Source organism: Ovis aries, chromosome 12 (assembly GCF_016772045.2).
Source record: "Ovis aries strain OAR_USU_Benz2616 breed Rambouillet chromosome 12, ARS-UI_Ramb_v3.0, whole genome shotgun sequence".
Taxonomy (NCBI): Eukaryota; Metazoa; Chordata; class Mammalia; order Artiodactyla; family Bovidae; genus Ovis; species Ovis aries.
The window spans coordinates 35,717,452-35,789,540 of record NC_056065.1 but is presented as its reverse complement, the minus strand read 5'-3'; the positions used below and the strand labels follow the sequence as shown (position 1 = coordinate 35,789,540).

Genomic DNA, 72,089 nt, shown 5'->3' with positions numbered 1-72,089 from the left:
GGTAGGTTCAAATGGTAACTCAATGTGCTCTTTTCTTTAAGATTTTGTTTTTGATGTGGACTGTTTTTAACATCTTTATTGAATTTGTTACAGTATTGTTTCTGTTTTATGTTTTGATTTTTTGGCTGTGAGACATGTGGGATCTTAACTCCCCAATCAAGGATCAGACCCTCATCCCCTGCAGTGGAGGCCAAAGTCTTAACCACTGGGTCATGAGGGAAGTCCTTCAGTGTGGTTTTAGTCATGTTTTCCTAATGAGTAATGATGGCAACCCACTCCAGTAATCTTGCCCAGAAAAATCCCATGGACAGAGGAGCCTAGCAGGCTACAGTCCATGTGGTGGAAAAAGAGTCAGATGCAACAAAGAGTCCTACACCACTGAGTGACCAAAAACAAGCAAACCATGTTAAGCACTTTTTTGTGCACTTTTGTGCAATCTGTATGGGACTTCCCAGGAGGCTCAGTGGTAAAGAATCCACCTGCCAATGCAGGAGACGCAGGAGATATGGATTGGATCCCTGGGTTGGAAAGATACCCTGGAGGAGGAAATGGCAACTCACTCCAGTGTTCTTGCCTGCAAAATCCTATGGACAGAGGAGCCTGGTGGACTACAGCCCACAGGGTTACAAAAAGTTGGACATGACTGAGCACACAGGCATGATACAATCTGTATATCTTCTTTAGTGAAGTCTATTAAAATTTCATCCCCCTGCCATTCACTGGGTTATTCTCTTCTTATTGTTGTTAGTGTTCTTTATATATTCTAGGTTATTTATTGGACGTATGTTTCGCAAATATTTTTCCCAGTCTGTAACTTTTCATTTCTGAGTAGTGTTTTTTGAAGAGAAAAAATTTAAATTTTGATGAAGTCCATTTTTTTTCTCTTATAGTTCATATTTCTTTGTGTTCTATTTTAGAAATCATTGCCTAAGTCTAAATTACCAAGATTTTCCTCTTTCTATTCATGTAGAACTTTTATAGTTTAGCTCTTATGTTTACCTTTAGATCTAAGACCCATTTCAAGCTAATTTTTGTATGTGGAGTGAAATAAGAATTTTTGTAGTTGTCTTTTTATCATGCTGAGAAAGCATACTTTAAAAAATTATTTATTTAATTGGAGGCTAATTACTTTACAATATTGTAGTAGTTTTTTGCCATACATTGACATGAATCAGCCATGGATGTACATGTGTTCCCCACATCCTGAATCCCCCTCTCACCTCCCTCCCCATCCCATCCCTCAGGGTCATCCCAGTGCACCAGCCTGAACACCCTGTCTCATGCATCAAACCTGGACTGGCTATCTATTCCACATATGATAATATACATGTTTCAATGCTATTCTCTCAAATCATCCCACCTTTGCCTTCTCCCACAGAGTCCAAAAGTCTGTTCTTTATATCTGTGTCTCTCTTGCATATAGGGACATCATTACCATCTTTCTAAATTCCATATATATGCATTAATATACTGTATTGGTGTTTTTCTTTCTGACTTACTTCACTCTGTATAATAGGCTCCAGTTTCATCCACCTCATTAGAACTGATTCAAATGCATTATTTTTAATAGCTGAGTAATATTTCGTGTTTATGTACTACAGCTTTCTTATCCATTCATCTGCCATTGGACATCTAGGTTGCTCCCATGTCCTAGCTATTGTAAACAGTGCTGCGATGGACATTGGGGTACATGTGTTTCTTTCAGTTCTGGTTTTCTCGGTGGGTAGGCCCAGCAGTGGGATTGCTCTGTCGTATGGGAGTTCTATCTCCAGTTTTTTAAGGAATCTCCACACTGTTCTCCATAGTGGCTGTACTAGTTTGCATTCCCACCAACATTGTAAGAGGGCTCCCTTTTCTCCGCACCCTCTCCATCATTTATTGTTTGTAGACTTTTTGATAGAGGCCATTCTGACTGGCATTAGATGGTACCTCATTGTGGTTTTGAGTTGCATTTCTCTGATAATGAGTGATGTTGAGCATCTTTTCATGTGTTTGTTAGCCATCTGTATGTCTTCTTTAGAGAAATATTATTTAGTTCTTTGGGCTATATTTTGATTGGGTCATTTGTTTTTCTGTAATTGAGCTGCAGGAGTTGCTTGTATATTTTTGAGGTTAATTCTTTGTCAGTTGCTTCATTTGCTGTTAATTTCTCCCATTCTGAAGGCTGTCTTTTCACCTTGCTTATAGTTTCTGTCATTGTGCAAAAGCTTTTAAGTTTGATTAGGTCCCATTTGTTTATTTTTGCTTTTATTTCCATTACTCTATGAGGTGAGTCATAGAGGATCCTGCTGTGATTTATGTCAGAGTGTTTTTCCTATATTTTCCTCTAGGAGTTTTATAGTTTCTGGTCTTATGTTTAGATCTTTAATCCATTTTGAGTTTGTTTTTGTGTATGGTGTTAGAAAGTGTTCTAGTTTCATTCTTTTACAGGTGGTTGACCAGTTTTCCCAGCACCACTTGTTAAAGGGATTGTCTTTTTCCATTGGACATTCTTGCCTCCTTTGTCAAAGATAAGGTGTCCATAGATGCATGAATTTATCTCTGGGCTTTTTACTTTGTTCCATTGATCTATATTTCTGTCTTTGTACCAGTACCATACTGTCCTGATGACTGTATCTTTGTAGTATAGTCTGAAGTCAGGCAGGTTGATTCCTCCAGTTTCACTCTTCTTTCTCAAGGTTGCTTTGGCTATTCAAGGTTTTTTTGTATTTTCATACAAATTGTAAAGTTATTTGTTCTAGTTCTGTGAAAAATACCATTGGTAGCTTGATAGGGATTGCATTGAATCTATAGATTGCTTTGGGTAGTATACTCATTTTCACTATATTGATTCTTTTGATGCACAAATATGGTATATTTCTCCATCTGTTTGTGTCATCTTTGATTTCTTTCATCAGTGTTTTATAGTTTTCTATATATAGGTCTTTTGTTTCTTTAGGTAGATTTATTCCTAAGTATTTTATTCTTTTTGTTGCAATGGTGAATAGAATTGTGAGGAAGCTTCTTTCTATTTGTTTTCTAAGAGTTTTTATGCTGTGTGGGTATTGAATATCAAATGCTTTTTCTTCAACTATTGAGACAATTATTTATTTGACTTTTCTTTTTTAATTGATGATCATAGTAAATTACTCTGATTACTTTATGACTATCAAAGTGACCACAAAATCCCATTTTTCATGGTGCATAATCTTTTTTGATATGCTTTCAAATCTGACTTTCTAAAAGGTTGCTAAGAATTTTTTCATCTATGTAATGGACAAAGGAGCCTGGTCGGCTATAGTCTATGGGGTCACAAAGAGTCGGACATGACTGAAGCAACTTAAAGCATGCATATGAGGTATATCAATCAGTGGTGTTTATTCCCCCCCCCCCCCCCCCCGCAAAGTTTATTTTCTTGATTTGGGGCAGTATTAGCTTGTTGGGCTTCCCTGGTGACTCAGATTGTAAAGAGTCTGCCTGCAATGCAGGAAACCTGGGTTAGATCCCTGAGTTGGGAAGACCCCTGGAGGAGGAAATGACAACTCACTCCAGTATTCTTGCCTGAAGAATCCCCACAGACAGAGGAGCCTGGTGAGCTACAGTCCATGCGGTCCCAAAGAGTTGGACACAACTGAGTGACTAAGTACAGCACACAGCATTTGCTTGTTAAAAGGGTTTTAGATGTGTTCTTTTTATTTTCTGTAACAGTTTATGTAAAATAAACATTATTTCTTCAATAAATGTTTTGTAGAATTAATCCTTGAAATCATCTGGGCCTGGAGTTTTCTTTGGGGAAGGATTTTTAATTATAAATTCAATTTCCTTCATAGTTAAAAAGCTATTTATGTAATATTTTTTGTTGTTCTTTTTGAGTGATCTTGGGGTTGTTTGAATTTTTAAAGGAATTTTTTTCCATTTAATCTAAGTCATTAAATTTATTGTCATAAAGCTGTTTATATTTCCTTACTATTCTTTTAATGTCTATAGGAACTATAGTGATATTTCCTCTCTTGTTTATATCAAACTATCTGTTTTGCTTCCTGATCAGTTTGGCTAGAGATTTATCAGTTTTAGTGACTAATGTTTTTATCTATTTGTCTATTTTCTATTTTTTGTTGTTTTCTGTTCATCATTATTTCATTCCTTCTCTAAGTGTTAGTCGCTAAGCCATGTCTTATTCTTTGTGACCCCATGGACTGCTGCCCACCAGGCTCCTCTTTCCATGGAATTTTCCAGGCAAGAATGTTGGAGCAGGTTACCATTCTGTTCACCAGGGAATCTTCCCAACCCAGGGACTGAACTCAGGTCTCTTGCATTGCAGGCAGATTCTACCATCTGAGCCATCAGGGAAGTTCCTTTGGGTTTAATTTACATTATTTTTATCACAAAAATCAATAAATAAAAACAAATATGGGATCAAAGATATATGTATTTTGAGGGGTATTAAAGTGAGAAGTTTCAGTTTGCATAGAAGGCTAGAACCTCTCCAGTCTTTAAGGACTACCAGAAGTTCAATTAAATAAGTTACTATTTGCTTTTCTATGAGAAAAATTGCTAGGACAGTAATGCCATTGGTATAAGGGACCAAGAAAAATAATTTATTTTACTTCCTCATGTTAATTAATATACCGAAAATTATCAGTATATCTCATAAAAATATTTTGCTTTTCTCAATTTAGGAAAAAAAATGGCAGCAAATGCTTTTTATCACCCATCTCTTGAGACTATCTTGACAAAAACTGACGAACAATTGTGAAGTGCCCTGTGAACAATTGTGAACTGTAATTGCCAGTATACAATTAACAATACATCAAGAGTTTTAATGTACTGACATTGTGAATCTCCAATTTACCTAAGGATGATTATGCTTCATAATTGAGATGCTGTTGTCATTGTCATCCATAGCAACAAATGCTAATAGAATGTCTGCCTGACAGGGCATTGGCAAAAATGTCCCTGCTTTCAAATAATTTATATTTTTATTGGAGATCCAAGGAATACAGAAAAAGATATGTGGTCTAGGTTATCAAAAACTAAGTGCCAAATGAGTGGTGCAGACTTTAGAAATTCAAAGTGTCAAAGGATATAAGGACTGTGATTATAGATCAGTGCATTAGGGGAGAGTCTAGAGGACATGAAATTTATTTTGACTTTAAGCAAACAGTCCAGCTGAAGAAGAAAAGGAAAGAAATATAAATCTATTTGGAGAGATCAGAGTAAGCAAATAGGCAGAAAAGGAATGCTGATAATGTACTTAAAAAATGTTTATTTTTAGTTGCAGGATAGTTGCTTTACAATATTGTGTTGATTTCTGCCATATAGCAAGGTGAATAAGCCATAGATATACATATATACCCTCCCTCTGGAAACTCCCTCACACCTCCCACCCCATCAAGGTTGTCACAGAGCCCTGGTTTGAGTTTTCTGAGTCATACAGCAAATTCTCACTGGCGATCTATTTTATATATGTTAGGATATATGTTACCATAGTACTCTCTCCATTCGCCCCACCCTCTCCTCCCCTCCTGCCCCATGTCTACAAGTCTATTCTCTATGTCTGCAGCTCCATAGCTGCTCTGAAATTAGGTTCATCATTACCATTTTTATAGATTCCATATATATGCGTTAATATATGATATTTGTTTTTCCCTTTCTGACTTACTTCATTCCGTATAATAGGGTCTAGATTCATCTACCTCATTAGCACCAATTCAAATTCATTCCTTTTTATGACTGAGTAATCGTCCATTGTATATGCATACCACAGCTTCTTTATCCATTCATCTGTTGATGCACATCTAGGTTGCTTCCATGTCCTCATTCAGTTCAGTTCAGTCGCTCAGTCGAGTCTGACTCTTTCCAACCCCATGAACCACAGCACGCCAGGCCTCCCTGTCCATCACCAACTCCCGGAATCCACCCAAACCCATATCCATTGAGTTGGTGATGCCATCCAACTATCCCATCCTGTCGTCCCCTTCTCCTCCTGCCCTCAATCTTTCCCAGAATCAGGGTCTTTTCAAATGAGTCAGCTGTTCACATCAAGTGGCCAAAGTATTGGAGTTTCAGCTTCAACATCAGTCCTTTCAGTGAACACCAAGACTAATTTCCTTTAGAATGGACTGGTTGGATCTCCTTGCAGTTCAAGGGACTTTCAAGAGTCTTCTCCAACACCATAGTTCAAAAGCATCAATTCTTTGGCACTCAGCTTTCTTCACAGTCCAACTCTCACATCCATACATGACCACTGGAAAAACCATAGCCTTGACTAGACAGACCTTTGTTGGCAAAATAATGTCTCTACTTTTGAATATTCTGTCTAGGTTGGTCATAACTTTCCTTCCAAGGAGTAAGAGTCTTTTAATTTCATGGCCGCAGTCACCATCTGAAGTGATTTTGGAGCCCAGAAAAATAAAGTCAGCCACTGTTTCCACTGTTTCCCCATCTATTTCCCATGAAGTGATGGGACTGGATACCATGATCTTAGTTTTCTGACTGTTGAGCTTTAAGCCAACATTTTCACTCCCCTCTTTCACTTTCATCAAGAGGCTTTTTAGTTCCTCTTCACTTTCTGCCGTAAGGGTGGTGTCATATGCATATCTGAGGTTACTGATATTTTTCCCAGCAATCTTGATTCCAGCTTGTGCTTCTTCCAACCCAATGTTTCTCATGATGTACTCTGTATAGGAGTTAAATAAGGGTGACAATATACATCCTTGACGCACTTCTTTTCCTATTTGGAAGCAGTCTGTTCCATGTCTAGTTTTAACTGTTGCTTCCTGACCTGCATACAGGTTTCTCAAGAGGCAGGTCAGGTGGTCTGGCATTCCTATCACTTTCAGAATCTTCCACAGTTTATTGTGATCCACACAGTCAAAAGCTTTGGCATAGTCAATAAAGCAGAAATAGATGTTTTTCTGGAACTCTCTTGCTTTTTCCATGATCCAGTGGATGTTGGCAATTTGATCTCTGGTTCCTCTGCCTTTTCTAAAACCAGCCTGAACATCAGGAAGTTCACAGTTCACGTATTGCTGAAGCCTGGCTTAGAGTATTTTAAGCATTACTTTACTGGCATGTGAGATAAGTACAACTGTGCGATAGTATGAGCATTCTTTGGTATTGCCTTTCTTTGGGATTGGAATGAAAATTGACCTTTTCCAGTCCTGTGGCCACTGCTGAGTTTTCCAAATTTGCTGGCATATTGAGTGCAGCACTTTCACAGCATTATCTTTCAGGATTTGAAATAGCTCAACTGGAATTCCATCACCTCCACTAGCTTTGTTTGTAGTGATGCTTCCTAAGACCTACTTGACTTCACATTTCATTATGTCTGGCTCTAGGTGAGTGATAACACCATCATGATTATGTGGGTCGTGAAGATCTCTTTTGTACAGTTCTTCTGTGTATTCCATATGCTAGTTATTGTAAATCATGCCTCAATGAACACTAGGGTATATGTGTCTCTTTCCAATTATGATTTCCTCATGGTATATGCCCAATAGTGGGATTGCTGGATCATATGGTAGTTTTATTCCTAGTTTTTTTAGATTAATTAATTTTTTGAAGGATAATTGCTTTACAGAATTTTGCTGTTTTCTGTCAAACCTCAACATGAACCAGCCATAGGTATACAATATATCCCCTCCCTTTTGAACCTCCCTCCCGTCTCCCTCCCCATCCCACCCCTCTAGGTTTATACAGAGCCCCTGTTTGATTTTCCTGAGCCATACAGCAAATTCCCGTTGGCTATCTATTTTACATATGGTAATGAAATTTCTATGTTACTCTTTCCATACATCTCACCCTCCTCTCCCCTGTCCCCATGTTCATAAATCTGTTCTCTATGTGTGTTTCTCCACTGTTGCCCTGTAAATAAATTCTTCAGTACCATTTTTCTAGATTCCATATATATGTGTATATATGGTATTTACCTTTCTCTTTCTGACTCACTTCACTCTGTATAATAGGTTCTAGGTTCATCCACCTCATTAGAAATGACTCAAATGCATTCCTTGTGATGGCTGAGTAATATTCACAACTTCTTTATCCATTCATTTGTCGATGGACTTCTAGGTTGCTTCCATGTTCTAGCTATTGTAAATAGTGCTTCAGTGAACAATGTGATACATGTGTCTCTTTCAGTTTTGGTTTCTTCAGGGTATATGCCTAAGAGTAGGATTGCTGGGTCATACAGTGGTTTTATTCCTAGTTTTTTAAAGAAATCTCCATACTATTCTCCATAGTGGCTGTATCAATTTCCATTGCCACCAACAGTGCAAGAGGTTCCCTTTTCTCCACATTCTTTCCAGAATATATGGTTTGTAGACGTTTTGATGATGGCCATTCTGACTGGTGAGAGGTGGTGATGGCCATTCTGACTGGTGAGAGGTGATATCTCATTGTAGTTTTGATTTGCATTTCTCTAATAATGAGTGATGTTGAGCATCTTTTCAGGTGTTTATTAGCCATCTGTGTGTCTTCCCTGGAGAAATATCTGTTTGGTCTTCTGTCCTTCTAGAGTAATGGAAATAAAAATCACAATAAAAAAGTGTGACCTAATTGAGTTATACTTTTAAAATAAGCAGAACAGTTATATTTGTGAATGGAGTAAGGGAAAATAGTTGGAGAAAAATCATCAACTCCTTAAAGTGTATTTTATGTGAAATGCTTTGTATGTACTTTGCAAATAATTGTTGGGTTCACATCATCTATGTTAGGGCATAGTAATAACTACACTAATTTTACGACAGAGAAAGCTGAGGCTTCTCTTCTACAAAGAAAAGCAAATGACCTGCTCTGATGCAAAATCAAGATAAGAACTCCAGGACCTCCCTGGTGGTCCAGTGGTTAAGAATCCAACTTGCAATTCAGGGATGCAGGTGTGATTCCTGGTTGAGGAACTAAGATCCCACATGCCACAAGGAGAGATCCCTCATGATGCAACAAAGACTCCATGTCTGGTGAGTAAGACCATAAATAAATGAATAAAATGAAAAAGGAAGCAATTCCAGTCTTCTAACTCAGGTATATGTATGTGTGAGTCCCTTTCCTGTCCACCTGAAACCCTCAAAACATTGTTAAATGTCTATACACTAATACAAAATAACAAATTAAAAAAAGCCTCTCTTTGGAATTCTTTTATTATAGCCTAACCCTTTTTAAAGGATTGATTTTTGTCTTTAATTGCTCCATAATTAAAGAGAAGTCAAGTGGAATGCTTTGGAAAGGTGATGAAAAGCTTTGGAAAATCAGACTCATGAAGGAAGGTTTTGTAACACTAACTGCAGCAGTAGCCAGCATTGATTTAATACTTAATTGGAAAGAATTTCCATTTGTTGAGTGCTTCCAATGTACAGGATGCTTTTCTTATTCAGCCTCATGTAACAACATGGACAAACTGGGTATATAAAATGATGGGGGAATCTTGTAACAGAATCACAGAGCTGGAAAGAATCTTGGAGATTAGACCAAACATACATTTTAGAGACAAGGAAATATGGTCCTGCAATGGTTAACTGATTTCCTTTCTGAAGAGTGTTAAAAAGTATATCTTGTTATTTTGAATTAGTCATAATCTTGTTTAAAGTTATAAATAAGAACTGTGCACCATTACAAAATTCCTTCTGGATGCATAAGTGTATTTTGGAATTGCATTTAGTAAGGACGAAAGGAATATCCCTTAGTCCTGGCTCTATCTTTGGCCCTAAGTCTACTCTTTGGAATGCCTAGGATACAACCAAACATATGGCTTCTTCTGGTACCTTGCCTACAAGTACAGTGATCAAACATTTCTGTTGCTCTAAACAATGAGCAATTTTCTCCAGAACCTCACTGGTCAGAATCATGCAGCCCATAGTGAGCTATTTACACCACTTAAGCTTCTTGTTCCTTTCAGATTAACATTTCCCAGACTGAATTCAGCCCAGAAGAAAATCTTTATTTTTGGAAAGTTCTAAAGAAAATCTGTTCAGCTATTTTTGAGTTTTCAGAGTGAGAAAAGTCAATGTTTCATTGCTTTTGAATAAAGTTTAAGTGCTTGGATTCTTTGGATACCCGGACAATTAAAAACTGTCTTTTCATGGAAATTTCTATCTCAGCATACTTGTAGTTCTCAGCAAAAATCAGCCACTGTGCAGAATTTGACAATATTGGTCTTATTTTAGTTTCCTATTGCTGTGCAACAAATTACTACAGACTTTGCAGCTGAAGCAAAATGTATTTACTATCTCAATGTCTGTGGGTGAGGTGTTTGGACAGTATCACTGGATCCTCAGCTCAGGCTTAATAGACTGTAATCAAGGTGTCAGCTGAGCTTGCAGTTCTCACCTGGGAGGTCCTTTTCCAAGTTCATTCAGGTTGCTGGCAGATTCCGTTCCATGTTATTATATGACTGAGGCAATGTTTTCTTGCTTGCTGTTGATCAAGGACCACTCTCAGCTCCTAGAGACTCCTGCCCTTCTCTCTAAGTAGCTCACAACATGACTGTTGGCTTTTTTCCTTCAAAGCCAGTTATGAGCTTCCCTGGTGGCTCAGATGGTAAAGAATCTGCTTGCAATACAGGAGACCTGGGTTTCATTCCTGGGTCGGGAAGATCCCCTGGAGAAGGAAATGGTAACCCACTCCAGTATTGGTGCCTGGAGAATTTCATGGACAGAGGAGCCTGGTGGACTATAGTCCATGGGGTCACAAAGGGTCAAACATGACTGAGCACAGTCAGGGAAGACACCATATTTTTAAAGGCTCATCTGACTGGGTCACCCTCTCCCAGGATAATATCAACTCATTTGCCAATTCAGTAATAATTGCAAGATCCTTTTGCCATATATTGTAGTAGAATCAGGGGAGTGACATCTCATCTATTCTCAGATTCCCATCACTCTCAAGGGGAGGGGATTATACAAGGATGAGGGTCATTGTCTATGACCTTAGAAACTTGCCTACCGCAGGTCCTAAAATAGAGTTGCTTTAAATGAGTAAAAACTGTCATTATATACAACTGTAACAAGTTCTGTATAAAATATCAGTCAGATTTTATTGCACAGCTGAAAATAACCACAAACTTTTCAGATCTTACATTTGCTCTCTTTGTGCTGCTATATATTTTTTTTTAAAAAGAAAGCTATGACACGTTTTGTGAGCATCTTCTTCCCTTTTAGACTTGTTATCCCTTCCTCACTTTGGGTGCCACTCTGACTCCTATTGACTTAGTATTTTCTGCAGTGAGAGAAGCAGCTAAGAAGAGAATTTGTAAGGGGTTAAGTGATTTGCATATTGTTTTTCCATGAGTATTTGCTTTTTAAAGAGGAGCATATGGCCACAGTCATATTACAGTCAAGTAATTCTCTATGCTAGAATTTCACCCTTGCCACACCAGAGGTAAAAAAGCCAAGGGGAAAGAGTTTCTGCTATTAATAATGCTGTGTGACCCCTGGGTAAGTAAAGATACTGAGCTATGATGACTGTGGTGTCCTTCTAAATGGGAGGGACAGTTCAATGCCCACCACCTCACATCATCCTTCAAAAACATGGGTTGGCCTAGGAGACAATTAAGCCATGTTCCCAAATAGTGGAACTTTCTTATAATTGTACAAATTATCATTTTTTTTCTGGAGAAAATTTGTCTTTATTCACTTTAAGACCCATCAAAACAATTTTCCTTGGGTTCAACTTTCCATGCCTCTACTAGCCCTAAATCATGATAGGATCCAGGGCTAGACCTGGAATGTGGGCATGGCTTGCTCTAGCATGTTCTCAGGTTAAGAGACAAAGAATCTTCTCATCTCTGTACCTTCCAGCCTGGCTTATTTGTGCTGCCAGTAAGGCCTTTAGCACATAAATCCTCATAGAAGCAGATAGTATCAGGTTCTGCCAGGAGTGAATTTTCTGCATATCTTTCCATCAAGTCTTCATCAGAGTTATCTGATGGAGGTCTTCGACTTTTGAGAACTGGATATCTTCCTATCTCTTTTTTCAACAGGGACATCAGATTGGCCCATTTTCTAAACCTCACTTCAGGACTGAACATCTAGTGAACATCTTTACTGGGAAGTAGTATCTGAAACTTGAATTGTCTTGAAAAATATCAGGAAGTGAGGCTATGTGACTAACTCTTGCACATTTCCCTCATGGGGCTGGGATATGACTTTCAGAACCACCCCACTCCAAGGAACTTGTTTCAGAAGAATTGGTGGGTAATGTTTCTGATCATTTTTCTGTGTCTGTGTATGGTGTGCTGAGGTATTATTTTACTAGGAATCAACCTTTCTGTTGCTGTAAAAAAAAAGTATCAGTAGAGAGCTTTGAGGGTTTCCCAGGTGGTGCAGTGGTAGAGAATCCACATGCCAATGCAAGAGACACAAGAGACCTGGCTTCAATCTCTGGGTCAGGAAGATCCCCTGGAGAAGGGAATGGCAACCCATTTTAGTATTCCTGCTTGGAGAATCCCATGGACAGAGGAGCCTGGTGGGCTATACAGTCCACGAGGTCTCAAAGGGTGAGATATGACTGAGTGACTGAGCGCACACACACACTCACAGAGCTTTGGCCTACCACTTTCTATTTCTGTTGACTCCCTACCTTTAAGTTGGGGCTCACATTTTTTGGTGGGGTGCAAGGGAAAGCTTGTGTGTCTGCTGCCATTGGCGGATCTAATGTTTGGTAAGAGTCCTTGAAGCACAGCATATTTTTCTTGCTTCAGTTAGACTCACACTTAGATTTGAACATCTACCATCTGTTAGGTGTTGCTGGAGATACAGAGATAAATTAGATGCACATCCCTGCCCTCCAGCAGTTCTCCAGTGGATTTTTCCTGTTATGCCTCAGAGCAACTGTTGTAGCTTTCTGGGGAGGAGAACAGTCTGCTCCTCAGGCCCCATTTCTTTTAATTCTTTCTTTAAATGAGTGTTGCTGCGCCGGACAGCTTAGAACTCTGATCCCCATTTCACAGATACTACTGAGGCATGAGGGTTCAGCAGCACTTCAGTCCTAAGTCAGTAATGACACAGCATTGAGTTAAACTTTTTGTCTATCCCAGTAAACTTAAAGCTTTAGCAGTTAAAAATTGTGTATTACTGATTTCCATGTTACCCTCAACCGGAAAGCTGACATAGAAAGCATATTTAATATTATGTTATCATCGTTGCTGTTATTGTTATTGATTCTAAACACCCTTTGCTCATTGTGTATGTGACTTTAGATACTGTGTAGTTTGGATGATTCTATCAGGAGAAGCACTGGATAATTGTTTGGAAATGTGATAAAAGAAGGGGGACCTCATTTATGAGAAGGTGTTTTCAATCTCTCAGCCCAGTTCCAGCCACCATATACATGGTATCCACTCCAGTATTCTTGCCTGGAGCATCCCAGGGATGGAGGAGCCTGGTGGGCTGCCATCTGTGGGGTTGCACAGAATCGGACATGACTGAAGTGACTTAGCAGCAGCAGCAGCAGCAGCAGCATACATGGTATAGCACCTTAGCTTTGTTGTGGATAGATTGTTCCAGAGCATGGCACAACCTAGGAGGAGGCTGATTGAAGTCTGTTTCTCATTTGTCTAACATCTCCCCTTCCTCTTACCTCCCTGTATTGAATGCAGGTCCAGAGAAAACCTAGGGGTGTTTGATTCATCTCATCATTTCCTTCAAAGCAACATTACAAAATTTTCTATCATACCACCTACTTTCTATTTTTCCCTCCCAACCCCTAATTTAAAATAACATAAACCTTTAGAGTATTTAGGGCATTTCAGCATTCTTTTTTTCCTGGTATTTCACCAAAGACAAATGAAAGACATTATGTATCCATCCTAATACATTCTTAACAAAATAGGTTAATTTCTAATTCTAAGGTAGAGCCTCATTTCACCTCTCCTGGGAACATTTACAATCCCTGAAGAATTCTGGAGGATTCCCTCTGGGGTTTCTAAACACATTCAATTCAATTCAACAAACATTCATTAAGTGCCCACTAAAGACCGGACTCAGGGTGAGATCTGGAAACCCAGAGATGAATCGGATGTTATCTCTACCTTTGAGAGGCTCATAGTGTAACCAGGGAGAACAGCAAATGAAAGAGAACCAGGGAGAACACTTATGAATGAGTGCTTCAGAGCAGAGTTATGAAAGAACCACATATTTGGGCAATATTGAGCTACTGTTCAGTGTGACTGGAGAGTAAAGGACTTGGGAGAAGTGATGGATAGTGGGGGTAAGGAGACTAGATATAAATTTAGGACAATTTGTAAAGATCCTTGAATGCCAAAATAAGTACTTGGGATTTTCATCCTGTTTTCTATGGGGAGACTTCTGAAAGAAAGCATTAGATTTGTGTTATGCATTGAGTCTAATATATTTCTGAAAAATATAAATGAATAAACCACCCTTTCTCTCTAGTTCCAAAACTTTTTCATCATCTCAGAAGTATACCCTTTATCCATTAAGTAATCATTCCCCATTTCCCATCCATTAATCTGCCTCCAGTTTCCATGGATTTGCCTATTCTGCATATTTATTTCATATAAAAGAAATCATATAATACATGAACTTTGATCTGGCTTCTTTCACTTAACATGATGTTTTCATCCAAAGTGTGGCGTGTTTCAATACTTCATTTCTTTTTATAGATTACTTCATTTCTTTATAATATTCTATTGCATGTATATGCCACAATTCATTTATCCAGTCATCTTTTTATGGGCATTTGAGTTTTCCCATCATTTGTCTATTGTGACAAATAGACACTTGTATAGACATTTGTATACAAGTTTCTGTATGGACGTATATGTTCATTTCTCTTGAGTACAGTCCTCGGAGTGGGATTGCTGGTCACATGGTTATTCCATGTTTAACTTTTTTGAGGAATTTCCAAACTATTTTCCAAAATGGCTACATTTTGCATTCCTACCGGCAGTGTAGAAGGTCTCTGATTTCTCCACATTATTGCCAATGCTTTTCTTTTTAAAAACTATTATTATATCTATTTTAGTAGATAGGAAATAGTATCTCACTGTAGTTTTGATTTGCATTCCCTTAATGGCCAGTGCTGTTAATCACTTTCTCTTATGCTTGTTGGCCATTTGGATATCTTCTTTGGAGAAATGTCTACTCACATCTCTTGGCAACAATGTGTTTCTATAAACAGGCTTGAGATATAATCTACATACCCTACAATTCTCTCATTTAAATTGTTTAATTAAATGGATCTAATATATTGGCAAAGTTGTGCAACCACCACCACAATCTAATTTTATAATGTTTTCATTCCCCAAAAGAAACTCAACACTCTTTAGCAGTTATTCTCCATATCAACTTTCCCCAGTCCTGGCAACTGCCAATCTACTTTTTGTCTCTATAGATTTGCCTATTATGGACATTTCACATAAATGGAATCACAAAACATGTGGGCTTTTGTGACTGGTTTCTTTCCCTTAACATAAAGTTTTCAATGCTAGCATGCTACCATGTTGAAGCATGGTCAGTATTCATTCGTTTTAATTGTCAAATAATTATTCTTTGTATGGATATACCACTTTTTATGTATCTGTTCACAGTTGGTGAACATTCAGGTTATTTCCTCTTTTTGGATATTGTGAATACTGCTGCTCTGAAAATGACTGTGTATGTATTTTCTTGAGCATCTGTTTTAAATTATTTGTGGTATATGCCTATAAGTGGATTTGCTAGACTGTATAACTGTCCCTCATAGCTCAGTTGGAAAAGAATCCACCTGCAATGCAGGAGACCCTGGTTCAATTCCTGGGTTGGGAAGATTCCCTGGAGAAGGGAAAGTTTACCCACTCCAGTATTCTGGCCTGGAGAATTCTTGGGACTCTATAGTCCATGGGATCGCAAAGAGTCAGACACAACTGAACGACTGTCACTCACTATATATAATACATGATAACTGTAAGTTGAACTTTTGAAGGTACATCAAACCGTTTCCCAAAGTGGCTACAATATTGTACATTTATACTATACACAAGGATTCCAATTTCTACATATTCTCACTAATACTTGCTCTTGTTTTTCATAATCATTCTAGAGAATGTGCAGTGGTATTTTATGATTTTGGTTAGCATTTCCTTAATGGTTAATCACATTGAGCATCTCTTGATGAGCTTATTGGTCATATGTAAATCTTCTCTGGAGAAATGCCTATTCAAATTCATTGGGCATGTTTTAACTGGGTTTTTATCATTTACAAGGGATGGTAAGAGTCTTGTATGTATTCTAAATATAGCTCACTTATGAGATAGACACATATTTTCAAATATTTTTTCCCATTCTATGGCTGTCATTCATTTTCTTGATGGTGTCTTCTGTAACAAAACATTTCCATTTTGATGGAACCAAATCTACCTGTATTTTCTTGTCACTTTTGTTTTTGGTATCATATCTAAGAAGGTTTTGTGCAACTGGAGGTTAAAAGATTTGCTCCTAGATTTTCTTCTAACAAGTTTGTCTTTTTTTTTTTTTAATATTTTGTGTATGGCTTCAGGAAAAACTCCAGTTATATTTTTTCTTAAATGGGTCTTATGGGTTTTAATTCTATACTACAAGGCAAAACTAATGATACCTTCAATATAGGCTAGACTGAGATTCAGAGACAACTACGGAGAATTGGAGGGGGCAGCCGACTAAGCTTTGTGTTACCAGGGCAGGCAGTGGTTCAGGAATGCACACATGAGTCAAGCCAGGCTAATGAGATGAAATTTCAAGCCTTGTTTGAACTATTGAGATAGAGACACTTATTTATTTATTTATTTTATTAAGACTGTTAGCTGTATGGATGACAAGGATGAAGCTGCGAGTCTCGTCAAGTAGACAGCCTGCTTAAAATGGGTCAATGAAATGGAAAAATGACCTAAGAAATGGGGAGACAGACACTAAGTCTGATGACACTGACCTTCTAAATCTAGCCATTCTTGAAAATCTATCTTTGGAATTCTCACTTATATGAGTGGATAAATTCTCGTCTTTCCTTAAATGACTTTGTGTTAGTTTTTTATCACTTACAGTAAAGTAAGTGGAGAATGATACATACCTGTACCTTTCCCCAAATATTCACCAAAAATATACACTTGAGAAAAGAATAAATTTATTATAGTTTCTTGATCTTATCATGCTCTAAAGCTTTGACATGGACTATTTTTTTCTGCAAGGAATGCCTTTCTCCTTATTTAAATGGTCAATATTACCCATCTTTTGAAAACTAGTGAAAGCCTCAAATAGTCCTCTAGAATCCTTAGCTAATATAGCTAGACATGGTTGGAGCTCCCTTATGAGCACTAGTGACACCCATCTTATTTTATCTTAGTTTTCTGGCTGCCTGACTTCTGAGAAATAAATAGCAAATGAATATATTTATTTATCTTTATATTTCAAGTACCTAGACCAGGGCCTGGTGTAAAATAGACAATTTGTAATGTTTGTTAAATAAATGGATAAATGCAACAGATAATCTGCACTTATTAAATTTTTATTAAGATCTTACAGTACCCTAAATATATAATTACTTTCTCTGTGTCAAGCTTTTCCCCACTCTTCTTTTCCTGAATTTTAAAACATTTCTACAGGAAGATAATTAAGATTAGGCAGAACACAAAATGATGTGATGGTTTTGATCAGTGTGGAATACAGTTGTCTTCCTGCTTTTGGAACAATGTGGTTGACCCACTATTCTCAAATTAATAATTGGTTTTAGAACATAATTTCTCCTTTCAGTTTGGTATTTTAGAGTGAGAAGCTCAATGACAAATGATTTCCCTAAGTTTAAAACACATTTAGCATTCTTGGGTTTACTTTCCCATCCAAAAACATGGCCAGGCTTCTGGATTTGCTCTATGGTATTATCCATAGCAGCTGATGTTAATTTACTTCCTTCTTTAGCCTTCTCAATTCCAACCAACATTCATGTAGCATCTTTTCTCTTAATATTTTAAAAATTAATTTTAGCCTATTATATGCAAAATAAGTGGCTACCCTGTAAAAATTCTGATGCAAAACAAAGAGCACTGGAATCAGACAAGTAGCCTCAGTTCTTACACTAGCTCGTGGAATGATTTGAACATCTCTGGTCCTCAGTTTTTTCAGCTGAATCATGATAGTCCTGGATGAAAAAGCCTCTAATAACCATTCCAACTCTTAGATCCATAAGACACTCAATATTCTTAGGATTCTCATTGAAGTTATTTGTGTTAGCAGAGGCAATATGTCCTTCTAGTCTTCCAAGCCATGATCCCAGATTGTATGTATTGTCAGTTGCAGAGAAAAATTGGCATTAAAAACAAATAGTTTTTACTTAGAAAAGCTTGTATTGGGAATTTTCTGGTGGTCCAATAGTTAGTATTTGACACCTTCACTGCTGTGGCCTGGGTTCGATCTCTGGTCTAGGAACTAGGATCCTTCAAACTACATGATGTAACCAAAAAAAGAAAAAACAAAACCAAACAAAGAAAAGGAAAAAAAAAAAAAAGCAAACTTATTTTTACTTCCCGCTTTTTGTTTTTATATCTTTAAATATTGTGACCATTTCGGGGAACCTGAAGAATCCAACTGAGCCCTGTAATCTGCCTTATTTTTTCAAGGAAGATAAGATGTACTTGATGTCTAAAAAGAGTCTTTATAGTTGGGTTGTACCATCATAGTGGGTTAGATGTATACTAAATTACCCCCTAATTTCAGTGGTTTAAAAACACAAAAATTTATTTCTTACTTATATTGTAACCCGGTGAGAGGTGGTAGAGCTGGGTGACGAATAGTGGGTGGAGAGTTAAAACAGCAGACTGCTTCCATATGTGGCTCTACCACATTCCAGGACCTCTCAGTCTGCCCCCGGATCTTTCAGCTCCACCAACAAATGAGAAAAGAAACAGGGAAAGTGGAGAATTGTTTTTATGGCCACTTTCAGAAGTGGCCATATCTGTTCACTCCACATTACATAGTTCGGAACTCAGTCATATGGCTCCACCTCTGCAGGGTGAACCCAATACTTTAACTGTATACTAGTGTTGGAGAAGACTCTTGAGAGTCCCTTGGACTGCAAGGAGATCCAACCAGTCCATTCTGAAGGAGATCAGCCTTGGGATTTCTTTGGAAGGAATGATGCTAAAGCTGAAACTCCAGTACTTTGGCCACCTCATGCGAAGAGTTGACTCTTTGGAAAAGACTTTGATGCTGGAAGGGATTGGAGGCAGGAGAAGAAGGGGACGACAGAGGATGAGATGGCTGGATGGCATCACTGACTTGATGGACGTGAGTCTGAGTGAACTCTGGGAGTTGGTGATGGACAGGGAGGCCTGGCGTGCTGTGATTCATGGGGTCGCAAAGAGTCGGACACGACTGAGGGACTGAACTGAACTGAACTGAAAGAACGAAGAGGAAGTCATTTAGGTAATCTCTGCTAGGTCCTCCAAGTGTGGCAGAACTATTCATAGGGAGATGTTTCTACAATATGGTAGCGAAACAGAGAGATTTACATTGTTACAGAGACTAGAAAGACTAATGGGATTGAATGGTCATAAAGGAGTCAAGTGGTGATTCTGACCTCAGAGAAAGGACTTAATGTGCTCTCTTTTGTTTTATAAGCAACAAAATGATGACAGTGGTAATCTAAGTGGCACTGCAAATCAACTGCTTAGATGAAACTAGGACTCTTCGCTCAGTGTACTTCCTGGTATTTGTGCAGTAGGATCACAAATGCCAGCATTGTTTGGAGAAAAGCCTGTTTGGATCTAATTTGAGGACAAAGTTAAGTTAATCAACCTTATTATTAGTGTTTTTTTTAGTGATATACCTTTGAAGAAGTTCTTCAAAACTCTTAAAATTCATGGAATGTCTAAGAATGCAAAGTGGAGTAGGCATTTAATGTGAGAGAGGGAGATGGAAAGAGACAGAGGGACAGAGAGAAACAGACAGAGAGGAGAACCAGTAAGAAAGGGCCAAAGATCTATTAAAGAAATGATCTTTTTTTAAGTTTTTTTTTTTAAATTGTAGTATGGTTGATTTGCAATATTGTTTTCATTTCTGGTGTACAGTTCAGTTGCTCAGTGATGTCTGGCTCCTTTGTACCCCCATGAACTGTAGCTCACCACAGCCCCCAGGTTCCTCTGTCCACGGGATTTCCCAGATAAAATACTAGAATGCATTGCTAGTCCCTTCTCCAAGGGATCTTCCTGACCCAGGGAAGGAACCTGTGTCTCCTTTATTGGCAGGTGGGTTCTTTACTGCTGAGCCACCAGGGAAACCCATATATATCATTACACAGCACCAAATAGACCTCCCTGTGCTATAAAGTAGGTTTTATGAATTATCTTTTATATATAGAGTAGTGCAAATATGCCAATTCCAATTTCCTAATTTATCCTTCCTCTATTACCTCCTTGGTAACCATAAGTTTGCTTTGTATATCTGTTTCTGTTTTATAAATAGGTTCTGTTGAATGCTTCTTTTAGATCCCACTTATATGCAATGTCATTTAATATTTGTCTTTCTCTGTCTGACTTACTTCACTCAGTATGAGAATCTCTAGGTCCATCCATGTGGTTGAAAATGGCATTATTTCATTCTCTTTTGTGGCTGAATAATATTCCATGGTCTATATGTACCACATCTTCTTTATCCATTCCTCTGTCAATGGACATTTAGATTGCTTCCATGTCCTGGCTGCTTTAAATGGTGCTGCAGTGAACATTGGGAGTACATGTTTCCTTTCAAATTGTGGTTTTCTCTGGATTTACGCCCAGCAGTGGGATTGTTGGATGATATGTAGCAGTATTTTTAGTTTTTTAAGGATGCTCCATACTGTTCTCCATAGTGACTGTACCAATTTACATTTCCACCAACCTTTCCAGCATTTATTCTTCGTAGATTTTTAAAAGCTTTTGCACAACAAAGGAAACCATCGACAAAATGAAAATAAAACCCACAGAAAGGGAGAAAATATTTGCAAATGAAGCTACTGACAATGGATTAATCTCTAAAACATACAAACAGCTCATGCAGCTCAATATCAAATAAACAAACAACCCAATCAAACAGTAAGTGGAAGATCTGAACAGACATTTCTCCAAAGAAGACATACAGATGACTAAGAAGCACATGAAAGATGTTCAACATCACTAATTATTGCTGCTAAGTCACTTCAGTTGTGTCCGACTCTGTGCGACCCCACAGAAGGCGGCCCAAAAGGCTCCCCGTCCCTGGGATTCTCCAGGCAAGAACACTGAAGTGGGTTGCCATTTCCTTCTCCAATGCATGAAAGTGAAAAGTGAAAGTGAAGTCGCTCAGTCGTGTCCGACCCTCAGCGACCCCATGGACTGCAGCCTTCCAGGCTTCTCCATCCATAGGATTTTCCAGGCAAGAGTACTGGAGTGGGGTGCCATTGCCTTCTCCAAACTAATTATTAGAGAAATGCAAATCAAAACTCCAATGAGGTATCCCCTCACACAGGTTAGGATGACCAACATCAAAAAATCAACAAACAAGAAATGTCCTTTTGATAGTCCACCTGGGCAATTAGTTTTGATGGCTCTAGAGGTCTATGATATGATTTTCACTTTCTGTTTTCTAGTTCTAGGGAGACCTAGCCCTGGGCCAAACATTGAGGAGGGTAAATGTTTGGGGGCCCTCTGCTCTCCTGTTCAAAGCTCCACTGGTGTCTCCCAATCCTCTCAACAAACAGCAATGCCCTCATTTAATTCATGGTCAATTTGATCATTCCATTCTCTACCCCTCAAACATCTTCCCTGGTGGCTCAGAGGTTAAAGCGTCTGCCTCCAATGCGGGAGACCCGGGTTCAATCCCTGTGTTGGGAAGATCCCCTGGAGAAGGAAATGGCAATCCACTCCAGTATTCTTGCCTGGAGAATCCCATGGAGGGAGGAGCCTAGTAGGTTACAGTCCACGGGGTTGCAGAGTCGGACACGACTGAGCGATTTCACCTTACCCCTCAAAGACTGTCACAGTAGTAGTGTTAGTTGCTTAGTCATGTCTGATTCTTTGTGATCCCATGGACTGTAGCCTGCCAGGCTCCTCTGTCCATGGGATCCCTCAGGCAAGAATACTGGAGTGGATTGCTATTTCCTTCTCCAGAGGATCTTCCCAACCCAGGGATTAAACCCGGGTCTCCTGTGTTGCTGGCAGATTCTTTACCATTTGAGCTGTAGAGAAAATCTATATAAAGTGTATAAAGTGGATTATGGATTAAAGTGGATTATGTACAATCATTTTCTCTTTTTTTGGGGGGGGGTTTATTTATTTATTTTTATTTTTATTTTTTTTTTATTTTAAAATCTTTAATTCTTACATGCATTCCCAAACATGAACCCCCCTCCCACCTCCCTCCCCATAACATCTTTCTGGGTCATCCCCATGCACCAGCCCCAAGCATGCTGCATCCTGCGTCAGACATAGACTGGCGATTCAATTCACATGATAGTATACATGTTAGAATGGCATTCTCCCAAATCATCCCACCCTCCTCACATATACTATATGAACTAAGTTTTATTATACCAATTTAATAAGTGAGAAAATTGAGAACAATAGACAGAACTACCAATTATTGGCTTGAAATGCTTTATGTATTTTATCACATTTCATACAACAACTTTGCCAAATGCTGTTTCATCACTTATCTCTGAGATAAGAAATGTCAGTATAGGAGAGATTAAATAATTTTTCTAAGATGATCAAACTGGCAAGATGAAAAGCTGGATTTTAAACTTCCACCTATTTTATTTCAAAACCTATGCCTTTCTTGATGCTTAACAATAATGATGATGATGATTTTATTATTTTTAATCATTTTTAGTTATTAATTTGTTATTTCATAGTCTCCTCTGAGAAATGATTCTTCAGTGGGGTTCAATGATGAGATTCATAGAGATGCAATGCTTTAAACTTTATAAATAAATGTGGTAATTTATCAGTTAGGATGCTTTCAGCTTCAAGACAAAAAACTTTAAAAAATGACATAAACAAGTAAACAATAAAGTGTTTATTCTCTCTTAAAGGGAAATCCAGAAACAGAAGCGTTCCAAAGCTGGTGAATTCAGCAGTACAGTGATGTCACTGAGGAACTATTATCCATTCATCTTTCTACTCTGTCATCTACAGAAATTTGGTTTGACTCTCCTGATGGTACCAGATGGCTCATTTATTGTAAGAGAAAACATCCAGAGGCAGAAAATGAAACTACTAAACTTGCATTCCTTTTAGGAGTGAAAAAACCCTTCCCGGATCTTCACCACAAATTTCCCCTGACATCTCTTTAGCCCAAAATGTGTCACATGCCTGTCCCTAAACTAATCACTTTCTAAGGGCATTGGGATTATCTTGTTTGACTTAAACCATGGCTTTGTTGGTTTGAACAAAAGAAGCATTCTATGAGGAAGAAGGATAAAGGCCACCGCTAGTGGGTAGGAAGTATCAATAGTAATGACAATCACACTCAGGTACCAGGACTTAATGGGTGAGAGAGAGAAGGAGACGCTTTCAAGTTCAGAACAAAGGTCTCTTGCTTTCCCATGAGCCCAACCCTACCATGAAACTTGTTATTGAAATAAATACTGTAAGTGTTTGGGAAAGAATTTTCACATAGTTTTAGGGTGGTATTTTGAAATTACAAAGATTCCAAGTTCGTTGATGGAAAACCACATGGAAACAAAATTGAAGTTCTGATTCATTAAGGGTCACTTGTGATATTCTACTGTGGACTCATGGATTTCAAATAATTTTGGAATCATTTATTTTAATCTCTCAATCCTCTGTTATAATGTTTGGCTTCCTTCCACAATGTCTTGTGATTATCTAGCCTCTGCCTCAACATAATCTGTGATGGGGGTCTCATTATTTACAGTACACTCCCTTTTTTTGTTGAAAGGTTTTTTTCTCATTTTAAACTGAAATTGCTTTAATTAATTAAACATATATTTTGCAGAGACCAAACATGCTATGTAAAAAAAAAAAAAGGTTTTGAAATCAGCAGATTCTGATCCAAGATTGGCATCTCGGGCTTGCAATGACTGGTTATGAGGTTGGGAGTCAGGCTCTATCTAGATTCCAATTTCACATGCTCTCTACCAGCTGCATAACCATAACCTTAGGAAAGCTCTTAGCTCATCTCCCACCCCATGCCTCAGCTTTCTTTTCTGCAAAATGGGTCTTATAGTGGTATCTGCTTAAAGGGGTTGAGTGAATCTCTGTATGTAACACCTTTGTGCTGCTGGAGACAATAAATCTTGCATATTATATTAAAATAAACTATGTGTGCTCAGTCACTCAGTTGTGTCAGACTCTTTGTGACCCCATGGACTGTAGCCCACCAGGCTCCTCTGTCTATGGGATTTTCCAGACAAGAATACTGGAGTGGGTTGCCATTTCCTCCTCTGGGGATCTTCCTGACCCAGGGTTCTAACCTGGGTTTCTTACACCTCCTGCATTGGCAGGCAGACTTTTTTTTTTTTTTACCATCAGTGGCATCTGAGAAGCACAAAGTGAGCTGTGAGGACTTACAAAAAAGACTGAGTAAAATTGATACAACCATGCCTACCTCTGGGGAGGGCTTCCCATGTAGCTCAATCGTGAAGACTCTGCCTGCCAATGCACGTGATGCATGTTTGAAGACTGGGTCGGGAAGATCCCCTGGAGGAGGAAATGGCAACCCACTCCAGTATTCTTGCCTGGGAAATTCCATGGACAGAAGACCCTAGTGGGCTACAGTCCATGGGGTCACAATAGAGTTGGACACAACTTATCAACTAAATAACAGCAACATAACAACCTCTGAGGTTTGTTGTAAGGATTAAATGAGACTGTGAAGAAAGAGAACTCAAAAAAGGTTAACCCTTCTTTGCATTTCACTTGCCTAATTCCTGCCTAGAACTTAGTGGGTGCCTTTTAAATATTTCTTGCTCCACTCATTCCATTTCCCCCATGAAGCTACGGGGTAAATTTCACAGGCTAGGTCTCAACCTTCCCTGTGGATTCCATGTTTTTAGAGAAAGCACATCTGCTGTCCTCAAGGCTCAAGCCTCACTACCATTTGTATCTCCTGGTCACCAGACCACGAGCTTCTCAACGGCAGTGCCAAACATTATTCAGTCTTCTACCTGCAACATTCCTGGAACAGAATCAGTGCTCAACACATATTCATAACCAGATTAACTTTTCTCTGTGACTTTCTGTAAGGACTGTGCTCACGGTAAATGTTTAATCTACTAGCTATAATAAAATTAGCCATTGTTATTATTATTGTATAACAAACTCAATTGTGCGGGTAATGGGATGGAGGCCAGTGGGGAATACAGCTTTTTCCAATGTCTGCAGTGCCTGTTTCCTTTTCTCCCTAAGCCAGAACTTTCCGTGTTTACTTTTTCTCTCCCAAGATGCAAATCACTTCCTTGAAGACCAGCCATCCCAGTGGGAAGGGAGAACTGAGTGTCTCCAGGACCTGGGAAATATTTCCTTCACCCTGGCTGGGGCCACACTTTCAGCTCACTGTGCTGCTTGGGGTTATGAGAATTATATTTTAAGTGGATTAAACAAAGTCAGTGTCTGATGACTGCTGCCCCTAAACATGTTTGGCCCAAATCATTAATTTTTGTCCTTCGAACGGTAACCTGCATTTCATGTGAAATATGGAATATGTGTGTGCAAGCATTTGTGCTCAGTTGCTCAGCTGTGTATGATTCTGAAACGCCATGGACTGTAGCCTGCTAGTCTTCTCTGTCGATGGGATTCACCAGGCAAGAATACTGGAGTGGGTTGCCACTTCCTTCTCCAGGGGATCTTCCCAACCCAGGGACCGAACCCATGTCTCCTGTGTCTCCTGCATTGCAGGCAGATTCTTTACCCACTGAGCCATGGGGGAAGCCCCATGAAATATGGTATATGACATATTAGATCAAGCATTGGTCTGTTCAACCCAATCTTCTGTCCCCGCTGCTGTCTCTGGGTAAGGATTGGGGCAGAGTCTAAGAGTTTAATGGCATAAATTTAAAATACAAAAGCAGTTCTTCCTAACTTTTTCTATATTTTCCGTCATGAATTAATTTTAATTTTTATTGAGTTTCTGTGCAGGAGCATCGGGCTCTGTCCTTAGCTCTTGATATCAGGTTTGTGTTCTCACTCTGGTTCTTATACATGCTGATCAGCTTCCAATACCCACCTTATCAGACCTAAGAGGCCTGTCTACACAATGACCCACACAATGACTGGCCTTGGCTTTGTGGGACTCCTGCTTCTAATCTTTGGTACACTTGAATACTGAATAACTTTTTCAGGCTCTTGCCTCCCTGGGAAAGAGGCACAACCTTTTCCACTTAAGACACGCCTTCTTGACGCAGGAGAAATTGTTTACTTAAGAAGGCAGAAATTCAAAAGCTTCACCAAATTATTCTTTAGGAACCAAGTAAATAATCTGATGAGTTGACTCCTTCTTTTTTTGTAGCCAGGCTGGGATGTCTGTATAAACAGCCTTTCTGATGACAAGCTGGCAGCAGGAATTCTGGTCAGGAAGAGGAGAATCAGACAAATGTTTTTATTTCTCAGTCACCAACCTCACTTGCCTTCCCCTTCACTGCCCTTTCTCTGAACCGAGAGTAGAGTTTGATTGGGGCTTTGTTTTATGCCCTGGGCAAAAGTTTTGGGTCAGCTGAGGTCAGTTCTCATTTTATTTAAATCAGTGTGCCCTCCCTCAATCTCGAAGGAAAAACTTCACAAAAATACATTTACACATAACACTCAGTTTTCCCTGAGTTCTGTGCAGGCAAAGGAGACCAGATTCTTGTCCCTGGAGGCACTTAACCTCTTAAACAATGTTTTAGTAACTTTTTTCAAAGAACTCCTACTTCTCCATAAATCGTCTCCGCTGCTTCTAATATTGACTCCAGAAGCTTGTGGACTTTTGACATTTCCTGTAATTTTAATATAGGCATTGTCTGAAATATACTGCAAGGAGATAGAATCACAGGCTGGAGAACATTCTATGTAGCATTAGTGGTCGGGAAGTCTGGTTCTAGTCCTGACTGTGCCATTAGGTGTGAACCTGGGCAGATTCCTAAACCCCAAGCTCCTTATTTCAATAAACAGAGATTGGATAATATTTAAGATTTCTTGGACTCCCAAGATTTAATGATTCAATTGATAGAAACTGAGTGAAAATCCAAGACACAAAAATAAATTAAAATATAGATAATGGATTTATTTTGGAAGTCACAATTTCTATGCAGTTTAATAAACAGGAGGTATGTTAGCCAAAGCAATGGCTTTTCCAGTAGTTATGTACAAATGTGAGAGCTGGACCATAAAGAAAGCTGAACACAAAAGAATTGATGCTTTTGAGTTGTGGTGCTGGAGAAGACTCTTGAGAGTTCCTTGGACTGTAAGAAGATCCAACCAGTCATCCTAAAGTAAATCAGTCTTGAATATTCATTGGAAGAAATGATGCTGAAGCTGAAGTTCCAATACTTTGGCCACCTGATGTGAGAGCTGACTCACTGGAAAAGACCCTGATGCTGGGAAAGATTGAGGGCAGGAGGAGAGGGGGCAATGGAGGATGAGATGCTTGGATGGCATCATCAACTCAATGGACATGAGTTTGTGGGAGATAGTGAAGGACAGGGGAGCCTGGTGTGCTGCATTCCATGGGGTTGCAAAGAGTTGAGGACATGACTTAGTGACAGAATAGCAACAGCAATGTCTTCTAGAGCTATCAAAACTAAGAGTGACATTTAAGGGATACTTAATGTCATTAAGAGAATTCTTAGTATATGAGAGCTGGAAGGAACCAGAGAGGTTTACATATCAAATCCAATCCTTTTATAGAGAACATTGAGGCTTTAAGAGGAGAAGTGATTTGCTAATGCTGGTTGAAAAAAGTCATCCAGGATTTCCTCTTAGCTGCTTTTATTTATACTACCTTGACTCTTTTTGCCTGGAGAATCCCATGGACAGAGGAGCTTGGTGGGCTACAGTCCATGGGTCGCAAAGAGTAGAACACGACTGAGCGACTTCACTTTCACTTTCACCTTGACTCTTTACACTACTCAGAGGTATTCTTTACCATAAATGTTGCTAATATTGTGCTTTAAATAATTCCAGCCTGTAAAAATTCTGTTTAAAGCAAGCCCACTAGGCCATTCTTTCTCTTTCCCATTAGGATTATAACTATAAAGCAAGAGACAGTGTGACAGTTGATACCTGGTACCATATGTCCTAGGGATTTGAACATAACAGAGGAATCTGAAATGCCACCTATGTGAGGACACATGAATTCACATCTTTCATCCTTTATGTTGGATCTACAGATACCAATTATTGAGTGGATATAAACCTGAGAAACAATTTCTTGCCACAATTTTCCAAAGAATACCTTTACCCAAAGTATTTGGATAATTGACATCCAAATTTATTTTGGAAAAATAAATAATCAAGATATTTGGATTGAGACATTTATATATCAGTGTATGCATGTACATGGGTGCTCAGTTGTGTCCAATTCTTTGTGACCCCATGGTGTATCGCCACCCAGGCTCCTCTGCCTATGGGATTTTCCAGGCAAGAATACTGGAGTGGGTTGCCATTTCCTTCTCCAGGGGATCTTCTCAACCCAGGGACTGAACCCACATCTCTTGTGTTTCCTGAACTGGCAGATGGGTTCCTTATGTATCAATACTACATTAAAAAATACAAGAGTATAGGCTGTGTTTTGTATACATTCCCCCTAAATTTTACTGTTTGCAACATTCCCAGGACAACTCATCAAGTTTTAGTTTCAGAGTCTGCCACAAATAAGTATCAATTCTTCCTGATAATTTCTTGTTTTCTCCACATTTGGAGGAGTGAAAAGTATCATATACATGAATTTTCCAGGTAATTAGTATCTTTATAGAAGTACAATCCTATTTTTAAATTGATACTATTTGATGGAATATTCGATAAAATACATATTTTTCTAACATTAGAATAGTCACAAATATTCCTTTACATTTTCTATCTGATCAAGCTTCATCATGGACATCAATTATGATAACTTTCCTGATAATAGGAAACTATAATAGTAGCTCAGGAGCTACTGATGTGCATGGAGACATTTGCCCCTGAGTTTAGATGCAGGCAAGTGAACATTTTGTATTTTTTAAAGTATTCAGAGTGGTCTTTATTATTGTTATTATTTGTGACTCTACACTTTATAGCGAGATGGTCCATGTGATTTTTTTTCTTTTCTTTTAAAATTTATTTTTAATTGGAGGATAATTGCTTTACAATATTGTGTTAGTTTCTGCCATATATCAGTATGAGTCAGCCATAGGTATACATTGGAATGGCCTTTTAGTAAAAGTGCTATTCAATCATATAACAGAGTCCAAGCAAAATGACAAAACTTGAAATGCAGGTTTGTAGAAAACACTAGAATCAGGCAGACACATAGGCACATCCCTCTCCACCCACCCAGAAGGGTCTGCAGCAAGGCCACAGAGGCTGGTTTATAGCCCCACCCCCCACCCCGCCCCATCCCTCTCACCATTGGCCATGGGGAAGTGAAAGTGCACTGAGAGTTGTTTCCAGGGTCAGAGCTGCCTCAGGAAGGGCTGGGGTGGGGACAGAGTTTTCCACAGAAGGCAGGACACAAATGTACCCTGAGGGGCAGATGAAGGTCTTCAATCATGCAAAGAAATACCTACGTGGGCAGGTTGTCTCAAAGTCCCTGGCCTGGCAGCCAGCCTGAGGGTTCAAGGGGGCTGCAGAGCTCAGAGTGGAACGCAGGACAGCCCCCTGGGGCACCTCCATCACAGCCCACATTGGTATTTTTTAGGTCTTTGTGTCCTCTGTTGGTCCTCAGTCACCTATATGGTCCTCCATGGATAGCATGGCAATTTCCTGTAGCCCCTCACTCACCTGTGAACATGCTGCCTTGGGTTTTGAAACCAGATGACCACAGTTGTTATACCCATGGGAAGGAGGAGAGAAAGAAGAACCTGAGAGAGGTTTATGGGACTTTAATGCATGGAATTTTACTGCTCAAAGATCTCTTGTAGTTACTTTAGCAATAATTAGATTCTGGGAGGCATTTTCTCCAGGGTTTGCAACCATGTATTAGCTTCTTAATTAGAACTCTGGGTCAGTTTGTTTACATTCGACTCCATGACAAAAACTTACATCATTCTTAAACCTAGACAAGTTATGAATTATGAATGAGTAGATAAATAATTAAGTAAACAGAACTCAGCCCTGCACAGCACATTGTCCTATATTTCTTGGAGGTAGCATAGCGTGAATGTTAAAGAGAGCAAGATTCAGAGCCAGAGCAGGTTAGGTTTGAGTCCAGGTTCACCACTCTTTAGCTCTATGACTTGAACAATTAATTCACTTACACTCTTATTCTCTTCATTGGTAAAATGCATATGATAATAGAAACTTCCTCTAAGTTTTATATAAGTGAAATGTAATAATCCCTGTAAAGCACCTAGTATGGTGCCTGGGAAATATTAAAGCTTCTTTCGGTGTACACCTTCCTCTTCCAAGTTACTCCCTTCTTTTTATCAGTCAGGATTGACTAACTGCTATAAAGAATGACATCTAAATTTTAGGGGATCAGTGTAATAGTTTGTTTCTCACCTATGGGAAGTGCAGTCAGCTGTGGGTAGAGAAACTCTGTTCCACACTATCATTCTGAGGCCCAGGCTCCTTCCATTCTGAATTGCCATGATCACCTCCGTGAGCACCATGGCAGGGGGCAGCAAATGATTGCCTGTGAACCAGCTTGCTCTGCTACCTGGTCTTGTATGGCACATGAACTAGAAATGATTTTTACCTATTTAAATGATTATATTTTAAATAGCTTTTTAAAGAGTTTCATTTTTATTTTTTAAATTTTATTTTATTATTGCAGTGTAATTACTTTACAATGCTGTGTTAGTGTCTGCTGTACAACAAAATGAATCAGCTATATGTATACATATGTCTCCTCCCTGCTTCATGCCACCCCTCTAGGTCATCACAGAGCACCAAGCTGAACTTCCTATGCTATACAGCATTTCCCCCCTAGCTTGTACATGCTAATGTATATGTGTTTTAGAAATGCATCCGTAATATTCTTGATTTTATATCTTACCAATACAGTTAGATTAATATCTATCATAATTGTTAGCATTTTCTGTTGCCCTTATTCTTTGTTTTTATTTTTGTCTTTCACACTTTTTTTCCTTTTGTGTTTTTAATCCTGTATTTTATAGGATTCCATTTTCTCTTATTTCTTAGCCTATTTTTACACTGTTAGTGATTATCCTAGAGTTTGCAAAATACATTTATAAGAAATCCAAGTCCACTTTCAAATGACACCATTTCATGGATAGTACAAGTGTTTTATAACAACATAGTTCTAATTCCTCCCTCCCATCCTTGTATCATTACTGTCCTTCCTTTAACTTACTTGTGTGCTGTGCTGTGCTGTTCTTAGTTGCTCAGTTGTGTCTGACTCTTCACGCTCCCGTGGATTGCAACCCACCAGGTTCCTCTGTCCATGGGGATTCTCTAGGCAAGAATATTGGAGTGGGTTGCCATGCCCTCCTCCAGGGGATCTTCCCAACCTAGCGATCGAACCCAGGTCTCCTGCATTGCAGGCAGATTGTTTACCGTCAGAGCCACAAGGAAGCCCAAGAACACTGGCATGGGTAGCCTATCCCTTCTCCAGGGTATCTTCCCTATCCAGGAATCGAACCAGGGTCTTCCGCATTGCAGGCAGATTCTTTACCAGCTGCGCTACCAGGGAAACCCTAACTTATGTATAAATATACATAATTTAATACTATGTTGTTATTTTGAACAAACTATTATCTGTTACAATTAAGAATAAGAAAGATAAAAAGGTTTTTTTCCCCTAAATTAGGCTTTCAGTTCTCCAATGTTCTTCCTTCCTTTATGATCTATTTAATTTTCTGTCTGAAGAACTTCTTTAACATTTCTTGAGAGACAAGTCTACTGGCAACAAATACCCTCGAGTTTTGTTTGTCTGAGACAGTTATTTCCCCTTCATTTTAAAAAAAAATTATTTATTTTTCAAATGAAGGAATTGCTTTACAAAATTTTGTTGCTTTCTGTCAAATATTCTCAACATGAATCAACATATATCCCCTCCCTTTTGAACCTCCCACCCATCTCCCTCCCCATCCCACCCCTCTAGGTTGATATAGAGACCCTGTTTGAGTTTCCTGAGACATACAGCAAATTCTTGTTGGTTGTCTATTTTACATATGGTAATATAAGTTTCCATGTTCCTCTTTCCATACATCTCACCCTCTACTCCCCTCTCGCCATGTCCATAAGCCTATTCCCTCTGTCTGTTTCTCCACTGCTACCCTGCAAATAAATTCTTCACTACCATTTTTCTAGATTTCGTATATATGCGTTAGTATATATTTATTTTTCTCTTTCTGACTTACTTCACTCTGTATAATAGGATCTAGGTTCATCCACCTCATTAGAACTGACTTAAATGCATTCCTTTTTATGGCTGAGTAATATTCCATTGTGTATATATACCACTACTTCTTTATTCATTCATCTCTTGATGGATATCTAGGTTGCTTCCTTGTTCTAGCTATTGTAAATAGTGCTGCAGTGAACAATGGGGTACAATTTTGTTTTCCTAAGGGTATATGCAATATTGCTCCTTACAGCATTGGACCTAAGCAAGGTCTAATGCTGTAAAGAGCAATATTGCATAGGAACCTGGAATGTCAGGTCCATGAATCAAGGCAAATTGGAAGTGAGTGACCAAACAAGAGATGGCAACAGTGAACGTTGACATTCTAGGAATCAGAGAACTAAAATGGATTGGAATGGGTGAATTTAACTCAGATGACCATTATATCTACTACTGCGGGCAGGAATCCCTCAGAAGAAATGGAGTAGCCATCATGGTCAACAAAAGAGTCCGAAATGCAGTACTTGGAATCAATCTCAAAAATGACAGAATGATCTCTGTTCGTTTCCAAGGCAAACCATTCAATATCACAGTAATCCAAGTCTATGCCCCAACCAGTAATGCTGAAGAAGCTGAAGTTGAACGGTTCTATGAAGACCTACAAGACCTTTTAGAACTAACACGCCCAAAAGATGTCCTTTTCATTATAGGGAAATAGAATGCAAAAGTAGGAAGTCAAGAAACACCTGGAGTAACAGGCAAATTTGGCCTTGGAATGCGGAATGAAGCAGGGCAAAGACTAATAGAGTTTTGCCAAGAAAATGCACTGGTCATAGCAAACACCCTCTTCCAACAACACAAGAGAAGACTCTACACATGGACGTCACCAGATGGTCAACACCAAAATCAGATTGATTATATTCTTTGCAGCCAAAGATGGAGAAGCTCTAGACAGTCAACAAAAACAAGACCAGGAGCTGACTGTGGCTCAGATCATGAACTCCTTATTACCAAATTCAGACTCAAATTGAAGAAAGTAGGGAAAACCGCTAGACCATTCAGGTATGACCTCAATCAAACCCTTATGATTATAGAGTGGAAGTGAGAAATAGATTTAAGGGCCTAGATCTGATAGATAGAGTGCCTGATGAACTATGGAATGAGGTTCGTGACGTTGTATGGGAGACAGGGATCAAGACCATCCCCATGGAAAAGAAATGCAAAAAAGCAAAATGGCTGTCTGGGGAGGCCTTACAAATAGCTGTGAAAAGAAGAGAGGCAAAAAGCAAAAGAGAAAAGGAAAGATATAAGCATCTGAATGCATAGTTCCAAAGAATAGCAAGAAGAGATAAGAAAGCCTTCTTCAGCAATCAATGCAAAGAAATAGAGGAAAACAACAGATTGGGAAAGACTAGAGATCTCTTCAAGAAAATTAGAGATACCAAGGGAACATCTCATGCAAAGATGGGCTCGATAAAGGACAGAAATGGTATGGACCTAACAGAAGCAGAAGATATTAAGAAGAGGTGGCAAGAATACACAGAAGAACTGTACAAAATAGATCTTCACAACCAAGATAATCACGATGGTGTGATCACTCATCTAGAGCCAGACATCCTGGAATGTGAAGTCAAGTGGGCCTTAGAAAGCATCAATACGAACAAAGCTAGTGGAGGTGATGGAATTCCAGTTGAGCTGTTTCAAATCCTGAAAGATGATGCTGTGAAAGTGCTGCACTCAATATGCCAGCACATTTGGAAAACTCAGCAGTGGCCACAGGACTGGAAAAGGTCAGTTTTCATTCCAATCCCAAAGAAAGACAATGCCAAAGAATGCTCAAACTACCACACAATTGTACTCATCTCACATGCTAATAAAGTAATGCTCAAAATTCTCCAAGCCAGGCTTCAGCAATACGTGAACTGTGAACTCCCTGATATTCAAGCTGGTTTTAGAAAAGGCAGAGGAACCAGAGATCAAATTGCCAACATCTGCTGGATCATGGAAAAAGCAAGAGAGTTCCAGAAAAACATCTATTTCTGCTTTATTGACTATGCCAAAGCCTTTGACTGTGTGGATCACAATAAACTGTGGAAAATTCTGAAAGAGATGGGAATACCAGACCACCTGACCTGCCTCTTGAGAAATCTGTATGCAGGTCAGGAAGCAGCAGTTAGAACCGGACATGGAACAACAGACTGGTTCCAAATAGGAAAAGGAGTACGTCAAGACTGTATATTGTCACCCTGCTTATTTAACGTATATACAGAGTACATCATGAGAAACAGTGGACTGGAAGAAACACAGGCTGGAATCAAGATTGCTGGGAGAAATATCAAGAACCTCAGATATGCAGATGGCACCACCCTTATGGCAGAAAGTTAAGAGAGCCCCTTGATGAAATTCAAAGTGGAGAGTGAAAAAGTTGGCTTAAAGCTCAACATTCAGAAAACAAAGATCATGGCATCTGGTCCCATCACTTCATGGCAAATAGATGAGGAAACAGTGGAACAGTGTCAGACTTTATTTTTTGGCGCTCCAAAATCACTGCAGATGGTGATTGCAGCCATGAAATTTAAAGACGCTTATTCCTTGGAAGAAAAGTTATGAGCAACCTAGATAGCATATTCAAAAGCAGAGACATTACTTTGCCGACTAAGGTCCGTCTAGTCAAGGCTATGGTTTTTCCAGTAGTCATGTATGGATGTGAGAGTTGGACTGTGTGGAAAGCTGAGTGCCGAAGAATTGATGCTTTTGAACTGTGGTGTTTGAGAAGACTCTTGAGAGTCCCTTGGACTGCAAGGAGATCCAACCAGTCCATCCTAAAGGAGATCAGTCCTGAGTGTTCATTGAAAGGAATGATGCTAAAGCTGAAACTCCAGTACTTTGGCCACCTCATGCAAAGGGTTGACTCATTGGAAAAGACTCTGATGCTGGGAGGGATTGGGGGCAGGAGGAAAAGGGGATGACAGAGGATGAGGTGGTTGGATGGCATCACTGACTCGATGGACGTGAGGCTGAGTGAACTCTGGGTGTTGGTGATGGACAGGAAGGCCTGGCATGCTGCGATTCATGGGGTTGCAAAGAGTCAGACACGACTGAGTGACTGAACTGAACTGAACTGAAGGCTATATGCCTAGGAGTGGGATTGCTGGGCCATATGGTGGTTTTATTCCCAGTTTTTAAGGAATCTCCATACCGTCTTCCATAGTGGCTGAATCAATTTACATTCCTACCAATAGTGCAAGAGTGTTCCCTTTTCTCCACACCCTCAACAACATTTATGTTTGTAGACTTTTTGATCATGGCCATTCTGACCAATGTGAAGTGATATCTCATTGTAGTTTTGATTTGCATTTCTTTATGAATGATGTGAGCATATTTTCATGTGTGTGTTAGCCATCTGTATGTCTTCTTTGGAGAAATGTCTATTTAGATCTTTTCCCCACTTTTTGATTGGATTGTTTGTTTTTCTGGCATTGAGTTATATGAGCTGCTTGTATATTTTGGAAATTAATCCTTTGTCAGCTGTTTCATTTGCTATTATTTTCTCCCATTCTGAAGGTTGTCTTTTCACCCTGTTCATAGTTTCCTTTGGTGTGCAAAAGCTTTTAAGTTAATCAGGTCCCACTTGTTTACTTCTGCTTTTATTTCTATTACTCTAGGTGGTGAGTCATAGGGGATCTTGCTTTGATTTATGTCATCAAGTGTTCTGCCTATGTTTTCCTCTAAGCCTTTAATAGTTTCTGGTCTTACATTTAGGTCTTTAATCCATTTTGAGTTTTTCTTTGTGTATGGTGTTGGGAAGTGTTCTAATTTCATTCTTTTACATGTAGCTGTACAGTTTTCCCAGAACCATTTATTGAAGAGGCTGTCTTTGCCCCATTGTATATTCTTTCCTCCTTTGTCAAAAATAAGCTACCCATAGGTGCATAGGTTCATTTCTGGGCTTTCTATCTTGTTCCATTGGTCTATATTTCTGTTTTTGTGCCATTACTATACTGTCTTGATGATTGTAGTTTTACACATTCAATGTGATCCTATTAAATTACCAGTAGCATTTTTCACAGAACTAGAACAAAAAATTTCACAATTCATATGGAAACACAAAAGTCCTCTTCACTTTTGAAGGAAAATTTCACAGAGTTCAGAATTCTATGTTGGTGCTTTTTTCCTCTCAACGCTTTAAATATTTCACTGAACATTGTTCTTGCTTGCATGGTTTCTAGGGAGAAACCAAATGTATTTTCTTTCCTTTGCTCCTCTATATGTAAAGTGTTTTTTTCTTCTGACTTCTTTCAGAATCTTTTTCTTTATCTCTAATTTTCTGAAGTTTGAATATGATATGATGCCAAGGTGGATTTTGCAGGAGGGGGGAGGTGGGTTAGAGCATTTACCTTGCTTGATGTTCTTTAACTTTCTGCATCTGTGATTCAGTGTTCAACATTAATTTTTGGGAAACTTTCTGTCATTATTGTTTCAAATATTCCTTTATGTTTTTCTTTCTTTATTCTCCATTGGGTATTCCTTGTAGTTGTTCTGTAGTTCTTGGATATCCTGTTCTATTTTTCAGTGTTTTATTTTCTTTGCTTTTCAGTTTAGGGAAGTTTTTATCAGATTTTTCTCAGCCCATCAAAAATATTTTTTAATTCTGTTATGGTGTTTTTTATCCCTAGCATTTCTTTTTAATTTTTTCTCAAAATGTCCGTCTCTTGCTTACACTGTTTTGCATATCGTATACTTTTTCCATTAAGGCTCTTAGCATGATAATCATAGCTTAAATTTTTTTTTTGATCTGATAATTCCAACATTCCTGTCATATCTGATGTTATTCAGATTCTTCAAATTGTGTTTTTGGTTTTGGTAAGATTTGTATTCTTTTTTTTGAAAAGTGAACATGGTATAATGGGTAAAAGTAAATGATGTAAATAAGCTTTTAGTAATGGAGTGGTATGTTGTGACAGGGGAGTGTTCTATGATTAGGTGTCAGAGTTTTGGTTAGTTTGTGAAATGTGTGAAAGGCATAAAAAGGTACAAACTTCCAGCTATAAAATAAATAATTCACAGAGATGTAAGGTAACTGTAATGAGTTAGACTGTATTGTATATTTGAAAGTTGATAAGACAGTGTGTGTGTGTGTGTTAGTTGCTCAGTTATGTCCAACTCTTTGTGACCCATGTACTGTAACTCGCCAGGCTCCTCTGTCCATGGGATTCTCCAGGCAAGAATACTGGAGTGAGTTACCATGCCCTTCTCCAGGGGATTGAACCTGGGTCTCCTGCATTACAGGCAGATTCTTTATCGTCTGAGCCATCGGGGGAAAAGCTGTAACTAAATATGGTGACTGATGTTAAATAGATTTATTGTGATAATCATTTTGTTGTTGCTGCTGCTGCTAAGTCGCTTCAGTCGTGTCTGACTCTGTGTGACCCCATAGACGGCAGCCCACCAGGCTTCCCCATCCCTGGGATTCTCCAGGCAAGAACAGTGGAGTGTTACGTATCACCAAATATCAAGTCATTACATTGTATATATGAAATTAATGTAGTGTATGTGAATTATACATAAATAAAAACCTTTATACATTTGGTAATGTAAGGGAAAATCTTTCATCTTAGTGTGCATTTTCTATGTTTTATTATGTGTTCTGTATACTCTAATTCTTTTTTTATCTTTTGCTTTCTTTTGAATTACTCAAGCATTTTTATCACTTCCAGTTTTCCTTCCTAATGTTGCTATACGTTTTTAAAAATATTATTTTGGTGGTTACTATAAAGATTACAATAGACACCTATGACTAATATAAATGTGTAGTTTTACTACTTCTCTGAGAATTCAAAGAACTTAAAATACTTTAACAATTTTTAACCTTCCCCCCTTTGTTATTGATGTCATGTCTTAATATATATATATATATATATAAAATATATATTTTAAAACTCTACAAGATATAATATTTATTGTTTAAAATAGTATTTATTTTCACCCACATACTTCCCTTTTGAATACCTCTTAATTCCTTTTTGCATTTGCACACTTATATCTAGGACCATACTTCTTTATTCCAAATAACGTATTTGGTACATATTTTTAATACATATCCCCTGGCCATAAATAATCTGAGACTTGGAAGTGACATTGGAGATGAATCCTAATGTTCTTTATTTTCATCTTCCTTTTTGAAGGATGGTATTCACTAGGCATAGGGCTCTAGATTAGCAGTTATTTTCTTTCAGTGTTTGAAATGTGGCAGCCATTATTTTTGTTGCCAAGTCAACTGTTTTGTTGCATCTTAAAAATTATTCTTTTCATTTTCTGGCTGCTTTGAAGACTTTCTCTTAATCTCCGCTTTTCAAGAGTTTTAGTATGGTATGCCTTCTCTCTTTCTCTCTGTGTCTGTATTTGTGTGTGTGCTTATCCTGGTTGGTTTTGAAGTAGTTCTTCAAAGAGTTCTTTTAGTATTGTCACTGAAATGGCTTTCAACTCTTGTCCCTTCAAATAGATTTTCCAGTTTTTACACAGATAATCTACCTAAAATGCAAATTTAGCCATGTTCTTACCTTTTAGACGGGCTTCCCTGGTGGCTCAGACAGTAAAGAATCCACCTACAATTCAGGAGACCCAGTTTCAATCCCTGGGTTTGGAAGATCCCCTGGAGAAGGGAATGGTAACCTACTCTTGTATCCTTGCCTGGAGAATTCCATGGACAGAGGAGCTTGGTGGGCTACAGTCCATGAAGTCACAGAGTCGGACATGACTGAGAGACTAATGCACAGCACACTTGGCTTTCAAGTACCTATTAAGATAAAGCCCAGCCTCCTTGTCTCAGTCTGTAAGTTCCCCCTGACCTAACTGCACTAACATTTACACCCTCATTTACTTTTGCTTCCTGAATCTAACCTGGACCATAATGAGGTAAATATTTTAATTTCCCTCCCCAAACTTTTGTAACTTTGTGTCTTTGCTTTTGCTGTTCTCTTTGTCTGAAATAACTTTTCCTTATCTCTGCTCCCACACACATCTTATCCAGATAACACTGCCCCCCCCCCCATTCTTCAAAATTTATCTCACTAAGTCTTCCAGGAAACTTTTCTCTGGCTCCAGACTGGACTGTGGCTATAAACCTTCACGGACCTCCACTGTAGCTCTTCCTGTGAAATATTGCAGCTGTCTTTTTAGGTTAATAGCTTCTTTTCTGAGCACACTCAAAATCAAGCTACTTAGACACTAGAACCACAGCTTACTCATCTTTTCATGCTAAGTCCTTAACCCAGTTCCTGCCGCATAATAAACAAATATTTATGGAATAAGGTGAATAAAATAAAAATAACTAGAATCCAGTGATATGTATTATTTATCAGTATTTATTGAGTCCTTCCTGTATACCAAGCACTGAGCTAAATGCTTTACATGCATTATGTACTTTAACCTTCCATAACAAGCCTATAAAGTGCTAGGAATGTGTGCACACTAAGTCATTTCAGTTGTGTCCAACTCTCTGTGACCCTATGGACCGTAGCCCACCAGGTTCCTCTGTCCATGGAATTCTCCAGGCAAGAATACTGGAGTGGGTTGTCATGCCCTCCTCCAGGGGATCTTCCTGACCCAGGGATCAGACCCATGTCTGATATGCCCTCTGCATTGGCAGGCAGGCTCTTTACTACTAGCACCAGCTGGGAGGTTACAGATGAGGACACTGTGTTCAGAGAAGTTATATTATTTGCTCAAAATTACACAAAGAGTAAATAACAAAGTTAAGTTTCAAATCCAAGCTTGTTTACTTACAGAATATAATATCTTTCTCACAAAAATATGGACTAACTGACCCTCTTAATTGCTAATTTCTGGCTTTACAACCCACTTCCAATCCCTACTAACATTTCCCTAGGTTTGGACACTAATTGTTGTGTTGTCACCAATACAAGACTGGTTTTTGGATCATGTTAGCCCTCAATAAATACTTGTCAAATCATTAAAAAGTGTAAATGTGAAAATAAAATTTTTACCAAGACTGAATTGAGCAGGCTTATATCTGAGATATCTGAGTCATCCAACACCCTGGGGGCATTATGAGAATTAACATGAAGAAAAATTAATTCAGATTCTCTTCAGCATCTATCTAGGGAGGAATTAGACTCTTGGAGACAGAACCTGGACTATTTGAGGCCCTTTGTGCAGGATGTTTTAAGTGAATTCTTTGACTGCCGATTGAACATCATTATGCATATTCTATAGGTCCAAGCAGAGCAAGCATGCTAAGAATGGTGGTCTCCCCTTTTTCAAGGGATGATATGAACAAAAGTCCCCACACACATGTCCACTGTGGTCTGAAGGAGCTAAAGAATCTTCTAGATGAAACTGACTTGCAACCAGAGTGCCAAGTAGCCCCAAGAGGCTGCTGAATCTCAGGGTGGCATGCCTTCCTCCTGGGGTTGCGCTTTGCATTATGGGCCATGGAACGTGCATGGGCTGCTCTATCAGAGGCCTTTTCAGTGTTGAGTGGGAGCTCTCATCACTGGGAAGCACATACGTGATATGTATGCTATGTGTCTTTGGCTCAGCAGGGAAGATGACTCTATGTTCTGGGGCAGCCTTTTGGGCATAGTCTCATTCTGAATCTGTAAAACACATCCCTTGGTTTCAGCTGAAAAGTCTAGAAGGGGGTGAAGGCAGAAGGAGTTACTGTATGATTTTCTTCATATTAGTCCTAGTCTTCTTAGGTTATTCCTTTCATATTCAATTGCTTTTTGGTCTAGCTCCAACCTCCCTGGAGTATTACTTACTCTCCTCAACCAGAAAGGCAGCAGATGAAAGGGACAGGTGGGAATTGCTATTTATCAGTAAGTGGTGCAGTTTTTCTTCACTGAGTGTGGATATAAGGGGCTTTATACACGGAGAGATGCTGGGCTGTGCTGTGGTATGTTTAGTTGCTCAGTCATGCCTGACTGTGACCCCATGGACTGTAGCCTGCCAGGCTTCTTTCTCCATGGGGATTCTCCAGGCGAGAATACTGGAGTGAGTTGCTATGCCCTCTTCCAGGAGATCTTCCCAATTTGGGGATCGGACACAGGTTTCCTGCATTGCAGGTGGATTCTTTACTGTCTGAGCCACCAGGGAAGCCCAAGAATATGGAGAGGGTATCCTATCCCTTCTCCAGGGGATCTTCCTGACCCAGGAATTGAACTGCGTCTCCTGTATTGCAGGCGGATTCTTTACCAGCTGAGCTACCAAGGAAGCTCAGAGAGATGCTATACAAATATAAAACATCACTATATTATATACTGTTATTTGAAGGATAAATGTTGAATTGCAAAGATATGACCATGACTGCCTGGAATGATATCTGTGATAAATTGAACCATGCATATTAGCCCAGTTAACTTAACAGGAGTTAAGAGAATTTGTAAATTGAACCTGAACATCAGGAAAAATAGGAATTCAAATAAATTTGGGAGATTAGGAAGAATACATTTTGGCTTTTACTTGCTGGATGGCATTAAGTCATAGTGATACCTATGATTTACACAAAAGGCTGTACTTTTTATTTTATTTAAAAGCATTTCCCCTAAAGTCAGGAACAAGACAAGGGTGCCCACTTTCACCACTACTATTCAACATAGTTTTGGAAGTTTTGGCCACAGCAACTAGAGCAGAAAAAGAAATAAAAGGAACCCAAATTGGAAAAGAAGAAGTAAAACTCTCACTGTTTGCAGATGACATGGTCCTCTATATAGAAAACCCTAACGACTCCACCGGAAAATTACTGGAGCTAATCAATGAATATAGTAAAGTTGTAGGATATAAAATCAACACACAGAAATTCCTTGCATTCCTATACACTAACAATGAGAAAACAGAAAGAGAAATTAAGGAAACAATTCCATTCACCATGGCAATGAAAAGAATAAAATACTTAGGAATATATCTACCTAAAGAAACTAAAGACCTATATATAGAAAACTATAAAACACTGGTGAAAGAAATCAAAGAGGACACTAATAGATGGAGAAATATACCATGTTCATGGATCGGAAGAGTCAATATAATGAAAGTGAGTATACTACCCAAAGCAATCTATAGATTCAATGCAATCCCTATCAAGCTACCAATGGTATTTTTCACAGAGCTAGAACAAATAATGTCACAATTTGAATGGAAATACAGAAAACCTTGAATAGCCAAAGCAATCTTGAGAAAGAAGAACGGAACTGGAAGAATCAACCTGCCTGACTTCAGGCTCTACTACAAAGCCACAGTCATCAAGACAGTATGGTACTGGCACAAATACATAAGCATAGATCAATGGAACAAAATAGAAACCCCAGAGATAAATCCATGCACCTATGGACACATTATCTTTGAGAAAGGAGGCAAGAATATACAATGGAGAAAAGACAATTTCTTTAACAAGCAGTGCTGGGAAAACTGGTCAACCACTTGTAAAAGAATGAAATTAGAATACTTTTCTAACACCATACACAAAAATAAACTGAAAATGGATTAAAGATCTAAATGTAAGACCAGAAACTATAAATCTCTTAGAGGAGAACATAGGCAAAACACTCTCTGACACAAATCACAGCAGGATCTTCTATGACGCACTTTCCAGAATATTGGAAATAAAAGCAAAAATAAACAAATGGGGCCTAATTAAAATTAAAAGCTTTTGCACAACAAAGGAAACTATAAGCAAGGTGAAAAGACAGCCTTCTGAATGGGAGAAAATAATAGCAAATGAAGCAACTGACAAACAACTAATCTCAAAAATATACAAGCAACTCCTGCAGCTCAATTCCAGAAAAATAAATGACCCAATCAAAAAATGGGCCAAAGAACTAAACAGACATTTCTCCAAAGAAGACATACAGATGGCTAACAAACATATGAAAAGATGCTCAACATCACTCATTATCAGAGAAATGCAAATCAAGACCACAATGAGGTACCATTTCATGCCAGTCAGAATGGCTGCTATCCAAAAGTCTACAAGCAATAAATGCTGGAGAGGATGTGGAGAAAAGGGAACTCTCTTAAACTGTTGGTGGGAATGCAAACTAGTACAGCCACTATGGAGAACAGTGTGGAGATTCCTTAAAAAACTGGAAATAGAACTGCCTTATGACCCAGCAATCCCACTGCTGGGCATACACACTGAGGAAACCAGAATTGAAAGAGACACATGTACCCCAATGTTCATTGCAGCCCTGTTTTAATAGCCAGAACATAAAAGCAACCTAGATGTCCATCAGCAGATGAATGGATAAGAAAGCTGTGTACATATACACAATGGAGTATTACTCAGCCATTAAAAAGAATACATTTGAATCAGTTCTAATGAGGTGGATGAAACTGGATCCTATTATACAGAGTGAAGTAAGCCAGAAAGAAAAACACCAATACAGTATACTAACGCATATATATGGAATTTAGAAAATTGGTAATGATAACCCTGTATGTGAGACAGCAAAATAGACACAGATGTATAGAACAGTCTTTTGGACTCTGTGGAGAGGGAGAGGGTGGGATGATTTGGGAGAATGGCATTGAAACATGTATAATATCATGTAAGAAACGAATTGCCAGTCCAGGTTTGATGCAGGATACAGGATGCTTGGAGCTGGTGCACTGGGATGACCCAGAGGGATGGTACGGGGAGGGAGGTGGGAGCGGGATTCAGGATGGGGAACACGTGTACACCCGTGGTGGATTCATGTTGATGTATGGCAAAACCAATACAATATTGTAAAGTAATTAGCCTCCAATTAAAATAAATAAACTTAAATTTAAAAATTATTTATTTAGTTTTGGCTTCTCTGGGTCTTTGCTGCTGAGAAAGTTTTTCTCTAGTTGTGGCAAGTGGGGACTACTCTCTAGTTGTGGTACATGGGCTTCTCAAAGCAGTGGCTTCTCTTGCAGCAGAGCACAGACACTATGGCATGGGCTCAGTAGTTGTGGTGCATGGGCTTAGTTGCTCTGAGGCATGTGGAATCTTCCTGGACCAGGAATCCAACTTGTGTCCCCTGCCTTGGCAGGCGGATTCTTAACCACTGGACCACCAGGGAAGTTCACAACAGGCTGTATGTTTTTTAAAGCACTTTAACATATACTTTCATCTGGTTTGATCCTCACGGTAGCCATAGGAAGAGGATAGCAATATAACCCTTTTGTTGAAATGAGAAAGGGTGTATCCAGGTGTTTTTCCACAGTCTGTGTCCTGTTGTCCATGGGGAGTTGAGGTGAGCCTGGGACTTGAAACTTACTCTTCTGGTTCCAAACCTTTAGTCTTTCTACTACACTGTAGATTCATGATCTAAAATGCCTCAGTGCACTTAATTTATTATTAAATCAGTTTTCTTTCCACTATGCTATGCCTTTGCTTAGTGAGTAAAGAATCCACCTGCAATGCAGGAGACACAGGAGACATGGGTTCGATTCCTGGGTTGGGAAGATCCCCTGGAGAAGGAAATGGCAACCTACTCCAGCAGTCTTGCCTGGAAAATCCCATAGATGGAGGAGCCTGGTGGGCTACAGACCATGGGGTTGCAAAGAGTCGGACACAACTGAGCACATAACCTCGTGCTATACTTAAGGGAAAAGCAGGAGTGGGATGTAATCTGCAAAACTGTGCAGGCTTGAGGGTATTGCTGTTGGCTAGAAGTTCTCATGTAGAGTCACACAGAGTCAGTCCTCAAGTACCATTTGAGATTATGATGACAGGTACATCCCAATGCCCTGGAGTGCAGATTTCCACAGAGGCAAATGCTACCCCATTATGCAGCCTTACCTTTCCTCTCCCACAGCAGTGGAGCAGATTTTGTCAACAAGTGTGCTTTGGGTGCCACTGGGAGTGGAAGTTTACTACAAGATCCTATTCCCCAGAGCATGAAATCTAGACAGAATAAATGAACATGCACACACAAAATTGTGTGGTGCCAGCTCTTCTTGAAACAGCATTTCAGAGAAAGGAGAGCCCAGTGAGAGCAAGAGTAGCTGCAGGAAGCTGCAGGAAGGAGGTGCTATTGAAAACAAGCCAGATATAGACAAGGAATTAGATAGATTGAAGGGAGAGGCATGTATTTCCAAGTGGAAGGACAACATGAGCTAAAGGTTAGAGGTAGGAACGGCTAGGATGTATATGTGAGACAGAGAAGAAGCCTTCTTGACTGGGACAGGAGGGTGAACCACTCATTCATTCTCCATTTAGAAGGAGAAGCAATGAAGACCAGACCAAACCAGAGGAAGAAGCCACGGGAGGAAGATGAGCTTTGGTGATGGCCCAGCAGGAATTCCACCCCCTCCCAGCTATATCTATAATGTTAACCAGGATGGTCCTCAGAGTGGTGGACTGCCCACAGTCAGTGTGATTTTTAGAAGAGGGGGATTTTTACTTTTGTACAATTTTTATAAGAGGGGGAGGTGTGAGGAGGTAGGAGAGAGGATGAAAAATGCTTTATGGTGGGGTTGGGGGGGTGTGGGTTTCTACCAAGCACATTGCCCCCACCCCCAAAAAGATTTACCACAAAACCAACCTCCTTCCTTATCTTTACAGGTTGATTCCTGCCCACTATCTTCCTTTAGGAGATTTCCCATTTTTGCTCTCCTTTCCCCCTTGGTACATACTTTTTCTTCTTATGGTGGGTTTTGTATTTTTAGCCTAGGCAGTTGCTGTGGCAACCACTAGAGCTGAACATTTTGTTTCCCAAGAACAAATGCATGTTTAAATATTCAAGCAATTTTCCGTTGTTCAAAGGAACTGAGATTTCAAGCATATTATTCAGATCATATGAGAGAAATTGAATTTTCCATCCTTTATTTTAAGGATTCCTATAGTGTTCACACATTTCCAGGGTGGGATGGAGGTCAGGATTAATGTTTACATCAAATGAGGTAAGCCCTTTAGAAAAGAGAATAAGGAATATGTTATAGTTTCCTCCCTTCTGCAACTTTTGGGGGAAGATCTTAATAATGATTACTCCAGACAAAAAGGATGGGGTCTAATTTCCTCCCTCTTCAGGAAGGGAACATGCATAAAGAGGTGCCACTCTCCCCACGTTTAACTTACCACAGACAATGTTGGCATCAAATCACAGCTTTTGTTTAGTCTGTTGACCTTTTCTCACATTCCAGAAATTGTATAAATTGCATTTACAATATCAGAGTGCTCTCTTTTTAATCTATTCATTTATGTTTTATTGGTAACATGCTTGGCTTCATTCTTACCATGAAATTTGTTTTGTTTTCAAATTTTGTTGCAATATAGTTGATTTACAACATTGTATACCAGGCTTCCCTGGCAGCTCTGTTGGTAAAGAATCTGTCTGTAGTGCAGAAGACCTGGGTTCGATCCCCAGGTTGGGAAGATCCCCTGGAGAAGGAAATGAAAACCCACTTCAGTATTCTTGCCTGGAGAATCCATGGACAGAGGAGCCTGGTGGGCTACAGTCTATGGGTTCAAGAGTCAGACATGACTTAGCAACTAAACCACCATTACAATGTTGTGGTAGTTTCTGCTGCATAGCAAAGTGAATCAGTTATACATACACATATATCCACTCTTCCCATGTAGGTCATTACAGAGTATTGAGTAGAGTTCCCTATGTTATAGGTCCAATGTTATAGATCCTAGTGCTCAGTCTCACAGTTGTGTATGACTCCTGGTAATCGCGTGGCAGCCTACCACGCTCCTCTGTCCATGGAATTTTCCAGGCAAGACTACTGGCCTGGGTTGCCATTTCCTCTTCCAGGGGATCTTCCTGACCTTCCTGTGTCTCCTCCGTTGGCAGGTAGATTCTTTACCACGAAGCCATCTGGGAAGCCCGCAGTAGATCCCTGTTGGTTACCTATTCTACATCTAGCTTTGTATGTATATGTCAATCTCAGTTCCCCAGGTTATTCCTCCTCTCCCTTTCTCCCACTGGTAACCATAAGTTTGTTTTCTGCATTTGTGACTCTGTTCCTGTTTTGTAAGTAAGTTCATTTATATCATTTTTTTTAGATTCCTGAGTATTCTTTTTCCCCCTTAAGAATATTGCATGTGCATTTTATAGACTGTGGATTGCAAACACAGCTCTATTTTAGTGTCTAAGCTTAGTGAAGCACATCCCAGCCTCCAGACTCTTCTGAAGTACATTGTTGTGTACGAATGACTCTCCCACACATTTAGACTAGGATTCTTAACCTTGGCTCCATGAACTTGAATGGAAAAAAAATTATACCATTACTTTCATTAACTTCTAAGATTCATAATTTTGTTCTGTTATAATTAAAAGTAACAAACCATAAGTTGCCACTTGACATTCCTTCACATTACAATTGTTAATGAATTATCCAAACTTTGTGCATACTCATCACTACTTTGAAATTGTGTTAGTTGTTAGATACATTGTACAACCCAGTCTTATTTTAAGTTAATAAAGACTATATATATATAATCATTCATGCAAGTGAAAGTCACTCAGTTGTGTCCGACTCTTTGTGAACCCCCCTTGGAATTCTCCAGGCCAGACTACTGAAGTCGGTTGGGTAGCCTTTCCCTTCTCCAGGGGATCTTCTCAACACAGGGATTGAATCCAGACCTCCTGCATTGCAGGTGGATTCTTTATCAGCTAAGACACAAGAAAAACTCAAGAATACTGGAGTGGTTAGCCTATCCCTTCTCCAGTGGATCTTCCTGACCCAGGATTTGAATCAGGGTCTTCTGCATTGCAGGTGGATTCTTGACCAACTGAGCTACTAGGGAAGCTCATAATCATTCATACTACAAATTTAAATGTTTATTATTTTGAGAGCAGTATTTAAATTGCTTTTCTTTGTAGCAAATTATGTTTTATTTTATTCATTTAAAACCATTATTCTGAGAAGGGGTTCTGCAGGATTTCCAGATTGCCAAAGTGTCCATGGCATATGAAAGTTTAAACCCTTGTGATCTACATGTTCACATTCTAGTGTTACTGTTTCTGCATCTATGACTAGCTGTGTCTTAAGGAAGCAATTTGACCCATCCCCTTATTTAATTTTATTTATTAAAGATCACAGAAACATTGAGCCATGTTTCTCAGTAGGAAGATTTGGACCTTGTCAAAAAAGTTTCAGCTTTTTTTGAAGGCAGTGATCTTTTTGAAGGCAGTGATCTTTTTGAAGGAGCTATTGGTGTTGATACACTGTCATCACATGGGATATTTTGTGTACTCTGTTCATTTTTGAGCACTGATTAAAGAGCGGATCTGTAAGAAGAAGCCATCAGGCAACAGGCTAAGGAATTAGGGAATACTTGAGGTTTGCATGTGCTTTAATAGAGAGGATTGGTGTACTTTCCCATGCTGCCTTGTATTCTTGAGAAAAACACCTGCAATGATGGGCTGAAAACTTTCTCTACACAGCTTCTTAGGTAACCTCCCAGCTGGAAGTGAATCCCACAAGCCACACCTGAGGTCTTGATTGCTTTATCTGAAAATCTCCTCACTTTTGTACATTCAAATGAGAGTATATTGGAGACAATTTCTTATTAACCAGAGGCATCTCTTGTGATATACTTGGCCATCTTGAAGCATCTCCTGCCAATCTTATTTAGATGCACCTTTACTGCTTCCCCAGCTCTTTCCACATCCCCATAGTCTTACCACGTGAGGGATAAAACAGACCTACACCACAAATATCTTGAATATCCCAAAATGTTCAAAGCAGCAGGGATTAGACAAGAATATTTGGTTGCTGCTCCTCAGGGGGCTCTGCCTGAAGCCTTCAAGGGAAGTCTTCCCTTCTACTGGCAAGTGTACTCCAGAGACCCTGAGCTCAGAAGGTTGAGCTTATCCAGGGAGGCCTGGGCTGCCACTTCTGTCCCAATCAAGCGAAGGCTAGAGGGAGGAGGTTGTGAATGGTCAACATTGATTCTCTGAGCTTACTCCTCTTGAAGTGAAAGGATTAAGTCCAACCAGAAAGAACTGGTATAGCAAGAATTTTCCATAAGGAAGGGAATTACCATTTGATTTCATGCTTTACAAAGGGCAGGTCTTGGTTTCCAAAGCATGTCAACCATTCTATTTCGGTCCTGAGAGTAGGAAAGCTGCTGGGCCCAGGTGGGGCCAAGTCAAAGGCCCAGGCTTCCTAGCAACCTTGGCTGTGTTGAAAGGTGATCAGTTGGATAAACAGCTAAGAGGCATGTGGTTTGGGGGAATCTCTGCTTTATACTGCCTCCTTTCAGCCTGGAGAAAAATCAATTGAATCCACTTTTTAAAAACAACTATTGATCACCATGTGCAAAGCTCAATGCTGGAGCCACTGGGGGATTCAGGGGGTGAAAAGTACATGGTTTCTGACTTCAAGATTTCATCAGCCAATTAAAATGACTAACACATCTAAATAACTTTGAGACAACTCTGTAATGAGTGCTAAATTATGGTTACAAACATGCTTTATGGGAGAGAGAGTTATTTCTTTCTCTGTGAATCTGAGAAGGGTTCTTGAAAGATTTAAGATATAAATGGACCCAGGAAATGCAGGAGATTAATAAATAAATAAGTGCTAGAGAAGATTAGCAAGGAAGGAGAAAACCTTTCATATAGAAGCTAAAACTTAAACTGAGGTCCAAAGCAGAAGGATGAAGGGCATTATTTGAGAAATACAGAGTAATCTCAGATGAATTTACTAGGTGGAGGGGAGGAGATGAATTGCATAATTAGAGGCCAGCCTGTGGAAGGCTGGACTGAATGGTTCGGAATTTATCCTATAGATGGTAGGAAGTCACTGAACATTTGTGATCAAGGGAATGATATCATCAAAGGCAAACCTATTTGCAAAGCAGAAATAGGGATACAGACATGGAGAACAAATGTATGGACATCAAGGGAGGAGAGGGAGGAGGGAGGAATTGGGAGATTAGGATTGACATATATTCACTACTATGTATAAAGTAGATAACTAGTGAGAACCAACTGTGCTCTGCGTGGCCTAAATGGGAAGGAAATCCTAAAAAGACATAAAATACGTATATGTATAGCTGATTCACTTTGTTTCTATTGTTCAGTCACTAAGTAGCGTCCGACTCTTTGCAACCCCATGGACTGCAGCATGCCAGGCTCCTCTTTCCTCCACTGTCTCCCAAAATTTGCTCAAATTCATGTCCATTGAGTTGGTGATGCTATGTAACATCTTATCCTCTGTCGCCCCCTTCTCCTTTTACCTTCAACCTTTCCCAGCATCAGGGTCTTCTCCGGGGAGTGGGCTCTTCACATCAGGTGACCAAAGTATTGGAGCTTCAGCTTCAGCAACAGCCCTTCCAATGAATATTTGGGGTTGATTTCCATGAGGATTGACTGATTTGATCTCAGTTTGCTATATGGTAGAAACTAACACAACATTTTAAAACAACCCCAGTAAAATTTGTTTGAAAAAAGCTGAGTATAAGGAAGATAGTTCTGGTAAAAGTTTGTGGACTAGAATTGAAAAGAGGGGAAGACTGACTTATGAACTAAGGATAGATGTTATAATGGAAAGAGGGAGCTGGATCTGAGAAACGTTATGGAGAGAGAGCTGACAGGACTAGAAGACTGGCTTCCAGCAGTCAGCCCATCTAATCTTTAATTTCTGACATCCAGTAAACCATAGAGTCATAAACTTCATCTTGTGACATATTAGAACTGACACAGTATTAGAGATAATCTGTACTTTGCCTTATTTGAAGAGATAGGGAAATTGAGACTTAGGTCAAGTTTTAAATCATACTGTATTTTAGCAAAAGAGCTTAACTCTTCATATTAATTTTTCAAATAACATGGAAAGGTAGTTAATAATTCAAAGTGTATCCTTATTTTATTAAAAAGGCCAACTGAAGCATGAACAGATGAAAACAGCGTATCCAAGGTACTCAAAAAGACTCTCCTCCTACCATGTCATCTCTTGGGCTTCCCTGGTGGCTCAGATGGTAAAAAAAAATCTGCCAGGTTAGATCCCTGCGTCAGGAAGATCCCAGGAGATGCAGGTTAGATCCCTGGGTCAGGAAGATCCCCTGGAGAAAGGAATACTCACTCCAGTATTCTTGCCTGGAGAGTTCCATGGACAGAGGAATCTTGAGGGCTATAGTCCGTGGGGTCACAAAGAGTCAGACAAAACTGAGTGACTAACACAAACTTGGTACAAAAATTCAGTTTGCTATTCAGACATTAAAAATAACACTCTCTCTTGTTTCCTTTACCATCTTTGTGCCTACTGTTTAGTGTTTTGTTTTTCTTTATGCTAGAAAATATTATGGGGCAAAATCTGGACTTTCCCAGTTGTGGCTCATTTAATTCCAAATATGTCTCAGTGGAATCCAGCCAAGAACACCTGGTTGTATAATAAATACAGGTCCTCAAAGAGGATCTACCTAGTATCCTGAGAAAATGAAGCTAGATTATGTATTAGGATTCTTCAAGAGACAGATTCCTATGCTGCTGTCATCAAACCATCACATTATTCACTTCTTAGCCCTGGGTTCAGCTCTCAGCCAAGGAAGATAAGAAGTGGCTAAGGTAGGAGCATGCTAGGTCTTTCAGGTTTGAGCTATCTTAGGAGGAGGAATTTGCCCTGAAATTTTAGTTCTGAAACTTCTGTTTCTAGGCTCAGTTCAGATGGTTGTAGGGAAAGAAGGAAAAGATGCAACTTCAGCAGCTTCTGTTTATGGCAGATCATGGGGCCTGGGATATTTTGACTCCAGGCAAAGGCAGACATAAATATACATTTAAAAAAAGTTTTCTTATCTGTGTTTCCAGCCTAAGAAAAACATAAAATTTAGAGGCAGAGTGAATCAGAAAGAATAAAAATTCTGTGAGACTTAAAGCTTAGACTTGGTGGAACTTAAAGTAGCACAGTAGTCTAGAAATGCCCTTTCAATTCGAAGATATATCAGAAGAGGTCACTTCAGTTTATATTTATTGAGTACTCTTGATGTGTTGATCAATATGCTGTTTCTTTATTTTTCATTATTTTATATTTTATTTTTCTCGAATTTTATTGAGGTATAATTGACACATTAAATTATAAGATATATAATTTGTGCAATATGATGAGTTGATACATTATAAAAGATTGCCTCCATTAGGTTATTTAATGTATCCATCAAGATGTTATGGGGAGGGAGGTGGGAGGGGGGTTCATGTTTGGGAACGCATGTAAGAATTAAAGATTTTAAAATTTAAAAAATAAAAAATAAAAAAAATTTCAGAGGGAACTAGGGAAAAAAAATTTTAATTATACAATACAGTGTTATCAACTATGGAATTGAAAGTCTCTCAGTCGTGTCCAACTCCTTGCGACCCCATAGACTGTACAGTCCATGGAATTCTCCAGGCCAGAATACTGGAGTGGGTGGCCTTTCCCTCCTTCAGGGGATCTTCCCAACCCAGAAATAGAACCAGGGTCTCCTGCATTGCAGGCAGATTCTTTACCAACTGAGCTATCAGGGAAGCAGTCACCACATTATACATCACATCCTCTAAGAGTTTCTTAACTAATCTCCACAGCACCTCTTTTAGGTAAGTTCTATTAATACCCATTTTTCAGATAAGAAAACTAAGGCTCAGAGAATTCAAGTAAATGGCTTGAAGTTGAAAATGGCAGCGATGGGATCTGAAACCAGGCAGGCTGAATTCAGAGTCTATGCCCTAAAGCACTACAGTGTACTACATTGCATTATTCAGATGTACTACATCATCCAGTATGAATGAATGAATGATGAAATGTTTTGTTAATTTAACAAAGTCTACTTTAGGCTTAGCGTGATGATGAAGCATGGGCTGAAGTTTTGCCGAGTACAGTTGATTTTTATTGTTAATGAATTCTGTATTTTCAAGCTCACCTACTCGCTAGAATTTACTTCAACGCCTGTGGTGCTTTTGCAATCATTCATGGACACATCAGAGCAAAAAAAAAAAAAAAAAAAAAAATTAAGTCTTTTGACACACACATGCAAATAAAGCGACACTCCGCCTTCTTATTTCAGCTTTCATACTATAAACGTGTAATTTTTGCAGTCTATTTAGTGCCAGATTTTTTTAATTTTTGTGCTTTTTGTTGAAGGTGTCACTGTTTAAAATGACCCCAGGCCTAGGGTTGAAGTGCTATTTAATATGCCTAAGTGCTAGACAATTGTGAGGTACATTACAGAGGACATACTTGTGTTGGGTAAGGTTGTATAGGCAGGAGTTACAATGCTGTTGACCATGAATTCCACGTTAGTTAATCAACAAAGTGTATTGAATGAGACATCTTTAAACAAAAATGCATATAAAACAAGGTTGTGTGCTAAGTTGCTTCTGTCGTGTCCAACTCTGACCCTGTGGACTGTAGTCTGCCAGGCTCCTCTGTCTATATGGATTCTCCAGGCAAGAATACTGGAGTGGGTTTCCATGCCTTCTTCCAAGGGATCTTTTCAACCCAGGGATTGAATCTGTATCTCTTAATTAAGTCTCTTACATTGACAGGAAGATCTTTACCACTAGCATCACCTAGGAAGCCCCTATGATCCTGATAATAAATAAATTAATTGTATTTTTAAAATTTATTTACTTTTAATTGAAGGATAATTACTTTACAGTATTGTTTTGGTTTCTACCCAAATTGTATATTTAAAAATTTTTTTTAAATGTTATGTATTGATCGGTTGACAAAAATGTTGTGACCAGAGGCTTGCTGGAACCTAATCCTGTATTTACCCTTGGAGCAATGGTTCAGTATTCAGTGATTCATTGCTTACAGAGATTTTATAGAACACAAATATGGTGAATAACAAGGCAACTGTGTTTGTCATCCCTAGGCAACTATTAATAAAAGCTACATTTAATTACTATGTACTACTTTGAGTAGGTATATCAAATCCAAAGACCATGCTTTATGCCACTGTACCATGATGACACATAGTAGATACTCAATAAATATTTTTGTGTAAATGAAAAAAAAATAATAATTACTATGTACTATGTGTCAGGCATGGTGCTAGGTATGAGGGGTACTGTGATGAAAGAGATAGATACAAACACAGGCCCTTCTCTCAAAGAGTTTACAGTTTACCAGAAATATGTGTATCAATCTACTCATTACAAGAGTGATGGCTGTAATAAAAGGGGAAATATGATATGCCGGGAAAACATATAACTGAAGAACCTAATGTACAGGGACATACTATTATTCTCCCATGCATAGGGGACTGGGAGGCACAGAATGGCTAAGTAATCTGTTCCAAGTTTCTTTTTCCCACTTTGGACAACTGCCTCTAGGAGTGGAAAAAAAATGTTGGGAGATAGAAAGACAAAAATGATGACTAGTCTCACTATTTAAGGAATCTTGATTTTATTGGGATTCACTTTAAATTCCAAGGTAGAGAAATGTGAAGGTGTCAGAAGCCACTGTAAATGAAGGTGAAAATGAAGAATCTGCAGTGCTCAAATCTGAACAGCAGTCAGTGAGGTGCAAGCCAGTTTTCTAAGCATTTTTTTATTCCCAGCCTTGAAGAATAAATCTGCTACATAAAAATGAGGTAGCTCCATGCAAATTCATTTTAGTCTCTAAAATAGAAATTTCACAGGGAAGTGTGTTCCTTTCTCCTCTCTTTTTCTCCTTTATCCAGCACTATTGCTTTTCTCTGAGGACCGTGGTTTCTCTACTGAGTTGTATTCAATTTGAAGAGGAAGTTTGATATTGATATGCTCAAGTTACTGAGAGTAAGAAAATAGAGGGAGGAACAGAGCAAGTAGTAAATGGTTTTCTCTCAGATGACTCTCACTTCCCAGAGATTTAATTTGTTTCTGGTAATGGGTAACAACTCTACCGGGATCTTGGTGACGTATACACTAGAAATGGAAAAATCTATAGGGAAACGCCTGTTTTCCTTGTTTGTGGGAACACAGCAACACTCCTCTGGCCTTGTGCTTAAAGTGGCGCTTTCCAGTGACAAGGTACAGACACCAGAGAGAAAAAAATTGAAGAGGGTAGAGCCTGGGATAGGGAATGGGGGAGGGGCACCTATTGCGTGGAGATCTTAATGAACAGTCTGACAAAGGAGCTCCATTTCCAGCCCAAAGAGGGACTGCTTCAGTGTTCTTTGAGAGGGCACAAATTCAATTCACCTCTTCTGGCGTATGTCCCAGTTCTGCTTTTTTTGTGTTTTGGAAATCTTTGTTGTTGCCACTGTGGCCCTGGAGAACTGCCTATTGTATGTACAGTGCTGTCCTGCTTCACAGTACAGCAGTTCCTGAAGTGGGTGGGAATGATTGCCCATAGATGTTCTGGTGGGAAACAGACCCTTGGCAGAAAAAATTATTTTTCCAGGGCTCTCCAGCCAGTGAGTCACATAGCTGTGACTTAAAACCCGTAACCATCAGAGGCCATAGAGCAGTCAGAAACACAGATACGAAAATGTTCTCTGAATACTCACTTCTTAACTTACCATGTGCTGAGGACTCAGTCATCTTTCTTTAAAATCAGCTAAATTATAGAATGTCTGAAAATCCCATATTCTACTGATGTCACTACAAATATCGCTGATTAAACCCCAAGGAAGGACAGATGAAACAAAAATCATGTCTGAAATTTAATTTCAGGAATGAACCATTTGATTTAAAGATCCCTTCTGCCTTGAGTAAGGGTTCTCCATGAAAATATAGCTGAGCTTAGCTTTCTTGTTTAAAATGGGACACTGGCAAAATTAAAACACATGTGTGACAGATCTTTCACAAATGACCATTATTGTTCAAATTAGAAGAGATGGATTCAGTATAAAGTTGCTAGATAAAATACAGGATGCTCAATTAAATTTGTACTTCAGATGAACAATGAGTAATCTTTTAGTATAAGGGTATGATAAACACTACATGTGTTAAATATTGCATGGGCCAATCTTATACTAAAAATTTATTTAGTGTTTATCAGAAATTCAAATTTAATTTAAATTTATTTTAGTGTCCTGTATTTTTATTTGTTAAATCTAACAACTCAAATCTAGTGACTTAAAATCAACAGCTGGTCCAAAATATTAAAAGTTTGGAGTATCATAGGCCTTCTCAGAGCATATGCTTTGTAAATATTTATACAAGTTGAAAGGGAACATCTTCCTATGTGCTAAATATATCCACTTCATAACAACTCTACAAAGTAGATATTTTTTTCTTCAGAGGACTTACATGAATTTTTCAGAGTCACACAGTAAGTAGCTTTGATGACATCATTATCAAAGGTCTGCCTAAAAACCCATGGGCTTTCAATATGAAAATTCAGAAACTTTGAGATATCTCATGATCTTAAGGGAAAAAGCTTTTAAGATATCAAGTCAATTTTGCAATAGGGACTGGAAACAAAGTTCACTGGGCCAACCAGAAGTTCACACTGTAAACTCAGGCTACACCATTGATTTGAGTAATTGGGGCCCAGTTCTAAGAGTACTGCAGATATTTCTTTGCATATACTTAAAACCTATAGGCAATACACCATGATAGAGTGCTTCCTGAAATGGAAATTCAATTGAAAGAACATCTTCATTCTCCAAACATAGAATATTTAGATAAAATATGCCAACAAAAGCTAAATATATTGCTAAGCTCAAAAGAAGGGGGAAATTCATAGGTTGCAGAAATAAAGAGAATCTCAAAGTCAAGAGGAGGAGTAATAGCCTGAAGCCACAGTGATTCAAGGTCCTGTATATAAGTTTTAGAAAATGGATAATAGGTTTCTCATGCTCACTGAGGATAGTCTATGAGATCCAGAGCCATTTGAGATGAGCAATTGCAAAGGAGTCTCTATTGCTAATATTTTTGAAAGTATATACATTCTATGGAAGAGGGACTGATTAGAAAAATTATACGTACTCATTTGAGGACCTGACTAAGAACTAGATGGGATGGGAGCCCTGGATGGGAAATGTGTCAACCATAAAAGTCAGAATCTCCATATTATAAAAAGAATTTGTCTAGAATCTAACTCTATCTTACATTTGTTTGGCAGGAACCCCAGATTTAGAAATTAGTAAAAACTGGTCCAAAAAAAACAATCCTGAGGCCCTGGCAGAAGCAAATGTGAAAATGCTTTGTAGGTGCATTTCTGTTAATCAGTACAACAGAACCCCTTCCAAAAACCACCTCTAGTAAAAAATAAACTTAGGAATAAAATCACCATTAGCACAAGCAAATCCTGAGAGAGACTCAGCAACAACATGAATAGAAAATATCAGTTGGGAAAAAGAGAATTAGAATGTAAGTGTACTTAAATATTCATTTTAGAACATTAAAAAAGAGACATGTCAGAAGACAAGAAGAAAATAGCATAAGAAAAGAAAAAGCAAAAAGAATATAATTTCTTGAAAGAAAACTTTAGCAATTAGACTAAAGTCTCAAATTATGAGTTAAACAGCAACAGTCTACAGCAGCTGAAGGAAGATAGATCAGAGTAGATCATTCAGAATTCAGGAAGAGTGATGGAGATGGGGTATACTATAAAGAGATTAAGTGATATGGACATTAGATGAGAATATTGAATATACAAATGTTAGAAAAAATGGCCATTAGACAGTATTAAAAATGATACCCACTTCAATTTTTTCTTAACTGAAGAAAGATATGAGTCCTCATACTAGAATTGCACAAACAATCCCAAGGAAGATGAATTTCATAGTGAAACTGAAGAATAAAAAGATAAGAACAAATACATTTTATAAAGTACAAAAGAGAAAAGACGTATTATCCACAAGGAAAACTAATGTCATAGTCTACATTAGTAGCAATGGAAACCAGAGTAAAAGGGAATAATATCCTCAAAATATTAAACTAAGTTGTTGTTGAAAGGTATGATAAAATTATTTGCATACAAAAGACTGAGCTTACTAATAATATTCACTGAAAGAAATTACTAAGAGGTGGACTTCACAAAAATGAATATTATTCCAGAGTGAAGGCTTGAGAAACAAAAAACAATAGAAAGTAGAGAAATTAGTAAGCGTGCAGTTAAATCAAAAAAACTATAAAGAACAAAAAAGATTATTTGGGGAAGTTTAAAAACAAGGTGAGACTAATGTAGAATAACATGAAAATGTGGGTGGAGCTGGAGTTAAAGCATTCTAAATTTCTTTTTTGTCAAGAAGAGATATTGTTTAGAGTGGGACTTTATTAACATATCCATGTTAAAGAATGAAAATAAAATGCATATATATCCAAAAGAATAGATTAATTAAGGGGGAAGTTTTTGATACCTTGTAGTAAAAGAGAAATTTAAAAGCTGATAAACAGCATAGAACATAGAAAGTGCACCAAAAAATATAGAAGTAAATCCAGTTTAATAATCATAAACTGGTTAAACTTACTGATAAAAGGCAAGGAATTTCAAATTAAATTATAAGGATACATCATTCATATAATTGGTAAGAACAGATAAAAATTGTAAATAAAAGATGCATCAAGAAAAAAGAAAACTGATGTTGTATTATTAATATCAAATGTAACTTTTAAGATACAACCATTAATAGTTATAAGAAGTGTTAGTTCTTGATGATTAAAAGAATCATTCATCAGGCAAACAAAGAGTCATTTCCTATTACAAAAATAAAACTGATAAATATAAGATCAAGCAAATAACTATTGTAAAAATATACATTTTTTCTATTAGTATTTACAAGCTTGATTTATAAAGGTGTATGGGACACATTAGAGATACCAAGGGAACATTTCATGCAAAGATGTGCTCGATAAAGGACAGAAATGGTCTGGACCTAACAGAAGCAGAAGATATTAAGAAGAGGTGGCAAGAATACACAGAAGAACTGTACAAAAAGATCTTCACAACCTAGATAATCACGATGTTGTGATCACTCATCTAGAGCCAGACATCTTAGAATATGAAGTCAAGTGGGCCTTAGAAAGCATCATTACGAACAAAGCTAGTGGAGGTGATGGAATTCCAGTTGAGCTGTTTCAAATCCTGAAAGATGATGCTGTGAAAGTGCTGCACTCAATATGCCAGCACATTTGGAAAACTCAGCAGTGGCCACAGGACTGGAAAAGGTCAGTTTTCATTCCAATCCCAAAGAAAGGCAATGCCAAAGAATGCTCAAACTACCACACAATTGCACTCATCTCACATGCTAGTAAAGTAATGCTCAAAATTCTCCAAGCCAGACTTCAGCAATACGTGAACCATGAACTCCCTGATATTCAAGCTGGTTTTAGAAAAGGCAAAGGAACCAGAGATCAAATTGCCAACATCTGCTGGATCATGGAAAAAGCAAGAGAGTTCCAGAAAAACATCTATTTCTGCTTTATTGACTATGCCAAAGCCTTTGACTATGTGGATCACAATCAACTGTGGAAAATTCTGAAAGAGATGGGAATACAGACCACCTGACCTGCCTCTTGAGAAATCTGTATGCAGGTCAGGAAGCAGCAGTTAGAACCGGACATGGAACAACAGACTGGTTCCAAATAGGAAAAGGAGTACGTCAAGGCTGTATATTGTCACCCTGCTTATTTAACTTCTATGCAGAGTACATCATGAGAAACGCTGGACTGGAAGAAACACAGGCTGGAATCAAGATTGCCGGGAGAAATATCAAGAACCTCAGATATGCAGATGACACCACCCTTATGGCAGAAAGTGAAGAGGAACTAAAAGCCTCTTGATGAAAGTGAAAGTGGAGAGTGAAAAAGTTGGCTTAAAGCTCAACATTCAGGAAACAAAGATCACTTCATGGAAAATAGATGGGGAAACAGTGGAGACAGTGTCAGACTTTATTTTGGGGGGGCTCCAAAAATCACTGTAGATGGTGACTGCAGCCATGAAATTAAAAGCTGCTTACTCCTTGGAAGAAAAGTTACGAGCAACCTAGATAGCATATTCAAAAGCAGAGACATTACTTTGCTGACTAAGGTCCGTCTAGTCAAGGCTATGGTTTTTCCAGTAGTCATGTATGGATGTGAGAGCTGGACTGTGAAGAAAGCCGAGCGCTGAAGAATTGATGCGTTTGAACTTTGGTGTTAGAGAAGACTCTTGAGAGTCCCTTGGACTGCAAGGAGATCCAACCAGTCCATTCTGAAAGAGATCAACCCTGGGATTTCTTTGGAAGGAATGATACTAAAGCTGAAGCCCCAGTACTTTGGGCACCTCATGGAAAAGGCTCTGATGCTGGGAGAGATTGGGGGCAGGAGAAGAAGGGGACGACAGAGGATGAGATGGCTGGATGGCATCACTGACTCGATGGACATGAGTCTGAGTGAACTCCGGGAGATGGTGATGGACAGGGAGGCCTGGCGTGCTGCGATTCATGGGGTCGCAAAGAGTCCGACATGACTGAGCGACTGAACTGAACTGATGGGGCGCATTGCCCATCAAAGAGAAAATTTAACTTATACTCTTTATCCTGTAAGCACTGTTCCACAGGAAAGGAAACAAGAGAAAATTTCCCAAGTTGATTCATGTAGCTATCCTAACTTTGAAGACAAGAACAGTCCTAGAATGTACCATTGAGAGTAAGCTCTTGATAGTAAACATAAATGCAAATTTCATAAAACATAAGAAAACTGAACCTACTCATTTATTATTCTTTTAAAAATATATCATAATCAAAGAAGTGTTTATTCCAGAAGTTCAGGGATATAGTAACATTAAGAAATCTGCAGGGTAGTTTGCCATATTAACAGATTCATGAAGAAATATCAGATAAGCCAGTCCAGGTTCAATGCATGATACAGAGTACTCGGGACTGGTACACTGGGATGACCCAAAGGGATGGAATGGGGAGGAAGGTGAGGGGGGTTCAGGATGGGGCACACATGTACATCCGTGGCTGATTAATGTCAATGTATGGCAAAACCAATACAATATTGTAAAGTAATTAGCCTCCAATTAAAGTAAATAAATTTAAACTTATATTAAAAAATAAATGAAAATGAAGAGAGAAAAAAAGAAATTCAACAGATGCAGAGAAGTCATTTGATAAAAAAAATAAACCACTCTTTGTGGTTACATACAACACGTAGCAAACTGTAAGAGAAAGAGAAGTTCCTTAACTTGATTAGGAGGATCTAACAAATGTGCACAGTGAACACCACACTTACAACGTCGAATCTGTTCCTCTAAAGTCAGAAATGCATCTGAGGTACCCACTGTTGTTTCTATCCATTACTGAACCAGAGGTCTCGGACAATACAGAGAAGTAAGAAAATAAAAAGGAAGAATTAGGATCAGATTAGGAGGGATAGAATTTTCTATCAGTGGACAAGTTATTAAAACAATTATTTGAGATACTTTCTAAGTTAGAAGATCAATATTAGGAAATCTAATTGAGGGTGAGGAGAAGGGGCAGTGTTCAAGACATGGCTTTCATTGTGTAGGCATATAATGGCCTAAACACATCCCCGTTCCCATTCCTTCAGCAGAGCTGGATTTAGTTTGATTACTCTATGTTGTCTGTCATTTTTTGTGATAGATTCTTTGGTCGGATTTGCTGCGTTGACCACTGAATTGTACCTTTCCAAGATACATTTCTTTCTGTTCTTTCACTTCCAGATGTAGAGTATAAATGCAACATAGGCTAGGGATATTCTGATATATTTACTGCTACTCATTGAGTTCCAATCAGTGAATGATTTGGAAACAGCTTACCAGCTTGAATCTGGACCCTGCCACTAAAAGAACTATGTGACTGATCAAAATCACTTAAATTTTCTGGAAGTCAGTATCCTTACCAAGTGGAAATGACACCACACCTCACTCTCAGGGATCTTGTAAGCCCCTAATGAGATAATGTATGTGAAATTGTTTTGTAAATTGTAAGGTCCTTGGTAAATGTCTGGTATGTTACTTGCTTATGAGTTTAGGAAGGTCACTTGGCAGAGGCAAGTATATATATCAGGTATATATATCAGGTATTCTCAAATTCTGATATATATACCAGAATTTAACGTTCCAGCTAATATATACTTTCAGCTAACACGCTGGAGGATTTCAGGTCTCTATATTCTCCAGCCAAAAGAATTTTACCAAACTTAATAGGAAACTCAATATTTTTAGGTTTCCCTTTCGATGATTAAGGACAGATGCTTTTATAACACATTTTATCCCACCATGAGGCTTCAGGCTGAGGACCCAGAGAGTGAAGTTTATTTGCTCTGATAGCTGAACTGATTGAATGACTGTCACAGCTGGGGCAACAGGTAGGGGGAAGACAACACTGTCCCAAAAGGGAAAAGGAAATAGATATTTAAGAACACGGGGATCTAATTACTACAGACCGAGGTGGCTCATTGAGTGGGAATACTTTTTTTCCTCCTCTTGGAAATGACTTTATCCTTCTCCTGTTAGAGTTTCTTATCTTTTTGGTGGCCAGGGGAATATATGCCTCTTCCAAGTGACCTTCCTAAACTCGTAAGCAAGTAACATACCAGACATTTACCAAGGACCTTACAGTTTACAAAGCAATTTAACATACATTATCTCATTAGGGGCTTACAAAATCCCTGAGAGTGAGGTGTGGTGTCATTTCCACTTGGTAAGAATACTGACTTCCAGAAAGTTTAAGTGATTTTGATCAGTCACATAGTTTATTTAGTGGCAGGGTCCAGATTCAAGCTGGTAAGCTGTTTCCAAATCATTCACTGATTGGAACTCAATGAGTAGCAGTAAATAAGATATCAGAAGCCATCTGTCTGTAGGTAATAGATTTTCTGGGAGTCTGGGTCTCTGCCAAGAACAGAGGGTTCAGGATATTGTGTTTAGGAGCTGTCCCATGGATTTCACTAACTGCAAAGGGCTTGGATTTGGGTGTCTTGAATTCTAGTCTTGACTTGTCTACTGTGTTTGGGATCTTGGGCAATTTATTAAATCTCTCCCATCATAGTTTTTCTATTCATTAAATGATTACCCTAATGACATCAGAGTTGCTGTGAGTACAAAGTAAATTAATAAACAACATCTTAGAAAGCTTAAAGTGAAATATGAAAGAGAGAAAAATATTATCCTGGTCAATAATAATGTAGTAAACAGCAAGGCAAGCTTTAGTTTCTGTTAACCTTTTGAAGTCTGTTCACTGGCCCCTCAGGTAAATATTGAAGACACTAACTGATATTGCATGTAAATTATTTTTGTAATTAGAAAAAAACACAAAGACATATCAGTATTAAAAAATCATCCCCATTTCTAATATTAGCAATTGATATAAGGTAAGAATTTAAAGTCTCCTACCCTCCCCTTCCCTCCACCTTCCCTATTGCCTCTTACTTGGACTCCAGAATTAGTCACTGTGGACTGTTTCTTGCTTCATTTCCTTTGGTTTCTTGATTTTCATGAATTGTACTCCTCTGAGAAATGATATTGTCCTGCAAATAGTGACCATACCTTAGAATCGCACAGAGCTTTATGGTTTTTGAAGCAGTTGCTTGAGTACTGTCCTGAACCACCAAGGAGCCCATATGAAGTGTTCATTATGGCTCTATTTTGCAGACCAGACAGGTAAGTATGATGAATATTTATTGAGTATGACTATGAGTCAGATACTGGGTAGGCCATGGGTGATTGAAGTCGAGTTCTAAAGGAATCATCGTTTAGGGAGGGGGATAAACATGATGTATGTAACTATATCTCCATGAAACAAATCTGTACAAAGTACAGGAAGATTGGAGAAGAACAAGTGAACTTATTGTGCCTGGGCCTGGAAGTAAAGAAAGCTAGGGAATATTTTATATAGGCGATTCCAATAACGCACAATTTGTTGAACGATATTTCAAACCAGAGAAGCAGTGCTTAGTCAAGGTCACAGCAATAGAAATGACTCAAACTCATTTACAGAGGCTCCAAGTCCAAAGTTCTCCTTTCTCCCACACTTTGCCGTACAGTTTATGGCTTGCGCGTTCAAAGTAGGCATGTGTTATATAATGTTTAACTAGAGTTAAAGCAATTTCCTAGCTTCAGAGACATTTATAGTTGAGAGACAGTATAGTCAACTGAGAAATGTGATTGTCCAAATGGATTCTAAAGTTCATAGGATGACTAATTACTGTGAGAATAACCTTGATGTACCAAGGTGTGTACAATGCAAAATGGGAAAGTAAGTAAAGTTTGCTTTTGGAATATTTTCCTTCAAAACCATTCAGGATTTCTGCATCCTCTTGCTGTCTCTGGCTTCTCAGAGGCCCTGCGATGATATCACACCCAGGGCTGCCTGGGCCGGTCCTTAATTTATCCACTAACACTGGACCAGCCAGTGTCTCATAGTGATACTTACCAGGTTACAGAGGAATCTAGTGCATGTTACCTGCTGGGATCAGTAACTAGTAACTGTTTGAGGTGATTTCATGGAGCTAATGTTTAGTCCATTTTAGCATGGGATTTAGAGACACTGCAGTTCTTAACTCAGAGATGGCTTTCTAAAGGTGCAGTCTGAGAAGTTGTGGTCCCTGGGGGAGGAAATATTTGTGGCTGGCAGTGAAGGACTAGAAACTACCAACTCTGCATATACATGATGCTGGCTATCTCAACTTCAGAAGTGACTGACTGTGCTCAGGGTGTTTGTTTTCCATGCTGGAGTGACTGGGTATTTTGCTGGGGAAGAGGAGGGATGGCCTTGTTTTTCTAAGACAAGAATGACAAATGGTGTGCTCAGCCCACGGGACTGCTCCCCTTGTATCTTATCACCCCTGTGGCAGGAAGGAAGAAGCCTGCTGGGGTTGAGGGTTTGGGCAGCACCACCTCCAGTTTCCTGTTTGTGGGGTTGCCATGGCAGCAGGGGACAGGTAGCAGGGAAGAGCACTGGCTGCCAGAGAAAGGGTAGCTTGGAAGGCAACAAGTCTAGAAATCAAGGGGGGAAAATGCCATCCCTACACATGTCCTGTGTGTTTCAGCCAACAGGCACTATTATTTGGACTACAAGAGCTCAAAGGCCCTCCTAATGGAAGCATTCAGTGACTTCATAACTATGAAGACAAGGGGCCAGAATGGGTGGTAGTGGGGTGTTGTTCCTGAGAGAACCAAAAGTTTAGTCGGTCTTTGCTTCTCCACATGACACCCTTTTTGTTTCCAGACCTTCATATCTCCATGGTAACCTGCATGGACCATCGCTGTGCCTGTTGTTTACTACTCTATTATAGCACTTAGCACAGCCCCTGACACAAAATAGGAAATCAATAAATATTGTTGGATAACCTTTGGGGCTATCTACTTGAAGTGAAATCTTATTAAACAATTTACTTGTTTGCCATCTAAAAATGATTCAGACTTACAGTTGGATTAACAAATATACAAATAAAACTTGTGCATAGGAAAAAAGCCTATAAGGAAGTAAAAGAATAATAACAACCCAGGATATCTGAATATATTTATATTTCTCTTTCTTCCTTTTCCACTTTATATAATCAAAAGTATGTGAACTTTTATAATGAAAAAACCTTTAACAAACTTTAGAAATCCTTGTGTTGGAATCCGTCTATTTACTGGCTTCTTATAAGGTTTGGGTGGGCTAGAGCCGTGTGCAGGTTTATATTTACATATGTGTACATGTCCATCTGTGTACACATGTGCCTAATATATATGTACTCGTATGTATATGTATGGACATTGCTTCAATAGAGATGTTGACTCAGTCTTCAAAAGTTCATTGACACAAAATAAGAAAGGGAATGTACTTGCTAAGTTCTTCTAGAAAGAGAGCATTATGTAATTCCTTTTAGGAAATTTGCAGAAATGATCCCCCACCTGATTAATTCTATAGCTTCCTCTCTTCCCAGGCCCATCTCCCCATTAGTTTCTCATATCCTCCACTCCTGAATCACTTGACACTCTCTAATGAGGCTAAGTCTTGCCCATCTGTGAGTCTTTGCAAACATCCCACCTAGAAAACAACCCTCACTTAAGATACAGCTTACAAAGTGTTACATAACATGTAAAAACCTTTCTGACTCCCTTCCCAACCCTAAACCTCACTTTTATGAACAACTGATCCCCCTTCTGCTGGGCCCTTCTCGCACCAGCAGGAGTGTCCTCATCACAGGACTGCAACCCTGAACTCTGCTGATTTGTGAATAATTCTCCCTGAACTCTGCTGATTTGTGAATAATTCTCCTTCCATTTGACTTTGGCTCCCTGAGAGTGCATAGCAGGTCTGAGTGCCAGGACCCAGCACAATCCTTGGCACCTAGAAGGTCTTCAAAAGGTGTTTGATGAATGAAAGAATATTTCTGACCACAATTTGCCAGTCCCAGTGATAGGCCTAAGGACAAGTGATAACACCAGTAGGAAGAAAGGGGTGAGCTGGAATGTGAGTTTAAAATTATGAAGGGAGTCAGAGAAAAACTGAGAATTCATTGCAGCCAAGCTTTGGAGATGAAAACTGACTTGCCACTTGTTTTGGATCTCCCAATGCTTAACTTCGTTGTTTTTGTCTAGAAATGTCATCTGAGATTATGCTGTTTATAGCCAGTCTATCACAAATTCTATGGTTTGATGGTTAGAACACAGAAACTAGTTTTCAAGCTGCTGTGACAATCATTGCTTGTAAAAAAACAAACAAATCAACTTTTCTCCTTGGGCTCATAAAAGAAAAACAAGTTTTGAGATGCCGCCTAATTTAGATGTAAAAATTCATGCCAAATACTCCAAGATAGTGATGATAATTATAATACTATATTCAAAATTTCACAAACATTTGTAAAGCACCTACTATGTACCAGATACTGTGCATAAATGCTGGTGTAACCTTTACCATGGGTACAGGGGCAATGGGCCTTTTCCACTATGGTGTTGCTGAGGTGGAACTGTTTCTTCCCTTATACCATCACCCTGTAGGTACCATGTTCCAAACCCAGCCTGAGAAAGGAAGGACAATTTACCCATGCCTGAAGAATTGGAGGAGGTAGGGGTCTTCCTTCTTCTCACTGTCTCTCTAACTGGCGAGAGATGCACCAACCACAGGATTTCAGAAAAGAAAAAATAAGGTGAAACAGGTTTTACAAAATCAGGGGGTAGCTCCAGAGGTAAGGAGAGAGAGAAAAGATGTTTTCATGTACTGAAGGTGGAATCAAAGGGCAGGAAGACAAGAGATCTGAGAAAATGGGACTATAAGGAGGGGAGATCAAGACAAAGGGAATGAAATAGAAGATGATAGGAAGAGAAAAATGTGTGTATGAAAACTGCGGAAGAGACAGGGAGTGAGCGGAAAAACAGACTATGTACATGGAGAAAGAGGGGTGGAGAAGCAGTTACTTCGCTGTATCTGGGTCGTGTGTTCCTCTTTAAGAACAAGGAGTCTCCTTCCATTTAGACTTCTCTGGTGCTTCGGGGCTTCTCTGGTGGCTCAGATGATAAGGAATCTGCCTTCAATGTGGGAGACCTGGGTTCAATCCCTGGGTCAAGAAGATCCCACGGAGAAGGGAATGGCTACCCACTCCAGTATTTTTGCCTGGAAAATCCCATGAACAGAGAAGCCTGGTGGGCTACAGTCCATGGGGTTGCAGAGTTGGGTACTACTGAAGGACTTACACTTTCCCTTTCCATTTAGGTTAAACCCAGTTCAAGATCCTAAGCCAGCTTTCCGTATGTGCCTTCCCACTTCACACTCCCAGGCGCTTGGTCCATTGCCTCTTACCTTTGCTGCTGCCACTCTTTGTCTTTCTTCTTGAGGCTCTGATCCTTCCTGGACTGGCCATGGTTTGGGGTGGAGATTTGTCAACCTCTCTCCATTCAACAGCTTTTTAATGACTACTCGATTCAGGGAAATGAGGGAAAGTTATCCAATTGTTCATTCACTTGCCAAATTGCAGCCTCTCAAATGCAAAATATAAATAATATTCTTCCCTTGGTATATGATTTGTTTCCAGACTAACTTCATGGCCTACCACTCATCCTTTTGCCCTCATTATCCTGGATTTCTTGCTGTTTCTCAAATAAACTGAGCGTTATCCTCCAGCATTTGGCCTTAATGCTGGTTGTTCTTTCAGCCTAGAATACTCAGGGTACACATATTTACACAGCTCTGTTCCTCAATCTGTTTATATCTCTGCTTAAATGTTTTGTTGCCGTTATTCAGTCCTAAGCTGTGTCCAACTCTTTGCGACCCCATGAACTGCAGCACACTAGGCTTCCTTGTCCTTCACTATCTCAAATTTGGGTCCATTGAGTTGGTGATGCCATCCATCCATCTCATCTTCTGTGGTCCCCTTCTCCTCTCACCCTCAATCTTTCCCAGCATCAGTGTATTTTCCGAAGAGTCAGCTCTTCACATCAGTTGGCCAAAGTGTTGAAGCTTCAGCCTCAGTCCTTCGAATGAATATTCAAGGTTGATTTCCAGTGCTGCCTTCTCCTAAAAGCCTTTCTCAACAAAGTTCCTGAAAATAAGCTTCCTTCTCAATTTTCATGGCCATAGATTTTCTCATCCATATTACCAATTACTAATTCTTCATTAATTCATTTATATATTTGTCACTCTAACCTAAGACCCATGTGTTAGAAGACATTTCTCTCATGAGACATGAGTCAGGTTTGTATGTCCAGACTACCTTTTCCAGTACATTTGTATACACCCTGGAAGATAGAGATCGTGTCTCCCTCTGAGGCAAAGATCAGAGATGCTTATTGTATATTAGAAAAGATCCAGGTTCACTGAGTGCAGGGCTCCTCTCCTCTAATACAGCTTACTGAAACTGTAATTGTCACCTGATACACATATCTCAATTCTCCCAGGGTGGGAAAACATCAATAACTCTCGCATCTATGAAAATGTGGCAGGCGGGTTAATTTTAGTTTGCAAGTAGGGTAAAATGTTTTTCTTAGCTAAACACTTTCAAAGAGTTAACACTCAGCTATTTGTTTATATCTTGTTGAAGAGTCCTCCCAGGTCCTCCCATACCACTGCCTGTGCTTGAAAGCGAAAGTGTTACTCAATCAGTCATGTCTGCCTCTTCTGCAACTTCATGGTCGGAAGCCCACCAAGCTCCTCTCTCCATGAAATTCTTCAAGCAAGAATACTGAAGTGGGTTGCCATTTCCTTCTCCAGGGGATCTTCCCAACTCAGGGACTGAACCCTTATCTCCTGCATAGCAGATTCTTTACCATCTGAGCCACCAGGTTATTATTTTTTTTTCATGCACAGGAAACAGTGAGGATTTACGAGGTTGTTCTTAGTGTCTCTCTAATCCTCAGCTGTCTTGAGAATATTTGATTCACTGTACAGTGCTGTGGCTAATGCTAGAGGATTAGTTTGTGAACCGGTTTGCTATTTTGCCTGAATTAACCTAAGTATGTTTTTAAAGAGATATGAGTATTTATTCACAATAGTAATGGAGATGCATGCAACAAACATTGTTCCCAAACGTCTTATGTAACTGAATTTTGATAGAACAGATTTTATGTTCTCATTTAATCACATTATAATTTTAGAGACAATAGTATTTATTTTCACTGCTTAATAGTCTACAATTGAGAGAAATTACTACCTCTATTATGGTTCTCTAAATGTTTATTGAGCACCTATTATGTTCAAAGAATTGTGTCAGGAAAACAAGTATACCCTAATCAAATTAGAACATAATATATGCCTTAAGTATAAAGAAAATATTAGGTATTGGTATAAACAATGCTGTGAATGTTTCAGAATATGAGGTAATTAGAAATGTGTTCGGTTCTTACAGTATTAAGCCCAGGGCTGGATTTAGAATAAGCCCTCCATAAATGCTTATTTAACTGAATATAGGAAAGAGAATGCATCTTGTTGGGGAGATAAATGGTTTTATGAAGGAATGTTATTTCATACAGATCTTGAGAAACAGATAGACTAATGCAAAATTTCTGGGAAAGAGCCCAATATTTTAGTAAATTCATATTAAAGTGAAGAGATGAAGTTCTCTGCCTTTGGTCCCTTTATAGTAACTTTAAAAGACTTGGTTCTCTCCTTCTCTGCTTTATTACTAAATGAGAATTACAATAGTGACTTTAATTACTAGTAATTATTTTTTAGTAGTAAGGATTTCTTTATTATAACATGTTATTCATGGTCTTCTCTATTCCAGAGAAATATTTTTCATGATGAGTAATGTCTTCTTTACATTTTCGAAGTAAGTTGAGAACCACGGCCACTCTGGGCAAAACTGAAGCTAGGAATTTATCATCAACTTTCCTTTCCCAAGTAACACTTAGGTTCTGGAACACAATACATTACTATAGACTATTCTCGGATCTTGGCTTCCCCAATGGCTCAATGGTAAAGAACCCACCTGCAATGCCAGAGACACAGGAGACACGGCTTTGATAGTCAAAGCTATGGTTTTTCCAGTAGTCATGTATGGATGTGAGAGTTGGACCATAAAGAAGGCTGAGCACCTAAGAATTGATGCTTTTGAGTTGAGGGGCTTGAGAAGACTCTTGAGAGTCCCTTGGACTGCAAGGAGATCAAACCAGTCAATCCTAAAGGAAATCAACTCTGAATAATCTTTGGAAGGACTGATGCTGAAGCTCCAGTACTTTGACCACCTAATGCAAAGAGCCAATTCATTGGAAAAGACCCTGATGCTGGGAAGGATTGAAGCAAAAGGAGAAGGGGCAGCAGAGAATCAGATGGTTAGAGAGCATCACCAATGCAATGGACATGAATCTGAGCAAACTCTGGGAGACAGTGAAGGACAAGGACATGACACTACAAAAACACGATCTCCTTTGGAATCACAGAATTTTAAAGTTGAAAGGGACTTCAACTTTAATCACACACTCTGTTGCTCTCATTCTAAGGTAAGAAAACTGAAGCCTATTACTAGAGCTAATCAATGAATATAGTAAAGTTGCAGGATATAAAATCAACACACAGAAATCCCTTGCATTCCTATACACGAATAATGAGAAAGTAGAAAAAGAAATTAAGGAAACAATTCCATTCCCCATTGCAACGAAAAGAATAAAATACTTAGGAATATATCTACCTAAAGAAACTAAAGACCTATATATAGAAAACTATAAAACACTGATGAAAGAAATCAAAGAGGACACTAATAGATGGAGAAATATACCATGTTCATGGATTGGAAGAATCAATATAGTGAAAATGAGTATACTACCCAAAGCAATTTACAAATTCAATCCAATCCCTATCAAGCTACCAGGCACATTTTTCACAGAACTAGAACAAATAATTTCAAGATTTGTATGGAAATACAAAAAACCTCGAATAGCCAAAGCAATCTTGAGAAAGAAGAATGGAACTGGAGGAATCAACTTGCCTGACTTCAGGCTCTACTACAAAGCCACAGTCATCAAGACAGTATGGTACTGGCACAAAGACAGACATATAGATCAATGGAACAAAATAGAAAGCCCAGAGATAAATCCACACATATGGACACCTTATCTTTGACAAAGGAGGCAAGAATATACAATGGAGTAAGACAATCTCTTTAACAAGTGGTGCTGGGAAAACTGGTCAACCACTTGTAAAAGAATGAAACTAGATCACTTTCTAACATCATACACAAAAATAAACTCAAAATGGATTAAAGATCAAAATGTAAGATCAGAAACTATAAAACTCCTAGAGGAGAACATAGGCAAAACACTCTCAGACATAAATCACAGCAGGATCCTCTATGATCCACCTCCCAGAATGCTGGAAATAAAAGCAAAAATAAACAGATGGGATCTAATTAAAATTAAAAGCTTCTGCACAACAAAGGAAAATATAAGCAAGGTGAAAAGACAGCCTTCTGAATG

At 38.8% G+C, this 72,089-nt stretch overlaps 1 long non-coding RNA gene across 2 annotated transcripts; it reads right to left on the bottom strand.

The window, feature by feature from the left end:
- Window positions 1-16,432: 16,432 nt before the first annotated feature.
- On the bottom strand, window positions 16,433-63,828 carry LOC132657463 (uncharacterized). 2 transcript variants are annotated; one of them, XR_009595684.1, is made up of 3 exons: window positions 63,627-63,828; window positions 31,410-31,510; window positions 16,433-29,955 (listed from the first exon to the last, which is right to left on the bottom strand). It is a non-coding gene; the product is annotated as an uncharacterized LOC132657463 (long non-coding RNA). The 2 variants fall into 2 exon arrangements; XR_009595683.1 differs by having other exon boundaries at window positions 16,433-31,510.
- Between the last annotated feature and the right edge of the window lie 8,261 nt (window positions 63,829-72,089).